At 37.8% G+C, this 72,089-nt stretch overlaps 1 protein-coding gene and 4 long non-coding RNA genes across 11 annotated transcripts; 4 read left to right on the top strand and 1 right to left on the bottom strand.

The window, feature by feature from the left end:
• The first annotated feature begins 24,004 nt into the window (after positions 1 to 24,004).
• Positions 24,005 to 24,689, top strand: LOC149657516 (uncharacterized). Its single transcript, XR_016370056.1, has 3 exons — positions 24,005 to 24,208; positions 24,276 to 24,324; positions 24,395 to 24,689. It is a non-coding gene; the product is annotated as an uncharacterized LOC149657516 (long non-coding RNA).
• Positions 24,690 to 26,542: 1,853 nt separating this feature from the next.
• On the top strand, positions 26,543 to 27,120 carry LOC149657515 (uncharacterized). The gene is made up of 2 exons (XR_016370055.1): positions 26,543 to 26,822; positions 26,934 to 27,120. It is a non-coding gene; the product is annotated as an uncharacterized LOC149657515 (long non-coding RNA).
• A 1,900-nt stretch (positions 27,121 to 29,020) lies between these two features.
• On the top strand, positions 29,021 to 33,634 carry LOC149657514 (uncharacterized). 6 transcript variants are annotated; one of them, XR_016369988.1, is made up of 5 exons: positions 29,021 to 29,788; positions 29,862 to 29,980; positions 30,040 to 30,264; positions 30,330 to 30,997; positions 31,071 to 33,634. It is a non-coding gene; the product is annotated as an uncharacterized LOC149657514 (long non-coding RNA). The 6 variants fall into 6 exon arrangements; XR_016369983.1 differs by having other exon boundaries at positions 29,021 to 29,980; positions 30,330 to 30,467; positions 30,556 to 30,997; XR_016369985.1 differs by having other exon boundaries at positions 29,021 to 29,980; positions 30,330 to 30,475; positions 30,556 to 30,997.
• Positions 33,635 to 39,505: 5,871 nt separating this feature from the next.
• LOC149657513 (glutamate receptor ionotropic, delta-1-like) lies at positions 39,506 to 52,250 on the top strand. Of its 2 annotated transcripts, none has more exons than XM_089844571.1 (6): positions 39,506 to 40,686; positions 41,923 to 42,078; positions 44,000 to 44,264; positions 45,015 to 45,142; positions 45,930 to 46,152; positions 51,585 to 52,250. In XM_089844571.1, the coding sequence occupies exons 1-6, from the start codon at positions 40,672 to 40,674 to the stop codon at positions 51,713 to 51,715; spliced, it is 918 nt and encodes a 305-aa protein (XP_089700697.1). In that variant the 5' UTR covers positions 39,506 to 40,671; the 3' UTR covers positions 51,716 to 52,250. The 2 variants fall into 2 exon arrangements, with proteins under 2 accessions (XP_089700697.1, XP_089700698.1); XM_089844572.1 differs by lacking the exon at positions 39,506 to 40,686 and adding an exon at positions 40,701 to 41,718.
• A 16,753-nt stretch (positions 52,251 to 69,003) lies between these two features.
• Positions 69,004 to 69,951, bottom strand: LOC149657512 (uncharacterized). The gene is made up of 2 exons (XR_016369982.1): positions 69,691 to 69,951; positions 69,004 to 69,154 (listed from the first exon to the last, which is right to left on the bottom strand). It is a non-coding gene; the product is annotated as an uncharacterized LOC149657512 (long non-coding RNA).
• Positions 69,952 to 72,089: the final 2,138 nt, after the last annotated feature.

The raw sequence follows: 72,089 nt of genomic DNA, 5'->3' as shown, positions 1-72,089 counted from the left end.
CCATTAAGACTTGAACCATTGGCAGTGCGTTTCATTTCCTTGGAATTTCTGGTGGCACTCTCCATATTTAGTGCAATGGTTGTGGCCCTCTCTAATGTGAGTCCACTTTCAGAAATGAGACGATCAAGGATTTGTTGGTCGTTAATGCCACATACAAGACGATCACGTAGAATGTTGGACAGGTCGGTAAACTGACAAAACTCGCTCAGTTTTCGAAGCTCAGAAAGATAAGTAGATATGGATTCACCAGGGAGGCGGGAGCGATTGTAAAACTTGTGACGTTCGGCAATTTCGAGTGGAGTTGGGTTGTAAAATTTCGTCAGGGAAGCTATGATTGTGGCGTAGGCAGTGGCAGAGGGTTTGATGGGTGCCAATATACCACGGTGTGTCGTGTAGACGTCCGGTCCGATGCACGTTAGAAGATGAGCTCTTTTCATGGATTCGTCGGAGATAGCCATCGTTTCAAAGAAAATGTCGAGCCGTTCAGAGTAGATTGCCCATGGTTCCAGTTGAGGGTTAAAGGCATCAAATAGTCGAGGTGAAGCGAGAGTGTGTCTACTTTTGTCGTCAGCCATGTCCGTCGGGTAGTGCCGGTAAGGGTAGCGCGTAACCATGTGATGACAAGGATCAGTTGAAGTTGTAACGGTGCGTATCAAAGTTCGTAATTTTCCGTCGCCATTTTTGTTGTGTTGACCGGGTTAAATAAGTATATTTAAGTGCCGAGTGAAAACTCAATGTAATATTTAAAACTGTTTATTAACATTAGTTAATTGTCATAATTATTATTTAACATGATACTTGAAACTAACTACGGTATTACACAACTGCGGACTGATGCCCGTTACTCTATACAACGGACTTTATATACATGATATAAAAAACATTAGGTCTATTAAGTAAAATAGCATTAATACATAAAAACTGTTAGTCTATTTTTCTAGTTAGTTTTTTACATCCGCGTCACATTCGTAACAATCTTTAATTTTATTACACATGGAAGCCACTTTTAATTATTTTGTTAACATTTTCCTTGGTTAAAATAATATTTTTCTTTTGATAGCACTTTTTTATGTACTTCGATATGTTTGGTTCTTCACCTTTTATACCTCCTCGTATGTTTAAAGGAGCTCTCCGACACGCTCACCCTTTTAACCACCGCTTGTGCTCAGATTTATGAGAAAGATAGTCGTTTGTCCTTGGGTTTAAAAAGCCACTTTAAACGATGCTTTAAATTACGCGCCTTTTATTGTTTCTAATTGAGCACAGCGCACACGATCGCGTTTCCTTTTTGGGCAACTTACACCTTCCTCCATTCTTCCATTGCATGATCGAGTCCACCATGAGGAACGAATATAAGTGAAAAAAGATTCTGCTTTGTGGTCTGAACCATCTGATGCTTTCAATCATTTTGTGGCTATTCGGTGACGATAGGCTAACGTGAAGTCCGCTATATATTTTTCAAAATATGAATCGAAGTAAGAAGAAGAGGTTTTCAAAATTAAGTCGCAGTTATGTAAACCACAATGAATCAACGACTACATTGAATTCAGACACGACTGATGGTTCTATCTCTAAAGATGAATCAACTTCAAACCTTGAATCAAAGTCGAATATTGTCTCCAACAGTAAAGGGAGGCGACAAATTCCGAACCTGTTTGTACCTCGAATACTGTCTCGATGCATAAAGACGAGTCAAATTCAAAAGCTTCTGCAGTCTACAATATTGTCTCAATCTATAAATCCGACTTTGATTTAAAACCTGACGGAAACTCAAATATGCTAATGGTCCAGAAAGATGAGTTCAATATGAGTTCATGATGAAAACCGTAATATTGATGCCTCTATCTCTACACACTGAGAAACTAATGTCAAAGAAACAATACTTTTCACCATGTTTTTGATTGTTTAATGCTGTTATCCAGAAAAACCTCTAACAAGCCTTAATATATACAGGTAGTCGCTGTTTTTTGAAATTACATTACCTTATTTTTAAATTTACAGCAAAACATTGTTTTTTTATGTTAACGACTGTGGAAAAAACAGCTAGTTTTTATTTCTCAAACGGAAGTGCAGGATATGTTATTATTAATAGAACGTTGCTGTTTTCCGGGAAAAAAGTATTCTGCCGTGAAGAATACAGTAGTGTATAATTGAAATCACAGATAGTTACACTATTAAGTATAAATTTAACATATATTTTACTGTATAATCCACCGTAAATTAAAGTTTTGCATACTATAATTTGAACATTAAATACTTTACTTTAAACCTTGAAGCACTTTATTTTAAACCTTGAAGTGCTTTATTTTAAACCTTGAAGCGCTTTATTTTAAACCTTGAAGCGCTTTAATTTAAACCTTGAAGCAATATAACCTAATCTTACCTAGCCATGCTAAGCCTTTTGGAAAAGTTCCGCGTTTATTATGAAGGGACCCATATGAATAAAATAAAAATATTTTGGAAAGTCAGTGAATTGCTAATTTTAAAACCGATTTTTTAACTTTACAATTTCGCTTCTTCATTATAATTTCAACCTACTTATTTCTAAAATTGACCGAAAATGTACAAAACGTGTTACGCGACACTCTTAAAAGCGTTATGCGACACTCTTGGAGGCTAGGCCTTTTATGGGGGCTATAGCGCCCCCAAATTTCAAAGTTAGCCCCCTCAAAATAATCCGTACACTAACTTCTAAATCGTCCACTTTAGTTACAGTTAGAGACATTTCCGCTTCAAAAACGTCGTTAGTGTCAAACTGTTCCAAGTTCTCGCACTTCCATGGATTTTCTTTTTTTAAATATGGTAGAGTAGATTAGGTCAAACGCGTTTCTGGTGCTCGAAAAACTCTTCGTGAAAAGAGATTATTAAATTTGACGAATACGTCTGTATCTACTGCTGGGATATTAGGGCCTCCAAAACCAATTTAATACCCGATGCATTTATACTAATTTATAACTTTCTGCCTTTTTCAGAAGTTATTAAGTCGGTGAAAATTACCAACTTACCATGCAGTTTCACGCTGGATTTTAAGTCGATCAAGTGGCCAACTTTTTATGTAGTTTCACATGCGAGAACTACCCTTGCTTGTTAGAACTGTCCTCTTAAGTTCTCTCAAGGTTGAACCTTGCTAAGAATATAGCGGTATTTGCTGATAAATCAACCACTCAGGAAGGTGTCATGCGACACTCAGAAAGCGTTATTTAAACTCAGAAATGTTTTATGCTGCACCCTTTAACGAATTGCACAACACTCATATGGGAGTAAAAATTAACTTTTAGTTCGATATAAGAGTTAAAAAGGTGTTAAACTGAAACTCTGTTGCACCATCTTATTCTTATCTTTGACACTAATTGCTCAAATAAGTGTTATTAAACCCTTTCTGGGGTGTAAATGAACACCTATAATGGTGTCAAATTTGGACCCATATAAACTACTTTTAAAGGTGTTAAAGCACACCGCATTTTCTTAGAGTGTATAACAGCAACCAGTAGAAATCTACCCTAATGGACGGTCTGTTAAAAACAGCTAGTCCTCTTATATAAATGACAAGTTGCATCTTAACCAACAGAGCTTAATGTTTTTAATAAAGGTTTGAGTGGTTTTAGTTTAACAACAAAGAGCGTCTTTATCAAAATAAGCTCCGGGATTTAAAACTGTTCTAGGAGCTGTTATTTTTACAGAAACCCTATTTTTTTAGTATACCATAAGCGGTTTGAAACAGCATGATGTGTTTTTATTTTCACAGCGAACCAAGTTTTAATCCACAGTGCTTAGTGAGTTTAAAACCACATATTGTGCTGTTAGTTTTACGGCAGCCGACATTTTATGCAACTGTGATTTAATGGTATTAAAACAGCATATAGTGCTGGTTTTTTCATTGACCCCTACAATATAATCAACGGTAAAGACTGTCTTCGAAAGAACCTCTGCAGATGTTATTTTAAAAGCTACGAACGCCCCTTAATACTTAAAACTGTTAGTTCCACTGTTTAGAAAAACAGTATTGTTGACCGTATTAAAAACAGAGAGGATGCGCAATTAAATTAACATTATCTTGATGACATCCGCTATTGCATTTACCATAGTGTTTATTTTACAGCATTTTTAATCTGTGTGTATATATATATTGTTAATTGTTTATTGATATAAAACAGACTCACCAACATTACTCCAGAAGAGAAATCGCAGTTAAAAAAGACATTTTAATGGCATACACAGACAAAACAGATTATTTCTTTTCTGAAAATAGCAAACTTAAATTTAATAAAGCTATTAAACAGATGGAAATTCCCAAAAACAAAGTAAACAACGTAATTAAAAATATAAAATGAAATTTAATATTTAATTTCAGTTTCATAACTGGTGAAGAAATGGGAAGTAATTGTATCGTGTTCATTTTTTTGATTCGAAAGATTGGTTTTTAAGTCTTCTAAATTTAACAAACTATAAACTACATTAGTAGTTTATTGAGAGTTCTCGGGGACGCGGCTTGAAACGGTTTGATAAAAGTTGATATAATTTAATACCTCATTCATCCCTAAATTTTGAACGGCTCCAATCTAAGGTCATACAGAGGTGCCCCAGTTGGTTTTCGTACGAGTCTTGGCAACCAACACACGAAGTCTCCGCTATTTTATTTATTTCCCTCGTAAGAAGATAAGCCTATGTTTGTTGCGCTTCAAAATCCTCCCTCAATTTAGAAGGTGAAAGTATAAAATGTATTGTGGGAATTAGATATTTTAGATAATTCCATTCTTCGGGAGTTAGCATTATCCCAGTAATAATACACGAATTTCTTTTCTGACGTGTTATTACGACATTATGTTCTAACCCCGTGTTTAAAATAGTTATCCACGCTCTATCGGTATTGTGTTCCGACAAAGGGTAAATTAACTGAGCGGGTGATAAAAGCAAATGATGATGACCTCTAAACGAATTTGAAAGTCGGATATTATCTTTCGGATCATTAAATTTCGCGCTGTGTGTATCGGCTAGTACGACACCGTCTTGCGTTGGTAACCATCTTTTAATCTCGGTTGAATATCAGAATAAACGAATATTTAAAAACATATTCCTATTGTTCTTTTGTCTTGAAATTGTAACATATTTGACTAGAGTTCTATCTTTCTTTCTGTAAGTCGATCCTAATGGCGCTTTAAACAATAGATCAAACCCACGTTTGTTGTCGTGTAACGAAGGATCGGATGAGTCCATGTTGCAAACATCCGGGTCGTAATTGGAAGCAAATCATTAACACTATATAAAGCTATATAAATATAACAGAATATTAGGTAGAATGAAAAACATCCAATTACCAAAATAGCGTTTTTTTGAGCCATTTTTAGCGTTGTTCGGACGTTGACTAATTAAAGAAGAATGAAAGCTTCTAACCTCAACCTTTACTATTATGTGATTTTAGTTCCGATATTCTAGACTCTCTTTTCTTAGCTCGAGTACGCTCAAACCTTTTTCTTAAATCGGACCCAACTTCGAATATATGGTGGAAATAAGCTGCTGAAATCTTACGACATCGTATGAGAAATAGTTTATTCTATTTTTACGTTCAATATAATATATTACGGGTATATTGTTGAAACGAACTATTTTCATTTTAATAAACGTCAAAACGTGATGCGAGGGCGTGTTTTCGGATTAATCGTTGCGGGTGAATTAATAATGGATAGTCATTTCTTCGGTTTTTAATGTATATCAGATTTTTTATGAAAATAAGTCCTACGTGATCTATCGTAGAAAACACCGATTATGAGTTTATGGTATTTTTAAATGTCTTATTTGACCACGTATGAAACTAGTTCGAGGTGGGATTAACAAGCGATAAAAAAGTTACCGCTTTCCATCGTAACTAAAATACCTCAATAAGGATTATAGGTATTGTCGTAGGTGAGTTTGAATTCTTTCAGATTGTATATGCACTATACTATACTAATTTATTAGTTCCGGTGATAGAGTATAAAAGTATCGGCCCTTCCTTCAAGAACCACCATTCCTGAATAAGATTTTCGGGATAAAGCCGCATTTTAGTATAGAAAAAATCCTCGAGTCTTCTTGCCGTTGGCGAGGAAGTAAAAGCAATATTAAGATACACGGCCATCCTGGGGCCAATAACCAGGAGAGGTGACCTCCCAACATTCACCTTCCGAGATTTGGAGGTAAGAATTTATTTAACAAATTGATTAATTTTTATATTAAAAATTTAATATCACGACGATGTTTTTATTCATTTGTTTAAGGTTTTGGTGCGTTCCATCCATATCGGCTTCGTCATCCGATTAGACCAGAGATTTCATCCATCGATGTCTCTGTGTCATAGCACCCCAATATGGACCGGCTCCTTGGAAAAATAGGAGAGGAAAAAAGCACCGTACAGGTATGTTTTCTCTCTCTCTCTCTCGCTTAATTACATCATTGTTCCATGTTTTCTTTATTTCTTCACTAGGTGAAGAAGTTGGAAACCTTCATACTAGAGCATGAATAGTCCAGGTCTCAAATTTTTAAAGACTTTTTGAGAGTGAGGGCAGCGAAATGTAATCGTAAAAAAAGTGAGATCCTGATCTTCCAAAATAAATTAAAATTTGTTTAATAAACAACCAATAAAAGTCTAATTTTTACAACATTTTATTTCTAAAAATCTTCATCGTCCCAATCAATTAAAATTTTTCCGGTTTTCTTATTAACCATAGTCGGGGGTTTCTTCTTCTTTTCCAATAACTCCGTCTGGCTTCTAGTTATAATAATCGGTTATTGACCGGTATTTATGTTCACTTTACCCGAGACGTTATATTTCCGAGAGTTTTTTACGATTGGTTTTGCGTTAGTGGGAGTAAAAGTCGAAGCTGTGGGGTTTTGAACTGTGTTAGTTTGAAATGTTGGGGTTTGAAGGGGAGGTGTATAGGTGGAAGGGTTAGAATGAATTATTATAGGTGACGATTGTATATTCGGTGGGGTTGATGGTAGATTGCTAACGCTAACCATTTTCGGAACAATGTGTTTTTTAGAAAATTGATACTTTTGAAGCAATTCTTGCTACCGTCGATTTTTTCTCTCGATTTAAGACCTTTTGTTCGAATTACCGTGAACATTTCCCGGTCAAGGTCCGTCAATTCATTGCTAATAAGATCTTGATTTGATCGAATTTGATCATATGGGACGAGAATTAGTTTTTGAAGAGTATTCATTGCCCGAGTAATGTTGAAATACCGCTGATAATGCTCGGTAAAAGCGTCGAAATTAATGGGAAAAAACCCCGTCTCTTGTCAATTTCAGAAGAGACTTCTTTCTTTTTAACGAAATATTTTTATCAGCTAGTTTACGTATCAAATTCCTGTACTTGACTAATTTTCTCCTTGTTTTATTATCTATGATAACATTTCCTTTTTTTAAGTTGCTCGATAGTTGACATATGAATTTAAGTTGCGAATCGTTTACACAATCCACTCCTCTAAGAGGAAGACCGTTTAGACTACTAAATCTCCTCGAAGTTCTCGACATAATGATGAAATTAATTGTTAAATATAGCTATTTTTAAAATATCATCGGTAGATCTTCCAAAATTCCGTGTCCTCTTAACCTTAAATCATCGGGGCAATCCACCCTGAGATCCAGAATTAGATACGCGTACGGTGACAAACTAGTCGCGTCCTCGTACGCCAACAGTAGTTTATTTGGTTGTTTGGGAAAGACTTGTCTCGAAAGCGTAGCAATCTGATTCTTATCACGCATCATTCGCTTCAAAATTAAATATGTAGAATTGGGTTATTATTATTATTTTATAATGAATTTTACTGTTTGCGTTTCCTTTGTAAACATTTATTTAAACATTTTCCAATTTGAAATCTTTGGAAACCTTATTTTTGCTAGAGGGTTCTCCTGGTACAGAAAATGATTCACGATCGAATAACAATAGAGAAGCGAGTCACCTAAAAAATACGGTTCTCCAGCATTGTACAGAAGGTCGACTGTTAGGGGGTTCTACCGGCAGGGTTGGCAAAAATTGAGTTTTTTTAAAAAAAACAACAAAAGTTGTGTTTTTTATTGTTTAAAACACGATTTGTTGTTTTAAACTGTTTTTTAAACAAGTAGAAAAAAAAAACAGTAAAAAACAAAAAAAAACCTAGTTTTAAACATGTTTAAAATCACTCTTGCAGATCTAATAGTCTATATATTATACATCACGGCTCTCCATTTAAGCCACTACTCCCGCTACCGCAAGGCGCTTATTTTCACAGCCTACTTGATTAAACAAAATGGTCTTGGTTTGGACCAAGACAGAAAAAACAAACGATGAGAGTGACGTTTATCAATTGACTGAAGATCCGACATTGCGATTTTTCTTTATTTATATTTATTTATTCCTTAATCACAATTTAATTCAATCAACTTATTTAATTGTTAATCGGTTTATTCCCTCCAAATTAATTGAAAAATAACATATTTGAGCTTTTTCAAGAACAAATTAGATTTTCCGAAATTATTTTATGATATTAATTATTTTGAAGGGAGTGCGTGTTAAGCGACCAATACAGAATATGTGAAATATTCTACTGACTGTTTAAAAAGAGCAAGAGCTCCTTAAATTTAGAATTTCAAGGTGTAAGAAATTATCCGTGTCTAATTAGAACCAGGGACCACATAAACCCAAAGCGAGTATCATACAGCTTGACCAACAGACCACGAAAACGTATTGAGAAGAAAAACACTAAAAGACGAAATCAAGAGCTCCTAAAATTTAGAATTTGAAGGTGTAAGAAAGGGTCCTTGCCAGGGTTGGCAAAAATGTGGTAAAAAAAGTTGCGTTTTTATTCTTTAAAACACGATTTAAAATTAGAGCTTCCGAAAACATTTTATCATGAAATTAATTATTTAAATGGGAGTTCGTGTTGATGGATCTATTTTGGATATTTGAAATGTTCTACTGACTGTTTAAAAAGAGCAAGAGATCTTTTCAAAACGAAAATGTAATTTTTTAATAGCGCATACAAAATGAGGGTGTTGGGTAAAATTGTTCATTTAACCCCAAATGTCCAAATGCTTGATTTCTTTTGTGGCCACTATTAAGGAATTTTCGCTTCCATACTGCAGAGTTTCTTGGTCAGAACTCATACACATGAAACTTTACCACCCCTTTCTACTTTGTAGGTGCTTCATGTTTTCCGTTTACGGATAAAGCGTATTAATTTTAGCACTGTCAAGGGCCTAGCTTTAAATATTACGCGTAATCACTTTAGAACAGTAAAATGTACCAACAGTGTAGAAAAACGTTGTTCCTTTACCTTAGGTAGATGACAAAATAAGTTATTCTTAATCAATTTATTGAATATCAGTTTTCAATACAGATTGGTAACGGATAAATCAACTGGTGGGTTTCCAAACAATTAAACACTCATATGAAACAGTCAAATTATTGCAAGGTTTTGACTGAAGCTTATTATTTCTATTTAAGCTCATTTTCAAATAAAACGAGTTAAAAATATTTGAAATTCCTCTTCATAAAAAACCTGTTTTAAACTGTTTGTTTAAAACGTTTTAAATTGTTTGTTTAAAACGTTTTAAACAAATTAATGTTTTTTTCATGGCTGTTTAAAACAAGTTTTAAACCAAAGTTTAAAACAATTTGTTTAAAACTTGCCAACCCTGCCCTTTTCAAGGCGAGCATAGCAAAATCCGACACTGACAGGCATCAAGCCCAAATAACCCGTCAGCTTATAAATCGCTATATTTTTAAACCATTCCGATTTTACGAGATGTAAAGATTGAAGAAATTGTATTAGCTCTGGAGAAGCCGTGCGAATAATACGTTTCCTTCAGTTTTTGATAAACAAGTATATTTCAATAGAAGAATAATTCCCGAGATCTAAGCCTCGTGATATACTCGGAATACGAGTTAGGTTGTAAATTGTATCTGTAATGACGAGAGAAACATAATCGGTATGATTAGTGTCAGAGTTATGACACTGCGTTTAAAACGAGTGAGTGACGTAGACGTATCTTGTTATATGTGAGGCTTTCAGTGAAGGAGGGATTTAAGCAAACAGGGGTTTTCTAACAAATATCCAAGTATGATCAAAGTAATTATCGGGTTTAATAAAGACTATAGACTTAACTAATCTTTATTCAAGAACTCATGGTTTCACCGACGTCTTACACTCGGTTTTCACTGGGCGAATTTCTTTCCGGGAAAAAATTCGCAGAAAAAGCGAAAAAGGTAAAAACCGCCACGGAAATTTTTATCCTGTGTGGTCGGTTTCCACTGGACGAAACCGTGGTGGAAATAAATATCTGATAAGCCCCGTGTCCGAACTGAGCGATTGAGCTCATTCGATTTTCTTCATATAAGCAATTCATTTTAATATTTAAATAACATCACAGTTCTTCAATCAAATGAGGGTAAACAGGTTAAGCCTCGGTTAAACACAGCAAATTTCAAAATGGCGGCTCCCTAGTAAACACGCGCTCAGTGTTAACCACGTGACTAGCATACCCTCAATGATTGGTTTGTGCCTACGGAAAAAAACGCGGCTCGGGAAAATTCGAAAAAATAGAAATAGGACCTGCAACGCAAAATCGCGAAATTCGCCAAAAAAAGAGGAAAAATCTTTCCTTTTCCGCAAAATTTTGCGAAAAACGCTAGAAAAACGCCCAGTGAAAACCGAGTAATAGAAAAATTAAAATACGAAAAGCGAGAAGCAACTGATAAACAAATTATTTTGATTCAGAGTTTGCCGTTATATACGTGCGATAAGATTTTTTATCTAAGTTTACATAATTCAAAATGTTAAAAACTTATGTCTAATTTTGATCTACTTTTCGTCAACGTAAAATGTTATTGTTTAAAGCATAAATTGTGTCTATATTTTACCTTGAGACACTCAAAGTAAATTTTCGTCTGACCTGTTTCACAGTGCATGCAGTGTCGTAACGACGTTTTTTCGGCCCGCCCGCAGCCCGAAAATAAGCGCCCCTTCTCGAGTGTTGACCGTTCAAAAAGTATGAGAAGAATACAAACGTTTAATATTACTAATTTTCCATTTCATATTTAATAGCAAATGCGCCTTGTCGCCGCACTCTACTAAGATTGCTCGCACATACACGGTCCACTCTCCTTAACAGCGATGCAGGGCAAAAACTCTATTTTTAATACGAAAAATAGGATGCCCTTCGCTAAATTAAAGGATTATATAGGACTCATAAATTATTAGATTTAGAGTGTCGATAATTTAATTTTATTGAAAACGTATGATTCTTTAAATTGCGTTACATCGCACCTAGATCTAATCAAAAACTGAAAGGCTCGCACAACACACATCTATGAGCATTGTTAATGGTCTTAGCTAACATTTAGATTTACATGAAAAAGTGACTAATAATTGATAAACTGTACGCAAAAAGTGACTGAAAGTGACCAAATCAAGCTGTTTAAAAGGCTCAAGAAGGAAGAGATGTTTTTCAAATATGACGGATTTTCATTATTATTTTTTATAATCCAACTTATTTTAATGGTCTGTTGAGCTCAATCTGTGAGCTTAGATATTTAAATGAAAGGCCTAAGGCAACAAAATTAAGTCTGTTAATTTGGAGCGCAGCTCAGAGTGCAAAGTAATTGTTATCGTTTCGTATAAAAACCATAACACAATTATTATATTAATTCAATTATGTGATCATTGCGTTTAAAAAATTCCTGAGCGAGCGTAGAGAGCTCCGACATTTTTTGATCTGACCAAATGAGATCTCACTAATTCGTAATTCGGCGTTTAAAACGTCATACAGCTGGGATTTTAAAACATTACATCGAAATGCCAAAAACATAAGACGATTTGTGAAATTATAAGAATATTAGCACCTCTGGGGGCCCTGGCAACGTATTCTTCAACTAAGCATTGACATCACTATTTACTTAAGAGTGGTAGTTTTGCCAGTTTAATGGTACATTAGGGGCAGCATAAGCATTAAGCAGACCGTATTCGCCCATTGTAGGTGACAGAGCTGACAGTCTAGGTAAGTTAGACGTGATGTCATCCCCGTGATTTTTCGCCTTCAAGTCACTGGTCATTGACTTAGAGCATATTAATGTAAATAAAAAGGGGAATTACGAAAGCACTCGACTAAGAATTAACAATACGTTGGGAAAGATCAAAAGTTCGGATTTTAGTGTAAACGTAATCATAAAGTAGAGGTCACCGCGGGAAACTAAAGAATATTTAAAAGTATAGCAAAAAATAAGTGATTTCCATTAAGGGAATAGAACAATTGAAACCCTCAAAATATTGAAAGTAGAAATAATTTCACTAACTCGCCCTGACTCTAAAAAAGCCTTTACTATTTTGTCCACTAGCAAGAATTTGTTTAAGAGTTATCAAAAATCACATATATATAAATATTGTTGATGTAATCTAATAACTAAACGTTAAATGACCAAATAATTACTAAATGTCACTAAATGTAATTGTGCAAAATAAAGATTACACAAAATTTGTCTCTATCTAAATTTCAAAATTCAAACCTATATTTACTTATAATAAACTAATGGAAACCCTTTACTTGTCATATTTTTGATACTGAACGCTTTCCTGATTTTAGAATTATTTGAAAAATGGATTAGGAGGACAATTTTCAAAAAGTAAAATATTTAGGCCTACTTGAAATAATTTTGGGTGCGACCCAACTATTGATTCAAATGAGATGAGGTAACTTATAGAGGCTCACCGGCCCTATTGGGGGGGAGACCGCCCTTAGTTCAGGGGGAAAACACCCAGCTCTTTGGCCATAAGCAATGGCGCCACTGTCGCAGTGGGCGGGTAAGCCATATGGTAACCCCAACAGCTCCGGCCAGCCGCTTTAATATTACAATAAGCGACATCTGGCGACGCTACTCACGAGGAAAAAATCACAAAGTACGCCGTTCAAAACAAGGTCTGTATACCGCTTCGCATTATTTATTCGCCCTAATTTATAGTAAGCTTAAGCAACGCTCCTAGTCTATAATATGTTGTAACCTAACATGATTATAGCTAGAGGTCGGCAATCCGTCAACCGTTATCCATGGATACCTTTAGAAAGCTTCATCCACGGATAATTGTTTTGACAATATGTGTTCAACCTGAATTATTCAAACAATTATCCATGTCATTCATGCCGTAGTCAATATTATTAGAAATCGACTAAACTTTTTTATTTCACAATAAACGCCCTTCGTAGACTTTGTCCACCTTGCACCTTCTTTATAAAAAACATTTGTTTTATTTTCCATTAGATATTTTATTTATGCGAGGATACATCTGTTAAAGCCTATTTTTGCTTCCAAAAAAATATAATTTTTTACGTGATTTTCCCACCGTATGTATCTTAAAAGAACCAAGTTTTCGAGTTCGTACCTTTGATAATCAAATTAATTCGTCGTTGCCGGGCTGCGCGATAAGGTTTCAACAATAGTTATAAGCTAGATAGTATAAAGTATGGCGGATGAAATTTGTGAGCCTGAAAAAAAGCGAAATTTACGAAGCCCTGTGTGGAATCATTTCGACATATCTGGCGGAATGGCAATATGCAAATATTGTGAGAAGTAAGTTTTGCGTTTTACGTATTATATGTTTGAATAAGTCTTTTCGATTCGGTTAAAGTCATTAAGCATAGTGCCTAAACGAGACCCTTACGATAATGCAGCGTTAGAAATAAGAACCATTCTAATGAGATATATTATACAAGTTAGCAACGTAGCTTTGTAAGTACCTATAAGGTTGCAGAATAATCTAAAAACAGATATTATCGATCGACGGTCTGGTGTGAAATAATAATTCACAAGGCAATTATTATGTTATACTAAATTGATACTTGGCATAAAACTTGGATCCGTCGAAATAGGGATTCAAAAGTTTGGGCATAGTCAATGTCGGTGGGGTTTGTTCTCTCTAACGGACGTTTTGGTATTGATAGGGTTGCAGCGAAGCGTAAATTGAATATATAAAACGATTGACGTTCGATAGTTTAAGGGTAAGCATATCTGCACTTTAAATAAAAAGGCTTTTTATTGCATAATTTGAAGAAAGATTAAGATTGGTTAGAATTGTGTGTTACCAGCGTCGAGATGTTCAGCGCACTGTAAGCAACGGCATTTTACGCGTCCTACATATCGAAAGGTCTGTAACCGAAACGTCCTAAACAACTAAGCGCGCGCGTTAGAGATGGGTCCTCAACAAGGGACACTTTCCTTAATGCCCTATAACATAAATTAAAAGCACATTCACAAAATACAATTTAGTTGAAAGAAGTGGGTTAGCCTTCCTAGTCTTACATCTATGTATACCAAGAATGGCTGAACTGCTGAATGTGATCTAAGCCACAATTTGGCACTTTGCTTGTAAGTTTTGCAAGCAGGAAAGCGTTGATACTTATTCTCATGTTTAGCGGAAAATATAAAATCCAGGATAATATAAAGTACCAAGGTACAAGCCACCTTAAGTATCATTTAGACAAAAAGCATCCAGATGTGGTGGGTGAATGGAGTACTTCCATGGTAGGAGCAATTCTTCTGGTGAAAATACGTTTAATTACACTAATACTTATGATATTACAGCCGAGTCAAGCTGCAATTGACCATGCAAATGAGTGCTTAAATCATTGGGTGGTTTGAAAATGATCAAGCCTTTACCGTCGTTGAACACCACAATTTAAAAGCCTTCTTCGATCTATGAATCCCAAGAATACAAGAATTGCTGAAAGTGTCCCACAATCCGCTAAGGTTTTGAGAGAAAACCTAATGGCTTGTTATGAAAATGAATTACATAATATGCTAGTTTCATTTAAAGTATGTTATAAAGGGATAAATAGTAGTTTTTACTAAAGAGAGTTAAGACACCGAAAACAGAGATGGTTGATTAAAGAATCCCAAACTCAATGCAGGGATACACGTTTTATTGGAAGGGGGTTAATTGCGGGACTATACATTAATATCGAATATGCTTTTAGAAAAAGCATCTAACCAAGGCCGAAGTTGGGACCTGTGAAGCATTATTTGATATCTTTCAACTGGTTTTCTGCACATATCTTAATAACCCAGCAAATTTCCCATAAGTTTGCTACAACAATATAGTTTTAATGTTCTTTTCTGAAATATAATTGTGTATTCTTAACCTGCAGCTTAAACTATGTCATTAAGTTAGCCAGACAATGAGCGTAATTATAATTTATACTGAAATCTTGGTTGACCTTGATATTAGTTCTGCTAACGTGGTTTTATTGGTGGTTTGCTAGGAGCAGTATTTTTTATTACGTATAAGGAACTGCGATTTCGAATCAATACCGCTCCTACCGCTTTAGTTGTGAAGAATACGGTTTAGCGTGCTCGTAGTCTGTGTAACAATCCAGTTAAAGGGAGGATGAAGAGGAAAATCAAGCAATTTTTTATAGATTCTTCCGCTATTTATAAGACCAGTCTGCATAGTGAAACATTCAGGAAATACCTCCGAATAATATGAAATACCAATCGCGTAACGCCCTGCCTTCCTGTTAACAAATGTCCACTTGCACGTCCTCCATCTCGCGCCACGATTATCACATCACGCGCAAATCTTATCAAATCTCGCGATAAATCTCATTTGGCATGGAGCTTGCCACGAGAATTTTGTTAACAAGAAGGCAGGGCGTTACGCGTTTGGTGGTCCTTATTTAAAATTATCCATAAAATGACAACCTAATATTAAAATCATTCGGAGATATTTCATGGATGTTTCACTACGCAGACTGGTCTTATAATTAGTAGAAGAGTAAAAAAAATCGCTTGATTTTTATTTTTTTTCCACTTTACCCTCCCTTTCAGGTCATTGTATATCTTTTGCTTACGAGTGTGATGTAAGTAGAGTTCGGCATTATGTATCCGTTACCCACATTCCATACTCGAAAATTATCCACAGAACTTGCATGTTTAATCGTATTACATCCACAACTTTGTTTATAAATAATCGGTTATCCACTAATTTTTGTATAACGGATAGAAAATGCCGAGCTCTAGATATACACGTAATATTCAACCACATTGTTAATTGGGAAAAGTCATTTCGTACACCTTATATTCAACTATTGCAATTAATAAAAGTTAATGAGATTGTCCGGGGCATGCATATAGGTGGAATAACTTAAAACAATGTCTTCATTGATAATATAATCTGCTACTGGACAAGTGTCATTCACACTTGATGGATGGACCTCTACTAACCGAATTCCATTTTTGTGCGTCACTGGACATTGGATCGACGGAAACTTCAATCTTCATAACAAGTTAATAGGGTTTATTCATTTCCCGGTTCGACATACAGGGAAAAATATTTGTGACGCCTTTGTAGCTCTGATACAAAGGTTCGATTTAAATGTTAGTATATCGTCATTATGCCATACAGTTATAACTGTAACGTTGACTTGGACATTAGGAGTATATCTTCTGTGTCCGTTAACTCCCTTAAACCTGATGTCTTCGTAGGTGCTTGCCATTACCATGGACAACGCCTCTAATAATAATACGTTCAGCGAAGAGCTTGAGAAAATGAGTGAAGAATTGGGAATTCGTTTTACTTCACAAAATAGAGTTCATTGCTTTGCACACGTTCTGAACTTGTCAGTACAAGAACTGTTGAAACACCTTAAATCCCAACCAACATTTGACTCTCTAGAAGAATATTTAGAAGGTAGATTAGATGAGACTGTTAATACGGACAGCAACGTTGGAAATTCTGTGTCTAAGGTTGTTTAAAAAGGTTTTGAATATCATTGCCGCCGGCGGGGCTCCATTTATTTATATATGATTCATGACTTAACAGATAAGAACAGTAGTTACAAAAATCCGGCTCTCAGGTTTGCGTGAGGATCAACTAGCTCAACTTTATCTGTCTTTCGGCATTAAAAATGTTAAAGTGGTACTCGATGTAAAACTCGATGGAATTCTACCTATGCAATGCTCACGCGAGCAATGCATTCAAAGCAGGTCCATTACATAAGTGATGATATTATATACGCCTTTTACATAAAATTGGTTTTAAATACTTTGTGTTATATGCTAATAGTCTTTGCAGTGGATGATACAAACGGACAAAGACCTTCGAAAGTTTGCTTTAACCGAAACCGAATGGGAAACATTGAATGGGCTACTAAATTTGCTTAAGGTCAATGGCGTAGTGATCACATTGACATCTTTGTTGCTAAAGGATTAGAATATTTAGATTCTTTTTTGTATAATGAAGGGGTTTTTCTGTATTGTGAATAGTGCTTTTAATCTATGAACTTTCATCCTCGAATGATGTGTTTCTTTGTAATGCGATTTAGGCTTTCGATTTGGCTACAAATTTAATATCCTCTGCAAAATATCCCACTATTTCCATGGTAATACCGGCCTACCACTGGCTTCTTGAAAAATTAAACAATCCCACACTGGACGCAGTTTTCGAGGAAGCTTGTACTATTGCTAGGGGAAAGCTTCAGACATACCAGGAGGCGTCGCATAGGGATGCATTTTGGATTGCTATTGGTACAGAACAATATTTATTTCACCGTTGTACAATCCTGTGAATATTCGAAGCTTAAAACTTACATGTTGGTTCATTTGTGAAAAACTTACGTCCATGTGCTCTGAATTTAATTGCAACGATAGTAATGTGTTAATTGTTCTATTATACAATGTGCGCTATAGTTGCATGAACTATAATAATTTAATCGAAACTGTGAACTGTTTATAATCCTTAACAACAAATAGCTTTGGACCCTACATTGAAAATGGATTTAATTCAAGCAAATTATGGCAAACCTGAAGTTAAGATAATCAAATCATTGGTCCTAAATGTCTTCAATACGTACTACGAAAATAGTTCTATTCCGTCTACGTCAACATTATCTAATTGTGAAGAATGCAGCGCCGGAATATACGCGTTTTACCCCAAGCGTCCCGTAAAACTAGCAAGAGGGTCTGAACTGTTAAAATTCTTCAAGGATGATCTTCAGGTTCCAACGACGAATATCCTCAACTGGTGGAAGGTTTGTATTAGCGTTACGCCTAAATTCGTAAACGAAGAACAATGTAACTGTCTCCTATATAACAAATGAAGAACAAAATAATATGGCAATTGCAGACAAATGAAATCAACTATCCATCAGTGGCTAAAATGGCAAGAGATTACTTGGCAATATCAAGAACCGCAGTTCCTGCAGAACGAGCATTTTCCGCCGGAACGGATCTAATTCAGCCTAAATGGGGAGGATTGCAAGCGGATACGATAACGGCCATGATGTGTCTAAAATTGTGGTGGAAAAAGGACGATATTAAAACGACATTATGTATGTCTAAAGACATCAATACGGATATCTAGAAACATCAATGCGTGTATAAAAAAAAATAAAATTATTACATTCGCAATCTTAAAATGATAAGTTATGTGAGATATCGTGTACATGAATGCATTTAGGAGAAAATTCTCTTTTACTTGTCTTATTAATAACCTTTATTCGCTTCGGCATATTCAGTTTTATACAACTTTAGGGACACCTGTTGAATAAAATTATGCTTCTTAATTGTGACCATAGATATATTAACATAATTTAACATTCTCAGCGATATTATTCAGAAGACATTTTTATGATAAATGTTTTCAACTTATCCATATGGATAATATTATCTGATCATTGAAATTAACCATGAATAACCGCAAAATGAGTGGATAACGGTTAGATAATGCCGACCTCTAATAAGGGTTAAATTTTGGTAATTATATTTCACATAATTGGTCGAAATTTTTTTTAATATTAGTGTGTTTTAAAAAAAAATTGAGACTTTGATAAGTTAAACAAAAATCTCAATTTATTTAAAGCTGCTAATCTCACAGATCTTATCGAAATTTAAAACGGCAAAATTGACAAAAACTATTTCAAAATTAAAACGCTAAAATTAACAAAAAACTATATCAAAATTGAAACGGTAAAATTAACAAAAACAGTTAATCGCTCAGATCTTAATGAAAATTAAAACCGGAATACAAAGAAAAAAACTCAAAAAGTAACAAAAATAAATTGAAATAACGGTAAAATTAAATAAAAGCTTCACAGAAGGGAAAACAAGGTCGTATACCCCTTGTGGCCTACAATTTCTTCATTTGTTAGGTCATCAACGGCAGCCATCGCTTTTTCTCTCGACGTCAAAAACACCCAGCATAAGGGTACGTCCCTTCTCTTAATTTTAAGTACCTGTTTAAAGAACGAAAAGATATAAATGAGAATCGGACGATTGAAATTATATCTTCGGCAACCACGCCCAGAGAGATTCTGAAGAGTTTTATTAACTAAGTATTCACTTACCGGCCCGAAGGGCTTGAACCATTCTTTATCTCCGAGTTCAAGGTTGTGTATTTGGAATTTTTAATTACAACAGCCGCGGCGTATTTTTCCAGCGATGAGAACCTGTCCTTCCTAGGCGAGCCACCGCCCTTCTTGGTTCCACCGCCCTACTACTCGGTGCCGTCCTTGGTTCCGCCGCCGCTCTCCCCAATCCTCGAGGTGCCCCCGCTCTAGCCCCATCTCGGGGTGCCGCCGCTTTAGCCCCTCCTCGGGGTGTCGCCGACCTCGCCCCGCCTCGGTGTGCCGCCGACCTTGCCCCGCCTGGGGGTGCCGTCGACCTTGCCCCGCCTGGGGGGTGCCGACGACCTCACCCCGCCTGGGGGTGCCGACGACCTCACCCCGCCTGGGGGTGCCGACGACCTCGCCCCGCCTGGGGGTGCCGTCGACCTCGCCCCGCCTCGGGGTGCCGTGAACCTCGCCCCGCCTCGGGGTTATTCATATCAAACTTTCTTTTTAAAATTTCCCAGCATTTCAGATTATACTTTTGCACCTTCGAAAATATTAGAATGATAAGTATTATACAGTGGGTAGTTTTTGTGTGGAAACTGTAAGCGTAAAATTGTAAACAGTTTCAAACTTATAACAAGAATGCGTTGCATTAATTGTATACCTTGACTACCCATTTTGTGTCATGCTTAATGTCCCCAATTGTAATATGTCATTAAACCTATTATTTTACCGCGTTTGTTGGCTCATCGTCGTTTTCGGAAGTACTAAGGTGCAGATGGAGTTCCGCCTCAAAGTTACTACTTGAAAAGTTCATTTCGAATGTAGGAAACGAGAGAACTGAACAAACGTGGGATTGCAGCTTAGTTACAAACCCGAAGAAATAGTTTTTTAATCTAACGAAGTCTGTATTTTTACTAGTGGGGGTATAATCCTCCCTCAAAAAAACATAAATAATCATGAAAACTAACTGATGTTTTTTTAATCATGTCTTCAAAAGTGAAAATTTGAAAATCTCTAACTTCAGGCAGTTAATTTTCTACACTTATCTTTTACTTTTTCCCGTCTTTTTCTACAATGACTGTTTTCATAAATCCATTTAGGACATATTCCAAACACGTTAAGTGTTGATCCCAATCTTAACTAAGGGAGATTTAATCGTCTAAATAGTCAATTAAGTAGAAATTGTCAGCGTCTATTAACCCCTGGAAAGAGCTACGGGCGTTACAGAGCCCCAAAAGGGAGTACATTTAACTCGTACTTTCCCACTTGAGTCACAAAAGCAGTTTTTGTTCTACTCTTAGGGTGCATTTCGACCTGTCAATACCCTGATTTAAGGTCAAGGGTTGTAATGAATTTCGGTCTTCCTACCCTAGCTAGCATATCCTCTATATTGGGCAAGGGATAAGGGTCCTTGATGGTAACACTGTTAAGTTTTCTATAATCAATACAAAACCGATAGGGTTTACCCCGTTTTGTTTGATCAACTAAAACTACGGGCGAAGCCCAAGGAGATACGGAGGGTCTGATTATCCCGTCATCTAACATTTCCCTAACATGTTGTTCTATTATTTTCTTCTTCTGATCATTAACACGATAAGGCTGAGATTTTACGGGCGGACTATTTCCTGTATGAATCTCATGGTAGACTAGTCCTGTTCTTCCTACTTTATCTGAAAACAATACAGGGAATTTTAATAATAGGGATTCTCATTGAAAACGTTTGTCATCAGAAATAGGGGCAGCGGAAATCGCTTCCCTAATATCGTTTACAATCTCCTTATTTTCTGGATCTTTTTCTGATGGAGTTGAAAAGGTGATCCTTAAGTTACCCACTTAACATTTTGAAGATTCAAAATCTAATTTGACCCTATTTTTCTCAAGGAAGTCTTGTCCCAATACAAAGTCACTAGTAAGGGAAGGTACCTTATAAAATTGAAACTTGAAGTGTTTTTCAATCTCATTATCCTTTAGAGAGAACCATCGGTAAACGTATACCGGCCGTCGCCCCAAACCACACAATCTAATTGTTCATCCTCAGGAATATCTAAAAAGTTTCTAAATTTGCAAATCTTTTGCCATTGACCTAAACTAACAAAAGAAGCATCTGGGAGGCTATTCTCTAAAAATCGAAAATCATTCGGATCACTCCGAATCCTTATGATTCGGATCGGGCTCATTCGGAGTGGACCGAAAAAACCGTATTCTCTGATCCTTATCGTCATTCGGATACTTCGAAAATTTTCTCTCAATCCAAATGAACGTCACTTCCTCTTAAGCCGCGTGGTACTTTTTGACGCCCACTTTTTCTTTATTGGACAATTTTATTTGGCGCGCTTTCAAATTGAAGGGATGGAAACTTTGGTTTTTCCCAAATAGTGGAAATTTTGGGTAATGGTCTTTGTATTGGGAACACATTCAATACAAAGCAAATTTTCTCTTTTTCGATTTCTTTTCTTAAGATAGAAACGAGTGCTTTTTTCCTTATTTATTTATTTATTTATTTTTTGATAAAAAATTATTTATTCTTAAATTGCTTCATAATATTCTTTTAAAATGGGTATTAAAGAACACGCTAAACAACAGTTAATATACGTCGAATTTTGAATGAAACTTAGCGCAAGTTTTAGTAGGGTTAAATATGAGGCAATGAGAACTTAGAATAACAACGTTAATTAATCGCAAATTATAATCCAATTGTGTGGATCTCGTGAGATTATGATAAATTCATTAACACTCTCTCAATGGTTACACACCTACCAAAATTTAATAATTTATTTAGATGCTAAACGAAATAACCAAATTTAATCAAGCAATTATTAATAATTGATGCAATTGGTCAAAAATAGGTGGCTCTAACTTAGAAGCCCCGGTAGGAAAAATATTAAAATGAACAATTAAATCTGTGTTAAGCAATTGGATCTCGCGAAATTATCCCTTAAATGTAGGATAAATTCAACGACGATTTTTTACCTTTTAATCTGCCAAAAAGCCGTCGATCTACCTTGTAGATTTCGCCAAGGCCTAAAGCCATTTCCCGCTTTAACCTAAGCTTTTGCCCACGTTTGATTTTAAGTCTAAAAAAACCCTTTAAACTCGTAAATCGCGACGGGCAATGCGATTACCATGTTCAAATCGCAAACGATGAAGCTTGAGTTGAAAAAACAAAGCAGCCATACTAAATAAAAATATGAACCGCAGCCAAGGTGCCAGCGAAAAGGTACGGGGAAAAATACTAGAAAACACCGGCGAAAGTTCCGCGAATCTAAGATTCATGGAGGGAAGAAAGGCGGTAAAATATCCGAATGCTCGATTCGGCCATCTCCTTCGGCCGCCGAATGATTCGGAGAGGTTATCACCGTATGATTAGGATAAGGTTCTTACAGAATACGTTTTATTTTCATTCGGAGAAATTGACTCCGAATGAAAAGATTCGGATCGAAATTCCTCCAAAAGGACCTTAGAGAATAGCCTCCCCCAAAATTTGAAGAAAGCGGGCAGGAGGGGTACCCTTCACTTTAAACGTCAATATTAGGAAAGTTTCGAAAGATAATAGGAACAACTTTATTTTAAACGATTTAACTATTTTTAAAGTTATTTACTGGCGATTAAAATAATTAATATCATTTATATTTAATTAATTATTTAAGATAAACTTATTTCTTTGAAGTGACACATGTGAGAGTTTATATAGAACGAGTAATGAAGATTGCATCTGAATCGAAACACTACACGCATATCAAAGTTAGTTTAAAGCGAGTAGGATGATAAGGCCTCTTACAAAACGATAACATTTCCTTTTTGCAGAATATTAAATGGAAATATTTTAAATAATTTTCGGCATTACGATTCTTTTAGTAGTTGTGTAGCTATATAGCTCTGTTTCATCTTAATATTCCAAGAGCATCTTTTGATATTAACATTTAAAATTTGGTGTTTAGTTTTTAATTCAGCTTTACTACATTTATATATAGTGTAAACGCAACTTTTGATTTCACTACATAATAAGGATTTCAATACTTCGTCTCTCTGTAAGTGTTGAAGCGATTGAGCCAATGAAACAAGATACCCTAGAATTAAATTAGAATTGAACTTGTTTCGTGTCCTCTTACAAGAGGTGTTAACGGTTCAGAGTGAGCCGAAAGTTAAATACACACTTAAGTGATAGATATTAGGTCCTCATTAGACTTATGAGAATACACAGGGAAATGTTAAACGATTAATCCTTTACAAATGGTCTTCGCGACATCCCGCCAATTTGAGCTACGTATTTCCGGTTTTCTCATTGGCTGGTGGACCCATGGACGAAGTAATACTGAAAAACCAATGGCAGCCCATTACTAAGCGACAAAACAACCAATGTAAAGCTTACAGCTCCAAAATGGAGGGGGTTATGAAAATGCGGAGTCAAATCCCGGAAAACGCTAGCGCCATCTAGACAAAATAAGACGTTAGCTGCTTCCCTCGTTAGATCGTTGATTCCCCCACTATCCGGTTTGCTACTATCTGCCGCTAGAAGGCGAATCAACAAGTATTTTTCAACTTTCTCCATCTGCCATCCGTCCTTCAGTATTAGTTCGTCCATGGTGGACCTGTGTTTGGAAAGTAAATTCGTCTCGACTCGGAGATGTTTATTTTGGTTTCCCAACTTGTTTGTACTATGCTGTTATATAGTCATAGGAGAGGGGAAATTCGCGGAATTGAGAAATCATTCGACTTGGTTTGGTTGGGGGCTTGGGGCCGGGCGCGTTTAGCGATCGGTTAGGTATCTTTCTTAGGGACGGGATTTCAGAAAGACGGTTAGTAAGAAACGAATTGAGCTTTCTTCATATCGCATGAAGTCAATTGTGTTCGGAACTGTTTTATATGAAGATGATAGGTAACTATTAATAAAAGCATCAAAACTATATCCATGCCTGGTTTTAATTCATGCTTTGTTTTATCAGGATAATTATTTTAGTGGTGTTTGGTAATGAACATCAAAAATAAAATGAGGTAAAAATCGAATGTTAAGTTTGACCAATCTAAAAGATTAGTGACTAAACATTTTGTGACTTTTATATAGTACGTATACACCAGGACGTTACTGATAATTTAACAGGACGTGTGAATAATGTTTGAAATTATTGGGGTGGGAGAAGTTGCTCCCTCTCTCAGCTTTATCTTCAGTGCCACGTTTTGATTGTGAGGCATTCTACGTCAGCCAAGATGGTCAAACTGAACTGTAGCCTTTCTCCCTGCAGCGTCTTGGCTTAGTAACACTGGGAGAACCAAAATGAAATTGAACTGGGTTACTGGACGCTTAGCAAAATTTAAATGGACGCTCGCGATATTTTAAATGGACGCTCGCGATATTTTAAATGGACGCTCGCGATATTTTAAATGGACGCTCGCGATATTTTAAATGGACGCTCGCGATATTATAAATGGACGCTCGCGATATTATAAAAGGACGCTCGCGATATTTTAATTGGACGCTCGCGATATTTTAAATGGACGCTCGCGATATTTTAAATGGACGCTCGCGATATTTTAAATGGACGCTCGCGATATTTTAAATGGACGCTCGCGATATTTTAAATGGACGCTCGCGATATTTTAAATGGACGCTCGCGATATTATAAATGGACGCTCGCGATATTTTAAATGGACGCTCGCGATATTTTAAATGGACGCTCGCGATATTTTAAATGGACGCTCGCGATATTTTAAATGGACGCTCGCGATATTTTAAATGGACGCTCGCGATATTTTAAATGGACGCTCGCGATATTTTAAATGGACGCTCGCGATATTTTAAATGGACGCTCGCGATATTTTAAATGGACGCTCGCGATATTTTAAATGGACGCTCGCGATATTTTAAATGGACACTCGCGATATTTTAAATGGACACTCGCGATATTTTAAATGGACACTCGCGTTATTTTAAGTGGACACTCGCGATATTTTAAGTGGACAGTCGCAATAGTTAGAATATTTTTTCAAACTTCGTATTTATAAAAACTTTTTGAGGATACAGTGTATAGACTAATGGTGGTAGAGAGGGGTGAAAACCGTGTATCCCTCCCTCTGGGCGCGCTTTTGTAAGACTCAACCAGTTTGTGTACCTGCACATGTATATAGACAAGCCTTTAGCAACCAGGGTTTTCTATACAATGTTGTGATTCTTTCTCGTATAACCGTTTCTAATCATAGAGCTGTTAAACTGGCAGCTTCAAGAGGGAAAGGGTGTAGCGCTTCAAACTATTGTATCTATAAATCGAGACAGGTTTGGGAGAGAATAGGTAGGCTAAAACATTTTCTACGATTTAGGAAAGGAGAAAAAAATTATGCGTCATGCACTGCACAGCCTTAGACCATTGTTGGGTATTGTACAACCTTAGCACATTGCAAAATAATTTTGGTCTTTGTTAGCAACATCGAATGATAGATAATACCAGGTGGTAATTAGCAAAGGAGATGTATGTATTCATCCTTATTGGCATTAAGGGGTAGTATGGAGTGGTAATTGCTTCGTTACTTTGAGTGGGGTAAGCGTGTGATAGTGTTGGAAAATTTTTGTGCCGGCTCGCTAAAAGCAAGGAGGATGAATAAGAGAGAAGACTCGTTTTGGAAATGTGGAAATAAAAACATGCATCGGCGCGTAAGCCGTTGGTAAAGGCGCACGTCACGTGATCGTTCATGCAAACGAGGAATATTCAAAATTATAAACAAGCTGATGAGGCTAGAAAAAGGGAGCTTGAACGCATGGGTGAGAACGTACGCTCTCTTGCCGTGAGGGGGTCGTGGTAATCATGGTAACTGGGGAACGCCACAGTGTAATTTTGTGAACTGCGGACTACGTGCATTTTGTCTGACTCTGAACCTCCTCTCTTATAAATCCGCCTTGCTACGAGAATGCTACGGCATCTACCGTATAGACCATTTCGGAAATTAAATACGGTACCATTGCGGTATCCTCCTTGGCGCCAAGAAACCCCGCTAGATTCAGTGCGAGTTGGCTAGCCTCCCGCGAGCAGTGAACTCGGGCTCATTCTGGCGTCTCTTCTTGGCGCGAGGGAGAATACCCCAATGGCCGCCTCTCCCTTGTGGGTTGGTTACTCAGTATTTATATTCCGAAATTTTCTATAGTTTGTAGGTAAAGGGGGTCTGTAAACCAGAAATGTGGTTTTATTTTTGTTTGGGTTCTAAGAATTCCCTCCATCCATGAATGTATACCATTTCTCAGTCTTGGCGGATGGTGTTAATTTCGGGAGGGTAATTGAGGTTTTCCTACCCTTTTCTTAGTATCAACTCTGCTTTAAAGTGAAATTCCGGGTGGCTAGTGCTTCCCAAACACACCCATAATATCGGCCGGTTCTGACATTTCTACCTTGAATTCGTTCATTATTTTAAAAGGAGATAAAAGAAATGTTTAGGTGCATTGGAATGTGGTCACCGAAGAAATGGAGATAGAATTCAGTCTCGTCGAGGGGCTACTCACTATTATGGTTACTGCAGTGATTATAACATTATTTAATCGCCACGTGTACCCAGAACAACTCGCCAATTACACATGGCAAAGGTAATTGTAAAGCGATTAACGAGTCATTTCATTTCAGAAAGAAGTATGTTCGAAACACTTCGCAAATATCACACGATATAAGGAATTAGATCGGGATAACCAAATCATTTCACGTCAGGTGTTCACAGGATATAAAGAAGGATCACGTCCCTTTCGTTTGAAGAACGTTCAAACCAATGTACTTTTTCAGTTTTTCCAAGAAATAAATAAAAATGCTCATTATATACTCTTGTTCAACCTCACTTGACGGTATTGTAAAAGTTGAGGAGCATTAGCCAATATATAATGGCAAGAAGTTATATCAGTATCTCAGAGAGAAGGTATAAGATGCCTTTGTATTCGCGCGCCTTAGTCCCAGTTCCCCTTTCCAAAAACAAGGGGGACGTAGAAAGAGGCGCCGGGCTATTTCGCCTCTCCTCAGTCGGAAAATGTGACTGTAATTTTCGTCACTCGCGTCGTCGCGCTGACGTGAGTTTTCAAGAACCAATGAATGCGAATTTATACCTTCTCTCTGAGATACTAGATATAACTTCTTGATAATGGCAAGTACGGTTTCTCAAGTGCGGGTAAACAGGAGTATAGATATTTGTCTCCATAGTTTCATTTTAAGTTGAAAATATCGAATCGAAAAAAATAGTGAATCTTTATAAAAGACCTTTCTATTCATAGCTACTAGCACAAGTAGAATAATCTTACGCCAAGTTCCTATGTAAGATTTTTTGCCGTAGCCTCTGTGTCTGAAAGTTCTGACGTTAAGCTTTATAAAGTTCCCAACGGAGCTCGCGTGAATGAAGAGATAAAATCTCTAAAATATCGGCCACGACCATAGATATAGTAAAACTATAAAGGGTCTAGATCCACTTCGCTGGCTTAGGCTTAACGAAAAAACGCGGAAGGGGCAACGAGCAGACAGCCGCTATTTTCTGGGGGTAGCAGTTTAAAACGCCATCTATCGGTAGCTTTCGAAACTAAATTAAAGGATGAGCTTAGAGTAGTGGCACTCTATGTTAACCTCCTATAGGGCATAATAAGTCAAACCCTCGGAGATGCCATTACTCCATTTTATACGAGCTAAGAGCGGAAAAACGCATTTTATAAATTTTACACCTGTAAAATCTTTTAAAAAACACTTGGAACTTGTATTTCTACTTACTTTCGAGGAAATACCACCGTTTTCTGAAGGTAAGAGTCTTTTTTTTATACATTTATTAGTAATAAAAACATTAAGGCGAGCTAAGCCTTGGTCTTGTAAAACACGGCAGATTAGTGATTAGCCTCTACCCTCTATGTGCAAATCTACATTATGGCCATGACCAAGGCTTAGCTCGCCTTAATGTTTTTATTACTAATAAATGTATAAAAAAAGACTCTTACCTTCAGAAAACGGTGGTATTTCCTCGAAAGTAAGTAGAAATACAAGTTCCAAGTGTTTTTTAAAAGATTTTACAGGTGTAAAATTTATAAAATACGTTTTTCCGCTCTTAGCTCGTATAAAATGGAGTAATGGCATCTCCGAGGGTTTGACTTATTATGCCCTATAGGGAGTTAACATAGAGTGCCACTCATCCTTATGATAGTTCCAATTTTGGCCGCTAATTTGTCCCCGATAGATGGCGTTTTATACGGCTACCCCCAGAAAATAGCGGCTGTCTGCTCGTTGCCCCTTCCGCGTCGACCTCCCATTGAATTGTGTATCTACCCTTTTAATATATCTATGGCCACGACCGAGAACGAGCTTTTGAAGCAGCGCTCCACAGCGGTGGAGAGTGAAGTTAAACAGACGGGGTTAATTTTTTTATCCGAGTAAGTTCAAGCATGGAGGGTTCATCCAAATGCACGGTGTTTGCGTTTTTTATAGCAACGGTGTATCGTGTGGAGTGCAAACGTTTTTAAAGAGGGTGATTAATTCGACATAATTAGAAGCCGACGGAATTATATTATTCTGGCACGGAAATACTCTGAGTTTGTTTTGAGAGCCCTTTATCCATTTCTAAATTAATACATTTAAACCTAACTTGCTCCGCCATAACGTAAACTCCGATCGCCTAAGATCTACGCGAGTGGATCTACGTCTCTATTGGCCGAAAAGCTCAACACAAGTTTTGTAAAAATTCGTACCTTTTTTAAGGGGGGTGGAATTTTTTTAGTGAGACCCAGCTTTCCGCGGCTGATGTTAGTTGGCGCCGAGAAAAAATGTTAGTAGAGAAAAACTTTGGGTGTTCAACTACCATTTACTCTACAGTAAATACATTCGGCCTAGCCTTGGGATACCAGATTTTAGGAACATTCGAGATGAGACGTTCGTTAGAGATAACCTGACACACATTACCCTCATTACTAGGCTGGAAAGCTATGTCCTTTTAGATCATCTCCTTTTGCTACTAGCCATTAGCACATAGAGAGTGAGAAAATGGATTGAAAGGCATGTGTATGGCATTGGGAAAAGGGAATAAAGGAATCAACTATAGGTGTTTGGTTGTCAAAATATTCAGGTGGTCGAAGCTTCCCTGCCCTTATTTAAAAAAGGGGGGGAGGTACCTCCTTCTTACAGAGAAAAAACTTAATAGTATTGCAATGTTAGGGGGGTTTCAGTTCAAACCTATGCCCTCTAAAAACTCCGAATCCCTTCTTGGTACCGCAGTCCCCAGGAAAATCATGGCAGTAAGACTATAGAGTAATGGCACCTCCCTGCCTTTGGCTACGTTACGCTCTATGTGAAATTAACATGGAGTGCCACTACTCTATATAGGGGCAAAAAGAAAACCCAGTCTGGCGTTTTTCGTCCCCCCGTTTAACATTATTAAGCTATCCCTACCATCAACGGTCACGTGGCACGAGCATCATCCATGGGGGAGGGGACCCTAAAGGAAGCGTGGCTTCGTCGTTGGAGCGGTAACGGATGGGAGAAAGGGGGGGAGTAGAAAATTCGTTAGAAATAAACTGAGTTTCAAGCTTTTTCGCCTAGGCGGCAGCACATTTTCTCGGCGTTTGGAGCTACACAGGAAAGTTTCACTAAAGGGGCGCCAACCGAGCAGAGTTCCCCTTTAATTTAGAAATGGCCAAAGCATTGCTTTTGGTTAGAGCGTAAGTTTATTAGATATTTTCCAGAAGTATGACACTATACCTATGCTTCGTAATGCTAGAGACTTACAGCTCGAGCTAGTTCGGGAAAGACAAGCGAGAATTGACTACACTCGGTTTTGCAGTTCATCTTCTTATTTACTCTGTACTAAGCCTTTGACAGCGTCTCACCAGGCGTCGCTTTACAAGAATCCATGACGTTTCATCTTCGTAATAAGTTCTCAGTAACCAGTGGCAAACTTACGGAACACATCTTTTGAACTTATGGTTAGAGGAAATGATTTCTTGTATGCATACTGTATTATTATTTAAATTTTATTTTGCCTTTGATTTAATTTCGATTTTATGATAGAGGACGCGCTCCAACCTTGATTACTTATCTTAATACTGGGTCCCAATTTGCCTCGAAGCTCTTAACAGTACAAGCTAAATGCGAAAATATGTTCAATTTCATCGATTTTATTGATATCGGTGTATTTTTCTCGAATTTGTAATTGGGTAGTTAATTATTCACGTATTGACTTTCGCTGCTATTATTTCTAGTAAATTTCAGTTGGACCCTAATTTTTTTTTCGCAGTGGGAATTGACCATTTGCTTTTATTGTCGACTGCAGCCAACGTGCATACTCTAATATATTTCGCCATATTGTTTAACCTGGTGTGTAGAAGAAGATCAAGACGACCCAAGGGCTGGGCTAGTAATAGTAGCCACATCGTACCGTACTAAACAGGCGTAGAGAAAATTAGAGTGAATAGCCCCTAGATGCGCTACCTTTAACTTTTCTAAAAGCACTTTTTACGGAAAACGTGAGTGAGAAGCCCCAGTCCTTTAACAGTGCGGTGAAACGAAATACACGTAAATACCCCTTGTAGAGAAAATGCCTCGATGCCCTAACAAAATTAAAAAAAATATAACCCAAAATCCTTACTTCAATAAATTTACTTACGATATCCACGGGGCCACAAGCTAGTACTTTCTATTGATTTTAAAATTCTTCTCGATTTTGTGGAGAAATACAGGTAACTTCTAATAATAAACACCTCGTTAAGACCATTCAAAATATAACGTCACTATATACTTTTTGCTTTTTAGCCACATCGATTGATGTGCATCTAACGATGGGGGTATTAGTTTGACTTGGTCTGAAGATGCAGGTGTAGATGAAGAAGTGTCGTTCGTCTTTTTAAAGGGAGAGTTAAAAGAGTGATTGATGATTTTCAAAGTGAGAGCATTATGATTTGTCTATAACTGTGCATTGGGAATGTACTCTGCACATATAAATTAACACACTTAGAGTGAAAAAGGATAAATTGTGTTAAGGTGATATTTTTCATTCATTGGTGATTTTAAAGGAGAGAGGATTATGATTTACCCATGACAGTACAATGCGGATGCTCTGTAAGAATATTAATGAACAAACACTAGTATCTGTATGTCTTTTGTGAACACACAAATTTGTAATATTGTCCTACATAAAATTTCTGATTTCATACTCTCTTCAAAATTTCTCACCTTTCAAGCCATAAATATTCTAAGAACCCGAACAACTTTCTATAAAATAAAAAATAAGGAATTTACACAAAGCAAGAACTCAAGTTGGGTGTTCTACCGAATTCTTTCTCTTTCAAACACTCCCGGACATAAGTCAATGTTAAACATTTATAAATATGCGTGGGTATAAGTCTATGTTGTAAACTAAAACTTTCAGTGCGTGTATTAATTGAGCGTTATGTGTTTAATAATTTTAGCACTGTTAAAAGGTAGCTCATCGAGGAGATAATCACTAAAACTTTGTTCTTCTATTAAGGTCCACTTAGATGTTACGGGTAATCATTTTAGCACTGTTAAAGGTGTCGAGGGGCTATGAACTAATGAAAATCTTCGTTCATTGCTGATTTCCATTGATGCTTTCAAAAGTATTAGGGATTTATTGGTGATTTTCATTAATGCTTTATAAGGGATAGGGATTCATTGGTTATTTAAATTGGATAAGGATTAGGGGTTATGTCTGGATTACGGTTAATCATCGAGGTGCTACTCACTCGTCGATTTTAAACGGAATTGGGATTAAGGTATACTTAGATGTTACGGATAATCATCTTAGCACTGTTAAAGACAACGAGTCGAGGAGCTATTCACTATTGGTAATTTTCACTCATTAGAGATTTTTATTAGTGATTTTAAAAGGGAATTTGTTTAAGGTTACTTATGTGTAATTATTTTAGAAACGCTAAATGTAGCGCGTCGAGGGGCTACTCACTAAAAAGTCATTGCCGATTTTAAAAGGGATAGGGATTATTTAGTGGTTCCAAGCAATCATTTTAGCACTGTTAAAAGCAACGCGTCGAGGGGCTATTCACTATTGAAGATTTTCTTTCATTGGTGATTTTTATTGATGCTTTTAAATGTGATAGGGATTTATTGATGATTTAAAATGGATGGGGATTAAGGGTAACTAATACCTATTCCAAAGATAGAATGTTCTCGATAGATGGAGCCTTACAAACGATGGGGCTCTAATCTGGCCGGGACCATCTTGTTAAAATTACCCTAGATTTCTTTGAATTTAGATATAGGGGAGTGGGATTGAAAGCGTGAAACCCTTATTTACTGTCGACGGGTGACAGGAGTCTTAAAGGGACTATTAAACCCTCCATTTAAACTAAGGCAATAACATAATCCACTCTCTCGCTTTAAATGTATCGAGAAAACGTAAAACACAAGTCAAAATTCTTAACCTTACTAGTGCAATTAAATGCAATGCTAAAATCCCCATCCTTTTAAAATAAACGAAAGAAAAATATCATCTCACCACAATTTTCTCCCATTCACTCTCCCTTCAATGACAAACGAAAAATTTTATACTGCTAAATGCGGTGCTTTTTCACTACTAGGACGCTACCCGAGGAGGACGCCGCCGCCGCCAACAACAACAACAACCACATGGCATCGTAGATGTTCATCATACGATGTGGCTAAAAAATGTTTCGTTTGTGATTTTAATAGTATTGCTCAGATCTGACTCCTAGCTGTAGTGGCAGCAATTATTTTGCTAATTTTAATTTTGTTTCCTCAACCGAAATTCAAACCACGGACATTCAAAATGACAGCGCGATACTACACTAACTCGCCTACAGACACTTGTTGCGAGAGTGTTGCAAAGATGATAGGAGCGATGCGAGCGCGCTGATTCCAAGAAAGAGTGTAACAATATAGGAGCGGTTCATGTTGAGCTGAGTGGGCTCTAGATTATTTGAGACTCCGAGCGGGTGAGGATTGTTTTGACCCGTTCTATGACGACTATGTCCATAGGTCTATTGGTATCTTTTTAGGTACATTGTATCGATGTGACTAGTCACTTTACCGGAACAGTGGTACCAGAAAGGTTAAAAAAGACATACAGTAATGATAAGAAAAAGAACTTGGTTTGGACCAAAGGCCAAAAAAAAAACGATACGAGTGAGGTTTATCAGTTCAGATTTTGCATTTTTTCTTCTATTATTTTTATTCATTTAATCCTTAGGGCTCGTTTTCATAGGCGCGAGTTGCGTGAAAATTTCGAGCGAAAGCGGAAACGTTCGAAAAAAGTACGTTACCGCGCGTATTCAAACTCGTGAAGCGTGAGCGTTTTCGAATTTTCTAGCTTCTATGAAAACGAGCCTTTTAGTCACTATTTAATTCAATCAACTGATTTTACTGTTATTGATAAATTGAAAAAAATTACATATCTACGCTATATCAGAAACAATTCCATTTTCCGAAAACATTTTATAATGAAATAAATTATTTGAAATGAGTACGTGTTGAGGGATCAATATTGAATATTTGGAATATTCTACTGACTGTCTAAAAAAGCAAGCGATCTTTGAGATAATTCGAAAGGAAAATGTAAAAATTTAATAGTGGACGCGAATTTAGACATTTAACCTCGAGTATCGAAATGCTACAGTTCATTTGTCGCCAATATCAAGGAAAGGTTGTACTTCTGCAGAGTTTCTTGGTCGTAACTAATCCTACATTTGAAACGTCACCACACCTGACCACTTTATAGGTGCTACTTGTACACCGGTTACGGATTACGCGTAATCATTTTAGCATTTAAAGATTAGGCGTAGTCACTTTCAAATGTACACCGATTACATTGAGTGACCGGCCCCTCGGCGCTAGAAGGTGTCAAGTCAAAATCATTCTCCTTAATGTACGCTAATGTGTTTTACAGTGTCCCTTCAAAATAATTAATTTCGTGATAAAATGTTTTCGGAAAATGTAATTGTTCTTAAGAAAGCGTAGATATGTAATTTTTTCAATTGATTTAGAGGGAATAGATCGATTAACAGTAAAATTAGTTGATTGAATTAAATAGTGATTAAGGATTAAACTAATAAAAATAATTAAAGAAAAAATGCAATACCTGAAATTCAGTCAATTGATAAACATCACTCATATCGTTTATAGATTTATCTCAGAAGCTTTAGTGTGACGTCACCCATGCTATTTACCCATAGAACCAAAGTGGTACCAAACATGGCCGCCCACTGCCAAACCTAAGCCCGTGACGTTTTACCTAGGCACTGACGTCACAACTAAGATAGCTCTATTTTTTAGACCTTGGTCCAAACCAGAGAGAATTTATAATATTATAAATTCTCTCTGTCCAAACCAAGACTTTTTTATAATATCTGTCACTTCAGTCTTAATTTCAATTAGAACTGTTCACGAGCTCGAGCCACCTCGATTAATTAACTTCACTGTACTTTTTAAGTTATTGGAGGGGAACCATAACCAGGGCCGGATTAAGAAGATTTTCGCCCGGGGGCAGTGGCTCGATGGGCGCCCCCTCCCTTGGCCCCATAATTTATAAAAACCAGCTAGAAATTTTAACAATTTTGTTTCTATTAGAAATATAGGGAGCTAACAGTTCTGACCCTGAAACGTCACACCCTTCTATCTCTAACTGGAGTTTCATCTCCCCCCTAACGGTTGGAAACAGTATTCTACGCGCAAAAATGCCAACCAGAGGGCGGCTGCGTGACGTCAGACTATCTCTTCCCCCTAGCCAGCTGTTAGCTCCCTATTGTAATTTTGTTAAGTGAAAAGTATCCCTATGCATGGCTGATACTCACTCATACTTAGTTGAATAAGTGACTAATAAATTTAAAAATAGTAAGCAAAAGGTGACTAAATAAGGGCAAATTAAGCTATAAAATAAGGGCACTTTAAATGAAATTTTTCAGACATGATCGATTTTCATAACTATTTTCAGTAGTTAAAGATATTTTAAAGGTCGGTGCCGTAATTAAGCCCAATTAGATATTTCCAGTCAAAGGAAAGGTCCAATCATAAAATTTCTACGGCGAAATTGAATTAAACAATTTTGGAGCACAGCTCAGAATGCAAAGTAATTGATGTCGTTTTAAATCAAAACTAAAACATTCATTTGAATTGGATTGATTATAAATATTAAGTTAAATATTTGATGAGCGACCGAAGCGAGCTCCACAATTTTTTGGGTTTGATCAACTGTAATCTCGCTGTTTTTGCGTTTAAACCGTCATACAGTCAAATATATTACGTTTAACCTTGTAGTCGAGAAGATAAATAACACCGAAAGACTCAAAAATCCAAAAGAAATGTGACAAATAGTAACTAATTTTTGGAAAAGTGACTTTTAGTAACCGAATTGGAAAAAAGTGACTTAGTATCAGCCCTGCCTATGTCTTTGAATAGGCTTTTCTAGATTTAGACTCGGAAAATTATCGTCTCCTCCCAATTAATTTAATAAATTGGTCTCGATAGCTAATATACCTATTTAAAAACGAAAAACAGTCCCGCAATCATTCAAAACTAACGTCATGTTTTTGAGTTTTTCGAAAATTTAATAAAACAATCGCTCAGATTTGGGTATCACCAGAAATCTTGGGCGCCCCTATTTTGCTGGCACCCGGGGGCAGGTGCCCCCTCTGCCCCCCCCCCCTTAATCCGGCCCTGACCATAACGAAAAGCCCCATATTATTTCTATAGGAAATTTAGTGAAAACATGTGATTTTTACCTCTCCGGGTGACGATGACGTCACGGAGAGGTATTACGCTGGACGTGTCTATGTGTCACCGCGTTCGTAATTGGCCAATCGGATCGAACGTGTTCAAAGAAAGCAATTTTTCATATTATATGTCCCATAAGTTTGTCACTGGTTACTGAGAGCTTGTCATGAAGTGACGTAGGTGAAGCGTCATAGATTCTTGTAAAGCAACGCCTAGTGAGGCGTTGTCAAAGGCTTAGTACAGACTAAATAGGACTGCAAAACCGAGTGTAATCATTCTTCGCTTGTCGCTCCCGAACTAGCTCGAGCTATAAGTCTCTAGCATTACGAAGTATAGGTTGTGTCATACTTATGGGACCTATCTTATAAACCTATGGTGACACCAATAATAGAGCAACAGGGCGACCTCCTGAAGGTGTCGTTTTTGCTTCTTGGTGTCATGAAATATTATTTTAAGCAAAGTTTATATTTATCAACATACGGAATAAGATTAATAGATGAAAAGCTTTAATTATATTCAATGCGAGGAAAAATTTTCTATTCAAAAGTTAAAAATCAATTGACACGCAACTATATCTTTAATATATATTCATGAAGTTCTTTTATTGCTTCGACCAGTTTGTTAGGATATCATTCCAATTTTTTCCTATTTAATTATTCATAGACCGACAATTCTGGAACCCATATAAAACTCCGTTTAGCGACTTTGCATACTTATTTTCGAAAATTTTCCGCAACGGTACTAAGTAATCTTTAACAATAGCGCGTGTCTATTAGCTAAAACTTAGAAATGTACGATATTTCGAAATTCAGAAGCGTTGGTCATAGAGTTAAAGTCGGAGTTGAAGAAATCTTCCCTCAAATGCAAATGGAAGTTAAGAATGGAAAAGTCCTTAGCGCGTTTGGATATTCTATGGATTGTGTCAGAACCATATCAAATTACTTCAATTTCAGGTGCGATAAGTAACGTAATAACCATAAGTTTGGCAATAAAATCCTTTAATAGAGGTGTGTTTCCGAGTTACACATGATTAAAGCGCGCCAACTCAGAATTGTCAAAACATTCGTTGAAGCGATCCCTCATGAGGCAGAGCCAGCAAGTATGAACAGCAAGGTTTTTCAAGCAAAAGTTTTATCTATAAAATGGAAACAAATTTTCCTTGAGAAATTTTGCATCGTGGAAAGAAGAATGCCATACTTGTTGCTAGTATAATACTTTGAAAGTAGAAGTAATACTCAAATTTCATTTAACAAAATGAATCTTTTTGGTTGTTCTGCATATGGGGTGGGCTGTTTATCGTCTGACTTCGAGGTAAGGGGTGGAAGACCAAAACTAACATTTTCACTACTGATTCAACCTCGCAACCGCTAGATTAGATGGTTGACTGCAGTCAGTTGTTGCGAGTTAAAGGAAAGCGCAGCTCCATCTCTAGCTTTCTGGCTAATCTTCTGGACAAGAATTTTACCTTGACAAAGGCAGGAACCAGTCAGACCTATTGCACTAGTTCCAATTGGTTCCTGCCTTTGGCTTAACTAGCCTTTAGCAAGCTTAGCCACTGTGTAGCAGAAAAGCCATCTATAAGGGCATCAATTCTCCAAAAATGGGCCACTTTGCGCTAACAAAGCCCACCTTAGCCTGTTCTGCAATTCGTAGATGTACATAGTCAATGTTTAACTGTAAATATTATATCGATTCCTGTATTGTATTTTATTGTTTATTGTTCCGGACCTGTGAACACCAAGAGTGTTCCTCCCTGATTTAAATGGGATTGTTTTCAAAAAGGTCAATAAAATATTCATTCATTCATTCAACGGAGCCGCGCTTTCCTTTTAAGCTTAGTTCCCACTTGACCAAAAACCCGACGGAAACACTGCGTAAGTACCTCTGCGGCAAAACATCTTCCGCCGAACGCGACCGAAACAGCTTTCGGTCGGACAGAATTGGTGTTCTATTTTTGACGCAGAGGACGACGTAAAATTATTTTCATAACCAATCAAAATTCGTTTCGGAATGAAGCTACTGTTGACGTCATAATAGGGGAGTTTTTTATCGCCGCGTTGAGGTTTTTTTTTAACTCGCCAGTCGTCATTGCCACATTTGCATGTTATGAACTTTTGAGTCTGAATTCTCTAATCGGATTAGATCGCGAGTCGCTATTGCCGTGTTTGTATGTAATAAACCTTTGATTTGAATCTCTGAACTTAATTTGGTAGAAGTAAGCTCATTAATTAAGATACCATCAAGGGAAAATCAAAGGCCAAGGCTTAAATTCTTATGGCTCCGAGTCCCAATTCCAACTCATGCCACGTGTCGGCCGCCCTTTTCTGTCGGAATTCGGTCGTATGTGTGAACCGAACAAAATCTTGCCGTCGAAGCACTGCGTGAAACTCAATTTTTTTGCCGCAGCGCTAAAGTTTTTGGTCGTCATTTTCGGTCAAGTGGGAACCTAGCTTTAAGTTTAAGACTTAACGGGAAAGGTGGGTGATCAAGTTTTGATTCAAAAATTGATGCTATATAGAGGTTCAAAATGGATTCTTTAAAAACTTTATCCTGGTCTATCCTAAGCTAGATTACTCTAGCCTGATCTAGCCTAACCTAAGCAAGATTACCCTAGCCTGGTCTAGCGTAACCTAAGCAAGATTACCCTAGCCTGGTCTAGCCTAACCTAAACAAGATTACCCTAGCCTGATCTAGCCTAACCTAACCTAGATTACTCTAACCCAACTCAAATATGGAATAAGTTACCTTCGAACATCATTATTTCGATTACTTCCATTCCTGGTCTCACACTAAACATTGATAACGTTCAACGGGCAGAACATCATACAAGATGTCATAATCCGGTGAACAGCGTTAAAATTCTTATCATATCGAAGTAAAGAGAGTAGTACATAAAACCCACTGATTTGAAATCCGTCACTCCGCAAATTTCGAAAATACTTTGGCACATTTTCGGCTGAACGGGAAATCAAAATAATGAGAGTTCGGCTGAATTGGATTGCCGTCCAATGGGAATTCTCCTAGATAGGATTATGTCCAATGGGAATCCGGCCGAATGGGATATCCATCCAATGGGAGTTCGGCTGTATGGGACTGTCGTCCAATGGAAATTCTTCTAAATAGGCTACTGTCCAATGGGAGTTCGGCTGAATAGTATTTCCATCCAATAGGAGTTCGGCTGAATGGGATTTCAATCCAATGGGAATTGTGTTAAATTGGATTATGTCCAATGGTAATTCGGTTAAATGAGAGATTTCCATGGGTAATTCGGTTAAATGAGAGATTTCCATGGGTAATTCGGTTAAATGAGAGATTTCCATGGGTAATTCGGTTAAATGAGAGATTTCCATGGGTAATTCGGTTAAATGAGAGATTTCCATGGGTAATTCGGTTAAATGAGAGATTTCCATGGGTAATTCGGTTCAACGGGAGGATATCGTTTTGATAATGTACAAAATAATTGATGGGTTGAAACTATGCATTTACGACTTAAAAATTTAGGTTACTTCAAAAAGCAATACTCTTACTGAAACAAAGGCAAGAGTAGAATCAGGGATAGATTTAATTTTAGAAGTAGGAATGGAGAATGGTTAGTATTTACTTCAGTCCGTCTCATAGCCCAGTAGAGAGCCCCTCCCTCCAACACGTATAACGAAAAGTTTAAATTATCTTATGGGCTCACTTAAACTACGTTTTGATGACGTTGCTGACGGGGACGGCGGAAAATACGTAATTCCTTTTTACCTCTGTCGCTATGACCCGCCTCTTCTTTCATACCCCCCCCGTCCCGTGGAAGTGGGTCCGGGACTTGGACGCGCGCCAGATTACTTTGCTCTCCATTCCTACTTCTAAAATTAAATCTATCCCAGGTAGAATATAATATTTTTTGCCTTATAGAAATGACAGATTTCACAGTGAAACCCTGTTAAATATAATTCGATTTGTCCTATAAATCGCGCATGTATACGACGGAAAGTTAACTGAAAATATTAGTGTTCACTCTTATTAGTGTTTCACTTTATTGTTAATTCTGTTTGCCTTAAATAATAATCCTGTTAAATGTAGGGGAAAATAAATGGTTTTTTTAACGATTCTTCTACCAATCATAAGACCAGTCTGCGTAGTGAAACATACAGAAAAATTACTCCGAATGATTTTAAAATTCAAATTAGGCTCAGGTTTTATTGATAATTTTAAGTAAGGACTTCTTACCAATAGCGTAACGCCCTGCCTTCTTGTTAATAAAATTATCGTGGTACCATCCATGCTGAATGAAATTTAGCGTGAAATTTGATTAATGTTGCTCGAGATGTGGCAATCGTGGCGCGAGATGTAGAGCGTGCAACGGAAATTTTATTAAGAGAAAGGCAGGGCGTTATGTGATTGGTCAGAGGTCCTTATTTCAAATTATCCATACAATTTGAATTTTAAAATCATTCGGAGATATTACCTGGATGTTTTACTACGCAGAATGGTCTTATAATTAGTAGAAGAATCGATAAAAAGTCACTCGATTTTCCTCTTCACCCTCCCTTTAAAGAGCTCTAAGTTTCTTACTAGTCTTTTTAATGGATACAGTTACGAATTGGTATTGTCGAAAGAACGAAGTTTCGGATTCAAGAAACGAGGCAAATGGTTCGGAGTCGTAGGAATGCTTCAAAGAAAAGTATTTTACACATCTCACTTACACACAAACCCCAAACCAAGAAGCGATATCTAGTTTACTAGGGAGATACCAAAGAATTCGCGCACCATAGTCTCAGTCCCCCTTTCAAAATACAAGGGGGGACGTTAAAGGAGGCCGGGATATTTCGCCTCTCCGCAGTCGGAAAATACGTAATTTTCGTCATTCGCGTCGCGCTGACGTGAGTTTTCAAGAACCAATGAGATGCTGGTTGTAATTTAGAGGCGGGGATTAACTCCGTATCTACATTTAGAATGGAGATAAAGCTGGAAATGTGGCGAATTTATATCTTCTCCCGAATAAACTAGATATCACTTCTTGCCCAAACCTTTTTTTTATTATGTACAAGTTGTCACTGTCTCTCACATTTTACATTATTTATGGAAAGTTATATTTCACCACACATTTTCTTAAAATGATTTAACCTTCCTGTATAGTTATTCCAAATTCTCAAAGGTTATTTTACGACATTTAGTTCAAAGAAAAATAGTTTTAAAAACTTGACAAATTAAGAATCTTTATTGTTAATTAAAAGTGGCTTTGGGTTGACAACACATTTTAACGATTGCCTTATTTCGTGCCTTTGTGTCATCATAAAAGAGACGAGCTCAGACCTGGTTGGCTTAAACGTGACCCAGTGGCGCCGCCAGGATTTTTTTGCAGATAGGCTAAGGAAGATTTGGGGGGGGGGGCCCTTATATAATTTCAAGAGAAAAATTTAGTTCCACAGCTTCGATAATATTAAATTTACAACTATTTTTATCATATTGTATCATAATGTATTAAAGTTCAGTATTATCAGACAATAGACAATTTATATTATTATATCAGATTTAGAAGTAGGAATGGAGAACAGAGTAATCTGGGCGCGCGTCAAAGTCCCGGACCCCCTTCCCGGGAAGGGGGAGTATGAAAGAAGAGGCGGGTCATAGCAACAGAGGTAAAAAGGAATATCGGATTTTTCGCTAAAAGGGTCATCATACTTATGAAACTTTGTCTAACGTAAATTGCCTGGTAGGTCAAAATATTGTATACATGGTATTGTAGTATTATGGTTACCTCATATCGGGGCCCCTCTGAAATTTACGGGTAGGCTGGAGCCTACCCAGCCTGCCCCCTGGCGGCGCCACTGACGTGACCCCTGGTGAAATCTTATCCGATTTTAACGAAACTTGTCTTAATTTAAAGAGAAAATTACCTTCTACTTCAATGATTTAGGAAGTTAACTTCAGCATGACGCTTCAGAACAGCTTCCCAAGAAGTCTGGTAGTGGATTTTGTCCATCCAGATGTCAACGAGAAAGCCACCTTCGTTTTGCGCGCTCCGCTTGAATTGCCAAGAGCCTTGGCACTAATTAAACCATTTAGCTTGGAAGTAAGTACACCAGTAAAGGCGCTCAAAATATCATAGGACGGACGCTGGCAAAAGGGACTAGTGCGTGGTAAGCTTTAGTGATCCAAAAGATAATTTAGTCCTAAAGAGACCTAATAAAGAGTTACTTTTTCCGCTGGAAAATTAAAGGTGAGCTTAAAAGAGTACGTCTCATCTCAGACCACTTAACCCATGGACAGGAAAACCAAGTTAAACCCACCTTAACAAATGGCAATGCGTAGCACGCGCCCTCACGCGTCTACCGACCGCAATTTATCGCCAAATGTCCCGTAAAGAAACAAGGCGACCCAAGGGCTCGTAATAGTAGCCACATCGAACGAGTGAATAGCCCCTCTATACCTTACCCTAATGAGTGAATAGCGCTATATTTTACAATGTTTAAATAATTTACCGTGCATAAAATCAGAGTGAATAGCCCCTCGATGCCCTACCCTAAACGGTGATAAAATTATTACCCGAATAAATTTACTTATGCCGTAATTGTAATATTCCGGCGAATCGAAGAACAGATAGTTTTAGTGATTATCCCCTCGATGAGTTTACAACATAGACTTATGCACACTTATTGCTTCTTATAAATTTCTAACATGAACTTATGGTCAGAAGAGTTTGAAAGAGAAAGAATTCGGTAAAACACCCAATAATCGTAAATCCCGGTGCCTTGAGACCATTCTTGCTTTTGCTTTCAAAATTTCCCTCGACTTCTTTGAATGTTAAAATAGGGGAGCGTGAAACTCTTATTGTCGACGGGTAAGAGGAATTTTTAAGGGAGGGTATATGGCTTAACCTAACTATCATAATTTCCTTCCTTTTAAAATACACGAACGAAAAATATCACCTCACCACAATTCTCTCCCATTCACTCTCCCTTCAATGACGATCGAAAAATTTTATACTGTCTAAGGCAGTTCTCTTTCACGACGCCGCCACCACCACCACCACCGCCACCAACAGGCCGGGCCAAACTAAGACCCACATCGTAGATGTTCATCATACGATGTGGCTAAAAATTGTCTGTAATGATTCGGGATATATTTTAGCCAAGACTTGGTGTTAAACAGATTTTATAAACAAAACCAGAGTGATATTTACAAAACTAACTTGATAGATCGCTTATGAATCTTTAATGAGAGAGAGAGGCTAAAATAAATAAATAAATAATTAAATTCAACTCAATTTTATAATTTAGTCAGATTTTCTCCCCATATCGGTGACTGGAGACCTCTACTACTCGAAAAACAAAATGGCGCGAATTTTACTAGGGTTTGGTGAAAACCTTCCAACCTACACCACAGTACTAGTGTCAGTCGATGATCTAAGCAAACCTAGCTCCCTATTCAGTTGCCTGTCCATGGGTTAGGTGCATGGTCTGAGATCTCAATTTAGCCAAGTCCATCTTTAAATAGTAATTTGAAATTTTGTAGTAACTTTGTCGTACCAGAAAATAAACTGATCCTAATTTACCTCCTACACTAAATACATTAAGCAGTACTAAGAAATTCGAACGATCCAAGATTACTAATCTCCTGTTGCTCGTGCCGTGACTTGCTTGCCGCCACAGCGTCTAGTTTTCCCAAGGATGATGGGGGTAGGATTTGAAATCTGAGATAAATATAGGCGCGCTAACTGTGGAACGACTCAGTTTGGGTGGGACGCCAAAAATGGGAGAGGAATAGTCGGACGCATTGGTAATTGGCTGAGAAGGGCTACAGACGAACCAATTAAAATTGACTCCGACTATTCCCCATCCTTTTTGGTGTTCCACTCAATCTGAGCCGTTCCTCAGTTAGCGCACCTATTTCTATCAGATTTCGCATCCAGCCCCCGTCATCCTTGGTTTTCCTATCCTTATAGCGTTTGAAAGATCCAGACTATACAAATTTCTTTATTGTACCTTTGCTAGGTATGGATTTGCATTCTGTGCCTGTTTCCCGCTATGGCCATTTGCTTGAAGTTTTTGGCGGTGCGATTCTTTGTCGATTTGAAGGCCTCGAATAATAACAGGTTTTTTTGGTCGTTCGGTGAGGCTCTTTGGTACGAATACGGCGCCCTCCTTGACACCGGAGCCGAACCACCCAGGCGATTGGATCGCAGTTCCATGAAAGTCGGCTTGATTGGTTGGCTCATCTTTTCGATGATCGCCTACGCTTCTTTTTCGGGTCAATTAAGTAAGAAGCAAAATGTCTTTCATATATTTCGCTATATTAATTTGTAGATGTAATTCGGTTTGCACCCGTACTCGCGATTTTCATAGACGAGTTTACCCCTAGAAGTTCGAAAATAAATCGTTGTCTCAGAGGCGAGGGGTTAGTCACATGAATAATCAGGTGTACTCAACCGCAGAAATCGATTACTTGATTTCTGGAACTCTTAGAAAATCATCAGTAATCACAATTATTTTTGTATGTAATCAAAGGTAATCAGAAATCTCCGATAATCAATGGAAATCACGTGAAATCTCCGATAATCAATGGAAATCACGTGAAATCTTGAGAAAATCAGAAATAATCACATGATTTACTTGCAATATTTTGTAATCACCTCGGAAATCACACATTTCGTGAAATAATCACACATAATCATTCGAGCAACTTGAAAATCCAAAAGAAAAATCGTAATCAGTTCAGATAGAAATAATCACTGCATTCATCGTAATCGACGAAGAATCCAGTGGTAATCACGGCATTCACTAAAAAGGTTATGGAAATCACCTAAACTAATCCTAATAACGGAAATCAAGGAATTCGTTCAGAAATCAACGGAATTCACCTAAAAATTCAGAAATCAGGTGTACAAAATCTTGGCGAATGACTAGCTCAGAGGCAATGAGAATCACGCGTCGCCTCCACTTTCCTTACTACCTCACTTTTTTGTTATTTCTTTGTGTTTATGTTAATTATGGTGTCTTTTTTGCGCAGTTTCATTTCTGAACTTTCCGGGTTTGGAGGATCCGATCGACACTCTTGACCAATTAGCCGCCGCTGTCCATCAAGGGAAGATAGTTGCGGGCAGTTTGCGTAGCACTTTCTTTCATCAAGCCTTAGAGGTCAGTCATTAATGGATAAAAGTAGTTTAGCTTAGGTGAATACAGCGCTCCCACCTTTGACAAGTGCTTTTATATTTTCAGTGACTGTGGTACACTATAAAATCATGCATAACCCCTCTTATTTAAGTTCTAGCTTTCAAAATTTATTTGAAGTTTAGAATTGTCTTGATATAGTTTAATTCCCTTTCTCGTGCGTCGCATAATTTTGGTATCACCAAAGGGCCCATTTTTAACATCACCTAAAACTATCTTTTAAGTGTGGTTATAACCAGAAATGTTTAGTGCTTTAAGGTTCAACTACCTGCATCTGGAAAAATACGGTCACTCTCCGTTTGCGGTTATTTTGGCCACGCTAAGTCATGAGTGGCTAAACGAAATCCATATCTTTATGATATTAGCCACAAAGATTGCAAAGACCAAAAATGAAAGATGGGCCGCAATTGGTGCAATGTTCAGTTTATCTGGTAAACCTTGGTTCCATTATTTGCGAGAACTACGCTAAGTGAAAACGCTTTAACGATGGGCGACAACGTAAAAAACCAATCTGACGTTTGACGTCTAGCTGCAAAGTTGTTTATTCGGTCAAGTGAAAACCATGCTTTTGTCGCCATTATGAAGCGGATGCACTAAGAAATAACGTACTCCCTTGCCATTTGATTCGTTGACGGTTCGATTAAAAACGTCACGTGACAACCGGAAAACATCTTTGAACCAAAAAATTGGACTCCGTTGCGAGTTGTTGGAAGCAGCCGACGCCAGGCTTAAAATGCTTTTCGTATACTTGTAGGCGATCAGTACCGGCCGTTTGGGTCATTTGGGCGACGGAGTCAGACGAGACCCGATCAGTTCCGGGGCGACATCGGTACCTTCGGGTGTCTTGAAGGTCTTGCACGAGAAGTATGCCTTCGGTTGGGGCCGAGAGAACATGCAAGGGTCGGTCGCTCGCTTGGGAGAACATAATTTTCACTTTCTTAGTGACCAACTCTTTAACACTTTTTTGGGACACGCTGGTAAGCAAACATGTACCTTCGCTATCAATTTTCAGAATATTGTCTATCCTGGGGATCTGGTATTACCAGAAGTATATAATACTTCTCTTCGAGAGAAGTGCACCATAAATCGGGGTAATTGTAACGCCATTCATCCCAACATCGGAACATTAGGAGCAAGGTTACTAAACCGAATCACATAGGCGATAAATAGCTCCCTCATCATTACTCTATTAGCCTTTAACTATTCGGTCAGACGCATGCGCTTGTGGATTTTTGTCCCACGTCAAGACAATCAAGGTTTGTGGGTTGATTGCTTGCTGGGGATTTAGTGCCAAACAGTTATACAGCGTGGAAAAGATCAGAGTAACACCTACCTTTGTGGAAAACCCCCAATACCCCTGACGGACTACTTCACTGCAGTACATTTTCGAGCTCGTATACAGGGTGTGACATGTGTCATTGTATGCAAATGAGAACGTGCAACAAGTATCATAGTGAATATTGTTTAATGATACGCACTTTGAAACGTTAAAGACCTCCTATTAAGCTTAGCAACTAAGGCATCACACTACAAATTAAAGGGCTGTTTGGTAAATCGATCAGCGTAAATGTTCGATGTGCCTACCGTCGTGGTGTAGGCACTCTTCAAGACGATTGACCATGCGTTGTATTACGTTTTCTAGCATTTGAGGAGTGATTTGTTCAATTGCGCTTCGAATTCTGGCCTTCAAGTCGTCTACATTTAAGGGTTCTGTTGCATACACCTCCCCCTTAACATATCCCCATAAGAAGAAATCAAGTGGGGTTAGGTCAGGGGATCTTGCTGGCCACGGAATTGGTCCACCTCTACCGATCCAACGGTTTGGAAAGTGCTCAATTAGCCATTGGCGAACATTGACCGCCCAATGTGGTGGCGCACCATCCTGCTGGAACCACAGGTCCCGCATAACTGCTAATGGTAATGTGTCTATCGCATCACTAAACGCGTGGCGCAGGAAGTGCAAATACCTGTCACCAGTAATGTTGACCTCGAAGAAGAAAGGTCCGATGATTCTGTTCCCCAGAATGCCACACCAAACATTTATCTTCCATCGAATTCGATGGTAATGTTGCCGTATCCAGTATGGATTTCGTTGGGTCCAGTAATGTAAGTTATGTCGGTTTACCGTACCATCCCTGTGAAATGTCGCCTCATCAGAAAAAATAACCTTTCTTAAGAACAATGGTTCGGCTTCAATTAGCTCGCGCATGGTAAGACAGAAGTATTGACGTCTTAGGTAGTCGTCGTCCGTTAAGGCTTGATGGAGGTGGATATGATAGGGATGGTAGTGATGCCGATGTAAAATGGCAAGAACGGTTGAATGGCTTAGACCAACCTCTTCTCCGACCGCTCTACTACTAGTATGAGGATTGGCTTCAAAACGTGCTAGAATGTCGACTTCCCTATCATGATTACCAATTATACGGTCTCTTCTACGTTGACGGTCTTGCACGACGAAACTCCCGAAATCTCGTAGGTTGTCTCTAATGTTCGTGAAGGTTCTTCGAACCGGCCTTCGTCGGTGTGGGAAGCGTTCGGCATAAAGCAATGCCGCTTGTTGAACGTTACCGCAACATTCACCCAAAATAAACATTATGTCCAATTTTTCTCGGTTTGAGCAGGCTGCCATTCGTCTACGACACAGGACTTACAACGTTTATACGAACTAAGCTGCTAGTAACGACGCGTACGTTTGATTGAATAAGTCTGACCTTCGTAACATCGTATGGATTCCTTATCTAAGTATCCCAATAGGCGATAGACGCATTACCATTAGCAGTGATGCGGGACCTGTGCTTCGAGCAGGATGGTGCGCCACCACATTGGGCGGCCAATGTTTACCAAACAGCCCTTTAATTTGTAGTGTGATGCCTTAGTTCCAAAGCTTAATCGTAGGTCTTTAACGTTTCAAAGTGCGTATCATTAAACGATATTCACTATGATACTTGTTGCACGTTCTCATTTGCATACAATGACACATGTCACACCCTGTATACGAGCTCGAAAATGTACTGCAGTGAAGTAGTCCGTCAAGGGTTTTGGGGGTTTTCCACAACGGTAGGTGTTACTCTGGTCTTTTCCACACTGTAGAATAGTTGCGATGCCCATCTGAAGTTTGATGAGCGGTAAAGCAAACTAAAAGGTGCATGAGCCTGAGAAGAATGACGTTACATAACTGAAGTATTAAGAGGAAACAGAGTGTCATTCTTCTTCTATTAACCCCTTTTGGTAATACACCGTAGTTAAATTTAAGCTGCCATGTAAAGATGAAATTGGCGATAGTACCAGAAGTAAGATAAGGGACTAGAAATAAAGTGCTCTAGCATTGGTAATAGATCCTTGCACTATATAGTAAACAAATTTGAGGATTTTATGCCGCTTCCATCGCGCCTACACTAGAGAGAAAAAAATTGGTCGAGATCCAAAAAAATTTCCTACCCCCTTCCCCTCAACCCGAAGTCCATTAAATTAGCCTAGGAAGTAACCAAAAGAGGGGGGTTGGGACTCGCCTCTCTTGTGTTGCAATACTGAAGAAGGGCGACACATTCGCCACCTCGCGATAACTTTATTCAGACCTCCGGTTTAGGCGCGACTCGTACGCCAAAATTTGCCCTATTGGGAGAGACACGGCTATTGGCTGAAAATGAACGCTGGATCTCTAAAGGGACCGGAAAACGCCCCCTTCCACTGTAAAACCGAGCCCTCACTAGCCTAGAATCAGGGGAAGGGATGGGGGCTGTGAATTTGGGAACAGTCAAGGCCATTCGGTTTTTCATGACTCTTCATAAACCTATTGAACCAAAAAATATTTCACGACCGTGGCCGTTCCTTTTTTATTTTTTTATAAAGCAAACTATCTACCTTTAAGAGATCCAGCGTTCATGGGCTGAAGAAGTCACGCCCCGCTCACGTCAAGAAAGACTTCCTAGAGAGGAGCTCAAGAAAACTGTGCCCTCTCTAGCATAGAAGGGGAAGGGATGGGGGCTGTGAATTTTGGAACAGTCAACGCCATAGACCCAACCAACAAATCTTTTGAATTTTTATAACAGCTCAGATCTCGTGCTCGGGTTTTGAGGCTAGAAAGGCATAACCCGATTGGCTTGATTTTGCCATGCGCGTAACCCGTTTTACCCCAAGGGGCAGACTCTAATCCAGACAGAAAAATTAAAGATTTATTTTCGTCGCTCAACGACAGGTGACACTACAATCAACTATGTTAGTCACGTGATCCCATCCCTTAGATTGAGACGAGACCAAGCCAGCTCGAGATTTCAAGCAGGCTTAATAAAAAGGGGGAAAATTATACCCCCATCCATGGAGTTAAAAGGAATTCTTACCCCAGCAGAGATGTACGCTATAACAGCTATTGTAATTGTTTACTTCCTAGGCTAGTTTAATGGACTTCTGCCTCAACCAAAAGCAGCGGATCACGGACGCGGCTGCTTGAATCTAGTTCGGCCGTCTACCGCCGCGAGCGTCTCACGGGTTTGGGGAAAATTCAGAACTCGCTACCAGAGGGGCAACCGTTGGTGTGTCATCAAGAATATTCACTTTCGCCAAGTGAAGAATTCGGTTACCGCGATACTTCTAGTCCCTTATCTTACTTCTGATAGCACTCATTGACGCGTGAGTTGATCACTCTCATCCTGGAAAGTATAAGACTTAGATCATTTTGATCTATAGGGCAGAGGATATATCTCAAAAACGTACAATCTCCCATAAAACTTAATGTTAATTTTGGGTTCCTTTGAATTCAAAGGAATACGAAATTAACATCAAGTAACTTGCGCTTATACATGGTAATATAATTCTTTGAAGAGGTTCTATATCTCGAAAAGCTAGCGTTCGTGGGTGCGTGATCAAGTGGACCATGACCAATCTCACTCACCATCCTCCCCTCCCCACAATATCCTTATTATCAAAATATCTGGGAAGATCTAATGAAACAGTTCTTGGATCGTCTCTATTTATTTAACACAATTACAGACCACGCTTAACCGTATCTGGCGAGCTAATTTTAGATAGTAAGTTGATCGGTACTAGAGCTTGACGGTTTCGAATATGAACACCGCGAGTCTTCCATAAAATTCTGCTTGAATGGAGTGATCAATTCTTGCTGTCAATTGATGGTGAAAAACATATGAGCACTTCCCTTTTAGAGCTGTGATTGGTTAATAATAAAGTAATACTTTTGTTTCAATCTTCAAAGTGCCAAAAGGCTCTCCGCTTCGAGATCCCCTCAATATGGTGTAAGCTCTTTAAAAATACATCCACTCTGCTTAATTAATGCACAATGTTATTTTAATTTTTTATTCTAAAAATACACCATATGCTTGCTAAAAACCTTAAGTTAAAATTAGCATTGAAATATTGTTTAATCAGGGATGAAGAATGCGCGTGAGAAAATTTGTTTTCAAGCTATAGGACGACAGCTTATTCGATTGTCAGCACGCGCAAAGCTAGGTCTCTATGTAACCTAGCTTTGTGTGTGCTGTGAAGAGACGAAAAACTTCAGGATTTTCAGGATTTAAAATACCCGCTAGTTTTTAAGCAAGAATGCACGGCTTGAGTTTCAATTACGTGTAGTAAGCTGTAGGCAATTTTAATTTCAAGTATTCTCCATGAAATTTCTAACGAATTTTAATTTTAAAATATCTGTCACTTCAAACCAACATCTGTTAGATAACTAATTTTGATCATTTTCCTTTCAAATTCTTTTCAAAGACACTTTTTGTTAATGAACCTAAGAATTTGCTACGCTGTCAGCTTGCTAATTGTTTCGCGTTCTCGAGGATGCCCATTTCCGCAAAATGTTCGAGAATCATAGCCCAATTCCGCACACTTTTTATGGTCCATTTCCGCACACTTTTTACATTGAAAATTTGGTTCACTATTTTTACCATAACCCATTTCCGCACAGTTTGCAAATAAATTTTTTTTTATTTTCTTGTTGATTAGGTTTGGTTCGGTTCGGGTTAGGTTAGGTTAGGTTATGCTACAATAGGGGCATGCTATAAAACTTGTGATTTGACCATTGCAATATCACTATCGATAAAAAAGTGTATTGAGACGTAAGTGTGTTTTTGTTAATAAAAATAGAAGTAAAAGGAGCATTTTTTAATTCCGTTTGTTAAATCTGCATTAAAAATTAATCTATCGTTAAATAGCATCGAAAATTTTATAATCATAAAACCTCACATTTTGGCTATTTTCGGTCCAATGAGCCAGCATCATAAGATTAAGGTTTTTAAAATGTTTTGCAAACTGTGCGGAAATGGGTTATAGGTTTTTAAGATGTGAAAAATAAAACTGTGCGGAAACAAGCGACCACCCGCGTTCTCTATTACGGTTTTAAAAAGCCATTAATTACATTAAATAGAAAACTTAATTCTTATTGTTTATGATTTAGAGTACTTCGTCTGCAGGATTGCGGTATCCTGGAAAAGTTCCGTAAGGACACGATTGAGTGGGAAAGGATTAAGGGCATGTTTGACACGGACCACCTCCAGGAAAAGAGTGGGACCAGACCTTTGGTCATAGTGGACCTGCAGGGAGCGTTCGCCATCTTGACCATCGGACACGCTCTGGCATTGCTCGTCTTTCTGGCAGAGAGACTCTCTAACCTCTTCTCCAGATGCTTAAAGATGCTTAAATGACCACACCTGAAGAATGTATCTCGTTTTACCACGTTATCAAAAGGCACAGTGATCATTTAATTGTATAAGTTTATAAGATATGTTTCATAAGTATGACACTACCTATGCTTCGTAATGCTAGAGACTTACAGCTCCGACGTTTTACCTACGTCACTTCGTATCAATCCCTCAGTAACCAGTGACAAACTTATGGAACATATCGTATGAACTTATGATAATTGCTATAAACTTCCACAATTTTGTATCAATCTTTAACCTAAAATTTCATAAAGTAATGTAATAATTGTTGTTGATTAGTAATAAATAATAATAGTCATAGCACCGCATAAAATAACTTAAATTACCATATTTCTGTATTTGTTGTTAGCCGGTTCCAACACGAACCAGGCAGTTTGTAGAACGACGCTGAACAGAATAAAACATGTTAGCTGTCACTAAGAGTCGTTGTTAATGAGACTGGGTTGTTATTAATATGCAAGCAGTCAGAACGAATAAGAAATGTTACATGGTGCCAGACTGACGAATCTACGCTGTTATATTTTCTTCGCTCGCTCCGAAAGATGGGAGGATTAGCTGCGCCTTAGCGGTTATGTGGATTAGAGATCGTTCAAACCAAGGTTTCTCTTGTTCGAGGAAGCGTCTGCAGCCGAACCAAGGTCAGACTGACAAAATGACGAAATATTCGACTCTATTGTTAAATTTAATTGCAAATATTTGATAAAAATTAAAAAGACGACGGTTACGATCGTGTTATTCGATTAAGGTGAAATGACTTGACTCACCAATGGTTCAATAAAAATTGGGAAAAATAATACGATTGTGACGCACGTAATGTTTCTTATCATGTCATTTTACAAATGTCGTTTTAATACGATTGAATAGGCAATTTGCAAAAGCGAAGATCAACGTACAATAAAACCTTTATTAACGATACGCGTAACTCGAGACGCGTCAAGGGATATAAAGCCATCCTTCCAAGGGACGATTGACAGACTTGTTAACACTCGAGTGTCTGTCTGTCAAAAGTTCGAATCACGCTAATTATGAACGAAAAACACTCCGCTTCCGTCGTTTTCTCCATGATGGCAACGAAGATTCACTCTCAGCAGTTTCTTTTTTACCTCTCCGAGTGACGTATGTCAGAGAGAGGCTCTAATTCCGACGTGTCTGTCTCTCTGTTGTTACACCCCAGGGAACCGCGTTCGCATTTTGCAAATCGGAGCAAATGTGTTCTCAATTTCAGAACCGCATTTACAGTTTCCAGAAATTTGGAAAATTGTTTTCCACTATTACTCCATTGTCGCTCTAACGCCACCACCTTTTATCCATCTAAACACCACCATCATCTGGTCTTTTTTTATCCCACATAGACACCAGTCTGTACTTACTGTTATCTAAACTAAATGTCATCTGACCTTTTGTCCATCCTACATGGACACCAGTCTGTACTTACGGGCTTCTAAACACCACGATCATCTGGTCTTTTTTTATCCCACATGGACACCAGTCTGTACTTACTGGTATCTAAACTAAATCTCATCTGACCTTTTGTCCATCCCACATGGACACCAATCTGTACATACTGGCGTCAAAACACCACCATCATCTGGTCTTTTTTCTATCCCACATGGACACCAGTCTGTACTTACTGGTATCTAAACTAAATCTCATCTGCGAAAATAGTATGTTGAACTGGTTTAGGGCCGATGTGCAATGCGTCAAGAGGAATAGTAAATCTCGCTCAGCTAAAATTAACACGCCGGAGATTCTAAAGGGTCTCAAGAAATTAGTCGGAAAGAAGCGCTATTCCTTTAAGCGTTTTTTATGGGAGCGAGCGACTTAGACGAGAAAGGTGAGTGGCGATACCTTGACGAATCAGAGGTTTCGTCGGATCAATTGGGAAAACTATGGTATAAGGGTCGTTTTAGCGGAGGGCGGGCTGAAAATTGCGCGGCAATGCGCGGTGACTGAGAAGTTGAATTGATTGACGCGAATTGCGACACGCCTAGTCCATTCTTTTGCGAAGTGCTTGTCAATGAAGATCCGAGGAAACCTTTCATCCCCGTAGAATGTAGAACATCACTATAAGACGGCAATGACAAGCCTTCCGTTCGGAACGAAGGAGTCTATTTAAACGACACGTGTTACTGGGTTGAATACGAAAAAGTGCAATAGACGGCAGCGCTCTTCCAATGAAAAAAGGTTAACGTGCGCGCTCGTCTAGCCAAGGTGAACGCCGAAGACATCAAGGAGGAGGTCAAGAAGCTATTCAGAGAAGGCGACTTTGCTACGTGTAACGACAAAGGTGAAGAATGCCCCTTTATCGGAATGAACGAGTCGGTTGAAGGCCATTGGCATTACGTTGACGGCACCAAAGTCAATCAAAAAGAAAAAATCCTTGTGGTTGCCGCGTTCTCCCAACGGAGACGGAGACCGTCAAGGAAAGTGCGGCGTCTTCTATGGGAAAGCGTTTAATTACACCCTGGGAGCCGCTGACTGCTACATCCCGGCGCCAGTCATATGCCAAGTTCCCTACGATAAAGATGAGTACGCGATACCTTTCGTCCGATTGGATGAGCATTGATTTTGTAATGGGGTCTTCGTTGGACAATAGACCCCAACAAATACAGTCTTTAAGCGGGATTTTAGCGGACTGTTATTTTTCGTCCGTGCTTTTAAAATTGAGCGAAAGTCGGGCATTTGCAGAGTAATTGAATCAAAGAGAAAACATGGAACTGAGAGATAGGTCCATAGTCGCACTTTGTAAAATACGTTGAAATTCGGGACAGTGGTGGTGAGAGTATTTACGCCACAAGTGTTAGCCGGGCGCATAAGCTTCGCAAAGTCACTCGTCCTCTTTCTGCCATTGGTCGTAGAGAGCCCGGCGTAAGCAGATAAAAGTAGCACCCTACCTAGGTCTGAAAAATTACGGTAATTTTGGAAAATGGTAAATTACGGCGTAATTTACCGCGTAAATTACCGTACTAACGAATTTCAAGATTGCGGCGCGATGTGTGGTGACGAAAATAAAAATTGGAACGATTGGAACAACCATGACCCTAATTCGCACGACTTGACTGATACGCAGTGCCACAGAATTCTTCAACTTTTTTGCGAAATATCCTTGAAAGAGGGTTCGAAAGAGCCCAAGCGTGTAACCTTCAAAGAATGTGAACTCTAGAGTACAACCCTGCTGAAGTCTAGCGATTTGAAGTACGCAGATAAGCCACTAGAGGCAACACTTTACATTTTTGTTTTGCCTCTGAAAATCGTCTCTTGAGAAGGGGGTTTGGGGGGAGGTGAACGGTAGACTGTCAGGTGCGAAAAATATCATGCCTAAATAAACTTCATGGGGACAGTCTAAGCTGCTAATGCAGGCGAAACTATTTCTACGGAACCAAAATAATAAAGGCTAAAACTGTCGAACCCTTCCTAGAGAAAGCAGGGAAGGTTAATCCCTAACAGGACAAAGAAAATGGGGGGGGGGGTTGGTATCTATCAAACCATATATGAATAGCTACCCCAAAATTCGCCCACCTTCGAGACAGGATACGCAGGGTAAAAGCTCTATATACACGAGAATAGCCCATTCAAATAAAATCTTCCCCCCCCCCATTCAATAGAAGGACGTGTAGAGAAAGATAATATGACGGTAAAATTTGAAGAGCATGGGGTTATACAAGGGCGTTTACGAATGATTGACAGGAAGGCCTAGAAGTCGTCCAGTGTTGAGATAAGGTTTATATCAAAAGCCAACTCATACATAGTGATGCCATCTTTAGAAAACCTGAAAAACTGGCTACAAATTTCGCATTTTCTTAAACATTACTTTTTTAAACAAACCGCGATGTCTATCTTATTTAGTTATCGTGTATTTAGTTCAAGAAAATTTGCCTTTATTTCTTCAAAACGCTAGACTTCCCCTGAAGTAGAATGAGAGAATTAGAAAACATGAACAGCCCTTGGGTCGTCTTGTTGGCATCGCTTTTGGGTTCTCTGGAAAAAACAACTATGGTTAAAGACATGTATATTGATTCAGTTGAAACTACATTATTAGTTCAGAATTGTGTGCATTTAAAATGTCCGAACCAAGTTTGACCTACTTAACTCATAACAAGTTGGGAAACCAAAATTAACCTCTGAGTCGAGACGCAATTGAGAGGTTTTTCTTAAATTATTTAATAAATATAATTTATATTAAGTATTTTAATCGTCATTAATTTACGTTAATTCTAGTTAAATCGTTTTAAGGAACTTTATTCCTAAAATCATTTTAAACAGCTTTTGTTGACGTTTGAATTCAAGCGTATGCCTTTATAACATTTTTTGGAAATTTAGGGTATACAGGGTGTTACAAAAAGATGTGTCACAAATTCAGGGGCGCATTCTACGGGTCAAAACAAGACTAAGTCACCAAAGAACTATGGTCCAAAACTGAACACCCACGGAGTTACGGGCCATCAAAGTATCACGTAAAATGCGATGAATTTTCCCTTCAAGTGAAGCGACGAATATGGCTTGACCATATTGTTTTCAATTAATTGGTCATAATTGAAAAGTACTCGATATTTAAGAAACGATCGATTCTGGGGGCAGAGCTAAAAGCATTTTAGACCAAAAAATTAAACATTTAATTTGGTATAAAGTGTTTTAATTTGGCCTAAAGTTACAACGGCGTTTTCAGATCGTTGTAGTTGCTGAGTGGCTTGGTTTTTCATTCATTAAAACGATGGCCCATTCAACTTCTTTGTCAAGCCAACGAGTAAAAGCGCTTTTGCGTGTAAGCAAGAGCGCCTAGTTATTGGAAAGATGTCGTGACAACGGCATGAACCTACTAAAACCGGCGTTTTTAACCAGACCGTGGTATTATTACCCAATCTCTCATGTCTGTTATCGAACCCCTGTGGAAGTTACGTTTGCCATCGAACATTCGTGGATATCTGTGTCGTGGGACATTCTTCTAAGGCAGATTCACTATCGGCCACGTATGCAATAAAATGACGCATACGGCGACAAACGACCAATGCTATTTCTCACGTGATTGTAATACTGTATGACGCGTAATCCTTCGAAAAGTAGTCGCTTACGTACATTGCTGCTAGTAATGATTGATAACTACACCTGCTAGATCAAATGTCAACTAATACATTACAATGTTTTTCAAAGGGTCTTAAAGTAGACCAATTAGAAAACATTTGTTTTGTTATTAGAAGGGACTGTGCTAGTTTCAATCACTTCAGAAAAAACTTACAGTCCTAAAAGTTATGGAAAATTATTCAAACGAGGAGCTAGCCGATATGCACCTTATGTATGGACGAGCATTAGGGAATGCTCTGGGAGCCAGGCGCCTTTACCAAGAGATGTTTCCTCAACGACGATTGCCGTGTCAAACTTTCGAGGCGTGTAACGTATATTTGTGTTCCTCCACTTTTGCAATGGAAAAGGGGAGGGCTGTAAGAACTTTGACCTTCATACTTTCGAGTTGGTGTTAAAGGTTATTGAAACTTGTCAAGGCGTATCAAAGCGTATCTAGATCCTAAGCCCTTTTGAAAATAACCCATTGAAACCAAGGTCTTAGAAAACAAGTTATTGACAAATGCAGGTGTAAAAATAACCCATGTATAGAATTAAGCCTAAGCAGAGAGAAACCGTGACCTGTCCACTAAAGGGTCACACGAGGTTTCCTCTGCACGCGTTCAGAAAAAGAAAGTAGATTCTGGTTCAAGCGCTCAAGATGAGCAGTGAGACTTTTAAGATCCTCTCGTAGGACCAATAGCAAGAGTGCGCGATGGATATGACCGTTTACTAAATGAACTGTGTAACTCGCGTACTTAAATAAAATAAGAAAAGAGTAACCAGAGTAAGACTCTAACGAACTGTATGCTGCCATGGCATGGAGCCGCGACGTCATCATTAGCCGAAATAATTTAACAGCGGAATCAGCTACATCAGGAGGCCGTCCAGCCCTTGCCGATGGAGACAGCCAAACAAAGGAATGAAATAAGATAAGTCCACTACCTTACCATACCTCCAGTAATACAGCGTGAAAACGTAACGGGAGTTACTAATATTCTTCGGTATTAAAGTAACATAAGCCAATCAGACGTCTATAATTAGCCACGCGTATTAACTAAATGGAGAACCAGTATGAAAAGACAATTAGTGACCAAAAGTAAACAATTAGTACTTTATGAAATTAGAGGTTGGCCACCCTAATTAATAATTAATAGTTTAACTAATAATTAAAAGTTACGTAACTATAATTTCATAATAAGAATAATAATAAGAAATCCTAACAGATCTGAGAAGGTACCAATGCATATGCTGTATTAACGCGTGCATGATTAGTTTTAAGTATTTATCACCGGAACTGTGCATGCCTTTAATAGTATTTTATTATTTTAAGTATCAAGTGTTTTAATTATCATTAAATGTTATTTAAATGTTTTAAGACCTTGGTACCCTTTTTAACGTTAAGTTATATAAATAAGAATTAAGTATTAGATATTAGATACGCTTTTGCCAACGCATAGACTAAGTCGGTAACCTGCGAGGACCATATAAGAGGTTCACCGAAAGAACGTTGCAGGCGGTAGATCGACGTTTGCGAGAGAAAGGGCAACTACGGCGAAGGGGTGGAGCTGGAAGACCTCAAGATGTACCCGAAAACTTAGAAAACCAAGTCCTGCAAATCTTACAAAATGATCCCGGAACCAGAACCCGCAAGGTGGCAGATCAACTTGATGTAAATCATAAAAAGGTTTGGAGAATCCTAAAAAATCACGGATTTCACCCGTACCTCTACCAGAAGGTTCAGGCTTTAAATCCAGATGACTATCCAAGGAGGCTACAGTTTTCAAACTGGTTTATCCACCGATGTGTTGCGAACCCCCAATTTCCAGACATGGTCTTAGTGACCGACGAGGCCACGTTTGCCCAGGACGGAATCATCAACTCTCACAACATGCATCAATGGAGCCAAGAGAACCCGCACGCCATCGTGGTAGCAAGTCATCAAGTCAAATTTAGTTTAAATGTTTGGTGCCGTATTGTTGGTAATCGGACCGCACTTCCTCCCACAAAGACTTAACGGTCAACATTATCTCCAATTTCTAATTGAAACGCTACCGGAACTCTTAGAATATGTGCCCTTGGCTCAGTGGCGCGACATGTGGTTTATGCACGATGGCGCTCCCGCTCATTTCAGGCGCGGCGCGACGTTCGGGCACATTTGGACGCCACCTATCCTGGAAGGTGGATCGGTCGTGGAGGACCTGTTGCTTGGCCAGCTCGTTCGCCCGACCTCAACCCTTTGGATTTCTTTCTTTGAGGTCACTTGAAGGACATGGTTTACCAAACGGAAATTCCAAACATCGAAGATTTACGTCGACGGATCTCTGAGGCATGCGAAACCATCAGAAATACACCAGGAATCTTTGAACGAGTTCGTGGGTCTTCCGTTAAAAGGGCCGAAGCTTGCGTAAGAGCTCAAGGACAACATTTTGAACAAATTTTGTAAAATTTAATTAATAAAATACTATCTCGATGCTCATTGCACCCTTTAAAAAAACATTGTAATGTACTAGTTGACATTAGATCTAGCAGGTGTAGTTATCAATCATTACTAGCAGCAATGTACTTAAGCGACTACTTTTCGAAGGATTGCGCGTCATACAGTATTATTACAATCACGTGAGAAATAGCTTTGGTCGTTTGTCGCCGTATGCGTCATTTATTGCATACGTGGCCGATAGTGAATCTGTCTTAGAAGAATGTCCCACGACACAGAAATCCACGAATGTTCGATGGCAAACGTAACTTCCACAGGGGTTCGATAACAGACATGAGAGATTGGGTAATAATACCACGGTCTGGTTAAAAACGCCGGTTTTAGTAGGTTCATGCCGTTGTCACGACATCTTTCCAATAACTAGGCGCTCTTGCTTACACGCAAAAGCGCTTTTACTCGTTGGCTTGACAAAGAAGTTGAATGGGCCATCGTTTTAATGAATGAAAAACCAAGCCACTCAGCAACTACAGCGATCTGAAAACGCCGTTGTAACTTTAGGCCAAATTAAAACACTTTACCAAATTAAATGTTTAATTTTTTGGTCTAAAATGCTTTTAGCTCTGCCCCCAGAATCGATCGTTTCTTAAATATCGAATATTTTTCAATTATGACCAATTAATTGAAAACAATATGGTCAAGCCATATTCGTCGCTTCACTTGAAGGGAAAATTCATCGCATTTTACGTGATACTTTGATGGCCCGTAACTCCGCGGGTGTTCAGTTTTGGACCATAGTTCTTTGGTGACTTAGTCTTGTTTTGACCCGTAGAATGCGCCCCTGAATTTGTGACACATCCTTTTGTAACACCCTGTATAAGGCGATTGATTCCCTTGTGTCCCATTCGACCGAACGCGTTTCCCATTCAACCGAAAACAGCCCAAATGTGCGGTTTTGGAAAAATATATATCAAAATTTAAAAAGCAAACGTTTTCACATTTTTAAGGAATTTTTTTTTACCCTACAGTTTTCGTTGTATATATATTGATGTTTGAAATGCAAAACTTAATTTTAAGAGTTTTTGATAATGGAGAGAATTGCATTGTTTTGGAAAAGGTGGCAGCTAACTATTTGGAGAATATTTTGGAAAAGGTGGCAGCTAACTATTAGGAGAATATTTTGGAAAAGGTGCCAGCTAATTAGTAGGAGAATATTTTGGAAAAGGTGCCAGCTAATTAGTAGGAGAATGTTTTGGAAAAGGTGGCAGCTAATTAATAGAAGAATATTTAGGAAAAGGTGGCAACTAATTAATAGGAGAATATTTTGGAAAAGGTGTAAGCGGGCTTGAGTTTTCCGTCTAAATGTTACTCTATTTTTGCCTTAACAACAGCGCGCTCACAATAAGACGTAGCTAAAATTAAACTTCAGTCGTACAATTCGAAAAATATCTTTTATTCAGTACAAGAAATCACGTCCTTCCATTTCAAAGACCCAAGACGGACTCCCCTCTCTCTCCGTGGTCATTCCAACTCGACCCTCTCTTACCCCGGTGGTCCCCTTCCCAAGGTAGTCCGGTACGCGCATCTTTATTTACTTTTTTTCTTTTAAAGAAGTCCCATTCACACGTTACAAAGGTGGCAACGAATTATTGGAACCATTGTTTTGGAAAAGGTGGCAACGAATTATTGGAACCATTGTTTTGGAAAAGGTGGCAGCTAACTATTTTGAGAATATTTTGGAAAAGGTAGCAGCTAATTAGTAGGAGAATGTTTTGGAAAAGGTGTCAGCTAATTAATAGGATAATAACCTGACCTAACCTAACCAAACCTACAATTTCCTTCTCTGGGTTTGAACCCGAGCCTCTGAATTAAAAGCCTAATATTCTACCATGCTGCGGTGATTCGAAATACTCACAGACATTTAAATAACTAATTCTTTCAAATAAATTCCCATTCAGCAGAAACCCGCCATTGGGCTGGAAATTTAAATATATTCTCCATAAAAAACCAAATGATAAGAAAACTCGCAATTGCGTGAGCCTTTGGTAGAAGCCCTGCTATTGGGAGGCTAGAGGTTTCTCGTAACCCTTGCTGATCGCCGCGCAAATCTTATTCCTAACGATGGGACTAGAAGCCAAAAATTTCTTTATGTGAACACGTTTGCTCCGATTTTCCAACTGCGAACGCGGTGACAGACACACACACAGACACGCCCATTGTAATACCTCTCCGTGACGTCATCGTGACTCGGAAAAAGTAAAAAATAAGAATTATGTCTTTAATCAATATTTTTAATGAACCTACCTTATGAAATGCAATGTTAAGTTTCTATTTCGTGCGTGATATTCTATAGAACCATTCATACGAAAAACGAGGCACGAAACCAATCCAAGTTTTACTACTTTGACATATATTGCCTTCGCGTTTTTCTGTAAAAAACGCAATCAACCCAATAGTAATTATACTCAGCTAATCAGACTATATCATGAATACTAAAAGCAATCAGTATTTAGTCAGTTTGGGAACCGAGGACTTTGAACTGTTCTTGTTCATTGTATGATGAATGCTCGCTGCCTTTAGGGAGTGTGTTCAAATTTTTTTAGAAATCCAAAATTTTGTGAAAATCCACAAAAAAATCCAAAATTTTCAAATTCACAATTCCAGGAAGACGATAAAAATTACAGTTAAAAATACAAAATCCTAAAAAAAAATACGAAATCCCAAAACAAATTACGAAATCCTGAAAAGATAAAAAATCCCCGAAAAAATACAAAATCCCGAAAAAAAATACAAAATCCCGAAAAAAAATACAAAATACCGAAAAAAAAAAAATACAAAATACCGAAAAAAAATACAAAATCCCGAGAAAAAATACGAAATTCCATGAAAAAATTCAAAAATACAACGGTTTTTTTGAAAATCCTACTGGATTTTGGATTTTTATAAAAAATTGACAAATCCATATAAACAGAAGCGAGATGAGACTAGAAGTGAAGGGCTCTAGCATTGATAGTACATCCTGGCACTAGTGAACAAATTTGAGGATTTTATGCCGATTCCCACGCGCTAAAACTAGAGAGAGAAAAATTGGTCGAGTTCCAAAAACATTTCCCACCCCCTTCCCCTCAACCTAAAGCGCCCGAACACGACGCGGCTCCTTGAATCTAGTTCGGCCGTCTACCACCGCGAGCGTCTCACCGTTTTGGAGGGAAAATTCAGAAACCGCTACTAGAGGGCCAACCGCTCTTGCGTTATCAAGTCTTTTCACTAATGCCGAGTGAAGAATTTGGTTAGCTCAATACTTCTAGTCTCATACCACTTCTGATATAAATAAAAAAATAATTAAAAATCCATAAAAATCCGAGGGATTTAAAAATCCAGTACGTTTTTTTTTCGAATGACGGACCCCTCGCCGCGAGATTTTACGATTTCACTCTTACGCCGGTGTCAGTGGACAAGTAAGCCCTACCCCTTTCATGTCCGTCATTGCTCTGCGCTTTGCCATTGGATCCCGTGGAGATAGGTCATACAGACGAATGACGTAATCCGAATAGAGAAAAATAATAACTCCAGCAAGGTAAACAGAAAATGGATGCTGCCCGTGGTGCTGAAACGGTACGACAGTTGTTATTAATAGAGTAATATCTTTCACACGTCATAACCCTCTATCTCTTACCTTAGTGATATCCCCCTTCCGAAGGCAAATAGTATTCTCTAATACAAAGTTGCCTCCAACGAAGGGGATACACAGTTCACTCCCCCTCTCTACCGATATTACTCTATTGCCATTGGCAAGTTAGTTAAAAGTTTTGAACCAAACTTGATGGATTTTGAGTATGTGTCTCTACGTGAAAATCATTTTATAATTATTTCTAAATCGAATCAAGTGTACTATACTTATGATTTCGTGAGTTCTAAAAACCAAACCAAGGCTTAACGAAAAGGTAAAAGAGATAGATGGTGGAAAACTTAAAGTAAGATAAATAAAAATATTCCCCCCCACTCTCTCATGAAGGGGGTATTGTCGACTATCAAGCAAGCACCGGACGCTAACTTATGCCTTCTTATAGTATATTTCTTCTTGATCTTGATGCAACTAAGTAGGTGAGGAAAATCTGATTTGTCCTCAAAACATTTGGAAAATGGAAAGGCTGAGCCGACATTGGAAAAAAGCAACATTCATCGGGTTACACTTAAGCACAACTACTTCGGCAAAACTTAAAATTTAAAAGTTTTTCTTTAACAATATATTTTAATTTCAACTGAAAGGAAAAAACCATGTTTTTCGATTATCTTCACTTTAGTAGGTTGATATTTTTTTTAAAAAAAAAGAACCCCATGCTCTTCTTCAGTGTTAAAGCTACATATAAGACAAATTTCATCCAAATCTGTTCCGCACGTTAATCTTGAAAACGTAACAGACAGAAAGAATGACTCAGTTTCTGTTGAATTTCTAATATTTGTATGAATTGAGATATTTACATAATGATCATGAACCGAAATCCCTGTTTTTAAAATGTTGTTTGACGAACATATTTTATTTTGGAAATCATTACACCATATGAAATAGTCGGGGTAAAATAGTGTTTTGTGTTTAGTCACCTTGTTGTCTTAAGACAATGTGGATGCAACCAAGGGTCGGACTCTCTCCTTCGTCTGTGACATGCATTTGGAGGGGTGAATGCATACTCGAGAAATCTGTTTCATCCCCCTCGCCTATTCACCATGTACCTAAGATAATTTGTCATATTGCGCGTGAAGAAATAGTGCGGTTTTATTTTACATTAGCTGCTTTTGACTGAGGCTAAAAGTGGCCACTGCAGTTTATCGCCACAATTTAATTTGATGATGTACATGATTTTATTAATTTAGTTTGCTAATATTGATGTTATATACTAATATTAAAACGTTTTAACTCAGGGCCTAAGTTTTAAACGAAATTCTAAAGGATTTTAACGATGAGTTTTTTGAATTAAATGATGATTTCAAGAACATCTGCGGCATTTTAAATTTAATTTCGGCGTGCTAACGTTTTAAACAAACTTCAACCTCGTTCAAACGCGAAAATAACACTTAAGAAAATAGAGCAGAGCGCGGAGGTCCGAGGTTGTGACTCTTCCTTGAGATAAGCCTATGCCAAATTCTCCCGTTTGGTGGCGTACGAGCGTTATTTTCGGGAAGAATGACATCATCAACTACATATCTGATTGGCTGATACCATTTTAAACACCTCTCGCGCGCTTGAGCGTCTCGAAATGCATGTCAAGTCAAGGCAAAGGCAGGAAAATATAGCAGTCCGACACTTTCCCCTATTTATTTTTGATGCAACGGATTTACAAGTTGGGAAACCAAAATAAACCTCTCCGAGTCGAGACATAATTTGAGGTTTTTTTAAAGGGTATGGGAATTTACAATTTCATATCATATTTTAGCATTATATTACACTTTCAAGTCTCTACTTTCAAAATATCAAGTTTATAATATAATTGAACCAAAGTTTCTATTTTTAAAATCCATTGGAAAATCACGAAAACTCAGTTTCGATATATAAATCATTTTGTCTTGTCGAGCATGTTCGTCTGTTTTATGACATCACTATGACGTTGAGGAAAAAAAAAGCGCGGGAATCCTATACGCGCGAGGTATACGCGTCTTGAGCTTACTCTGGGTCTGATAGCGGAGAGATTGGCACCATCTCACGTGTGTGACGTCAAAAACAGGAAAACGTTTTAGCCTTTCTTAAAAAGTGGATTTGAAATAATTTCATATGAAGCATTTCCAAATGCATATTGCCAAATAACCAGAAATCGGAGAATTAAAAGCTTGATATTTTTGAATTCACAGTAATTAATTCTATCTTTTGCTATATAAATCTAAGGTTTTCAAACGAAGCTGGTCATACCCTTTAAATAAATATAATTTATATTAATTATTTTAATGGTCATTAATTTAGCCTAGTTATAGATAAATCGCTTTATGAAACCTTTTTCCAAAAATCATTTTTAAACATAGCTATTGTTGACCTTTGAATTCAAGCATATGCCTCGTTAACAATTATTGGAAATTTGGGGTGTATAAAGCGATTGATTCTCAATAAATTATGAGAATTTAGCAAATGCGACAGACACACGCACACAGACACCTCCAGTGTAATACCTCTCCTTGACGTCAACGTCACTCGGAGAAGAAAATTACCAGTCCTTATTGTTTAACGCCCCATTTAACGTCTTTGAATCCACATACAGGATATGTACCGCTTAGCACACGATCAGGCAGAATGGTCTATAAACCTATTAAAATGGCATAGCACGTTTACTAACTCAAATACCGCAAAATGCAATTGATTTCGTTCCTTAGATTAGGTTTCGCTTAATGTTATCAATATATATTTTTGTTTTTGTTTTCAGGAAAAGGTTCCTTGAGGAGTCAATTAAAATTTTCCTGCAAAAGATAATGGCAGAATTATATAATCCGAGAAATCCCTACAACTTGACTTTTGCATTTCCACATGAGGTAAAAAACAAGTTGGGAAACCAAAATAAACATCTCCGAGTCGAGACGCAATTAAGAGATTTTTCTTAAATAATTATATAAATATAATTATTTTAATCGTCAGTTATTTAGCTTCTGTTTAAATCGTTTTAAGAAACTTTATTACTTTCACCAACTGCGAACGCGGTGACAGACACACAGACACGTTCAGTGTTATAACTCTCCGTGATGTCATAGTCACTCGGAGAGGTAATAATTATTCACATTGATTGAAATGTAGTTGTGTAGCATCTAGTATTAAATTTAGCTTTTCCGGTTTTCAAACGTGCTTTGAACTTTAATATTCTCATAATTTCCCACGTTTTTCATGACCTATATGACAACCCTGCCTACCTTTTCTTAGTAAGAGTAAGGTGAGACGGGCCTAGAGATAGTTCAAAAATCGTGGCACGAGTACAGTTTTGAAGTTCAGAATAATGCTCGGGTTCAAAAAGGAGTTGTGAAACGTATCTTATAAGAGTTTGTAGATGTGTAGAATCGTTTTTAAAGGGAATGCGAATTTACAATATCATACCATATTTTAGCACGAAAGTGGTATTATATTACACTTTCAAGTCTCTACTTTAAAATATCAAGTTTTTAACATAATTGAACCAAAGTTTCTATTTTTAAAATCCTTTGGAAAATCACGAAAACTCAGTTTCGATGTATAAACAATTTTGTCTTCTTGAGCCGTGTTTGATGACATCACTATGACGTGTGGAAAAAAAACCGCAGGAATCCTATACGCGTCTCGAGCTTTGTCCATGCTTCTCCCCTGTCTAAACTCTGGGTCTGATAGCGGAGAGCACATCTCGCGTGAAAAATATATGTGACGTCAGCCAACAGGGAAACGTTTTAGCCTTTCATAAAAAATGGATTTAAATAATTTCATATGAAGCATTTTCAAATGCATATTGCCAAATAACCAGAAATTGGAGAAGTAAAAGCTTGATATTTTTGAATTCACAGTAATTAATTCTATCTTTTGTTATATAAATCAGAGGTTTTTCAAACGGAGCTTCTCAGAGTCATACCCTTTAAACTTTAAACTCGTCCTAGAAATGAACTATTTCGCATTGTTTGCTAGTCCTGTATAAGTTTATATTGTCCCTGGTCACCCAGGTAGACAGCCTTGCCTCACTGCGAGAAGATTAGACACGGTGGGGTTGGCTTCGAACTTTCTAAAATATCGGGAACACCTTCGATTGATCAGTATGTTGATGGATTTAGTGTTTTGGCAAACTAAACGGTGAAATTTCTTACTGTAAGGGTTTATTTCTGATTGTGAAGATTTTCTACGATTTACGGAAAGAGAAAAAATGTGTAAAATGGCACCTTATAGTGTAGTGGTTACTGTATTTCGCGTATATTGAATTGGGCAAGCATTTCTCAAGTTTATGCGGCACTCTTCGTAACTTTATTGTGTATGCGAGCCACTGTATAGCCTTAGATCGTTGGTGGGTGCTGTGTACAACCTTAGCACATTGTAAATCACACGGAGTAATGCAAAATGATTTTTGGCCTTGTTTTAATTTGAACTGATAAAGCCTGGTTTTCACTGCCGAAAATTTCACGGAACAGTAAAGTCCGCAAAGTTTTGCGGAAAAATCCTTAAAAAACGGCGGCAAAACGTTTTCACTAAAACTTGTAATATGAAGGAGTGCGAGCTCGTGGAGACCAAGGCTTACCGGTTATGTTGAAAACGTACCAATAGCAACCTATCGATTTTTTAGAATCTATTGTCTTTGTAAAAACGTTCATTTTTACTTTTGCGCTCTTTAGAGCAGCGAAAGTATTGTTCTGACCTCTGTTGGCTGGACGGCTGGCTGGATTTGGTGTAACCGCATAATAAGTTTCGTCATACTTTTGAATTTCAAATTTCCCGCGAATTTTCGACTCGAAATTCACCCGTAGTTCACCTCACACCTCATAGGTGGCGTAACGTATTTAATTTTAATTGAAATTATTTTTCTGTCGGCGCCGGGCCTCGAACCTGCAATGTCCTGATCCATACGAGACGCCAGTGAAGTCGCCCGACCGCGCGCTCTACCACGAAGCCACGCTTGGTTGTAATATAGAGCGAGTTAAATTATACTGAAGAGAAGAAAGAGAGAGTTAGGATATGGACCCCCCCCCACCTCCCCGACGCCCGCACTTACTGCGTGGGTTTAGCGGGAGACGAGAGAGAGAGAACTGTGCAACTGTCCGGCTTTAGATATGGACCCCCCACCTCCCCGACGCCCGCCACTGGATGCTGTCGAATATATATTGTATCGCGCTAGAGGAGGAGAGACAGTTGCTTGCAATTTTTTTTTTGCAATTTATAATTATTATATATCTTTTTAATCCTAGGCAAGATTAGATTTCTACTTGGGAACTTAAACATTACAATTAATATTATCATATTAATCAAAAAAGAAATTAAGGTTCTCCCCGACAGAAGGCGCGCTAAGCAGAGAGAGTTTTCTAATTTCACCAATGATATCGTTTTTTAAGACTCGTCTGCTTAAAAGTTAGGCAGATTGATTTAATAATAAAATTAAATGTATTAACAAAATGAAACTCGAGTCAGCGTTTTAAAACTATAACTAGTTTGGGACGGAGATACCATTGCTCACTATTTGTTTGGCAAGTTTAAAATTAAATGATCACTTAACGGAACTGACATAAAATAATAGGCAGATTTTTGCAGAATTAAATTGCAGATTCTTTGCAAAATTAACTAATCATTTTGGCAGTTTCCGCTCTCGCTGGGTTCATCTACTAATAACAGTTACGTAAGTGATAATTATAAAAATAAAATCAACAATCTCATAAAATCAACAACTCAAAATATAAAATGAAATTTATGATCAAAATGAATCTAATTTCAATCAACGACAAACGGAATCAACGTGTTCATCTCTCCATCCACGGAAATATGAAATTTCTACATGAAACATGAAAGTGCTATCAACCTAACAATTTTTAGAAATGTAATTTTAATCAGTGAAACATACTCATTTAAAGTTAACTAATTATAAGTCGCTAATTTGATTATTATATTTAAAAAAATTATATTATTTAAGTAATAAATTTAACGATGGTGTTGATAGTACCAATAGAGTATTCAAGGATTGATTACGTTAATATCAACATATCAAACAAAAAGTATTTAATTATAATTTGGAATTTCAATTTAAATTTATACAGTTTTTTAAATGCCCATTGAGATTCAGAGTCTGTCACTGAATGTTGAAGATCTCCAGTCTCTGCCAAGTGATTTAAATTTTCAGACCCTCTCTGTGGGAAAAGGGGAATTAAATTAACGAGACTTACAAACTGACATCATCCTTAAATTAAATAAGGATTATAAATTAAAATTTAAATCAAGGTATTGAAGGTTTAATTAACGTTACTTTGAAAGTATCAAATTAAAAATTTACAACTTAAGCTCATCAATAAAAAGAACATTAAGATAATTATTAATAGGCATAGACAATCATCAATAAAAAGAACATTAAGATAAATATTAATAGGCATAAACAATCATCAATAAAAAGAACATTAAGATAATTATTAAAAGGCATGGACAATTTACAACTTAAGCTCATTAATAAAAAGAACATTAAGATAATTATTAATAGGCCTTTCCTATTATGGGGGTAGTAAAACTGTACCAGTCCAGAAAGAACATACAATTTTGTTTAAGAATGGACTAGCAAAATTTCACTATTTTGTCTTCCTTAAACTTTGTATTCTGGCAGCTCTGTTGCCAAGAGTTTTTTGTTAGTTTGGCAACCTAGGCCATCGTCATCAAAGCAATGTTTTTTCCTAACCTCAGGCTCATACGCCGAAGTGTGTACCTTATTCGAATGTTAGGAAAGGATTTTAAAATATCCATGCGGTGGCATAACTAGTTAAATATCAGCAACAGTTGAAAAACCTTCGCCTAACTAACAAGGTCTGCTACAGTATAAGGTACAATTCGTTCAGTAATATAAATCGGTTACATAATAATAAAAATATAAATTTAAATAAGATTTGCAAACGCATCAGAAACTCCCGTTACTCGGACCCCGAGTCCCCGACTCCCCGTCTCCCCGACTCCCCGTCTCCCCGATACACTAAAGACCGAGGCTTAAACCTCGTAGCTCGCGACCATCTTTATTGTTTACATCATGGGCTCGTCATTACAGGGTAGGAAATAAGACAGGTTTACAAGTCCCAAACCAGTTTATTTATTCCAAAAGTTGGGGTCAGTGGTATCAGGGAGCACTTTATTAATTAGGGTTTTTGGAAAAAATAGACGGTGGGACCAGTTTATAAATTCGGGGTTCCTTTTTAGAATTTTTCTAGCTCAACACATTTTCTACCAATTCTACTCCTAGGTAGTTAGTACTCCTTGGCTACAACTTCCCTACAAAAGTTTTGTATTCTATTGACTATTGATCTTGTCTAGCGTCTATACTCTAGAATGAGTCTCTTGTAGTCGACAGTCTAGACCATAGCCAGTACTAGTTGTCAGTAGTCGTATTTCTCAGTAGTGCATGGTCACATTACAAGATTTTGATCTGGCTTACTGATAGCGAGAGAAGATATTGCCGCTGAATTTATGGAAAATGCAATAAGGAATAAGGCTAGTTCAGAAAAGGATTAAGAACTTCAAATATCATTAGACATGTTGATTGATATTTAGTGGCAACTAGTTGAAAAATTGTGATAAGAAATAAAAGTTAACTGTTATGGATTGTTATATGCTACTTTTTCCTACAGTAAAAAATTCAAATTCAATTACAATTTTCAGCTTCTTTACTTTTGTGTCTTTACGTGCTTTTTATTCTCACCATTTTAGAAATTTAATTTATAGTGGGACCGGTAAAATAATAATTAATGCGAGGGTCACTGGTCCCAAGGACCACCACCACATCCGCGACACCAATTCGCCGCAACCGACTCCGAAACAGACGAGCGCCTGAAAGGCTCAACCTATGAGACAGCAGCTAAACCAAGTTTTCACCATAATAACAATAACCTCATGAAGGACAGTATAAATAATGAGTTTAAAAAAGTTCTCACCATAATAACAATAACCTCATGAAGGACAGTATAAATAATGAGTTTAAACAAACTTTTCACCATAATAACAATAACCTCATAAAGGACAGTATAAATAATGACTTTAAACAAACTTTTCACCACAATAACAATAACCTCATAAAGGACAGTATAAAATAGTGACTTAAACAAAGTTAAATCTGAATTACAATCTACCTCATTAAGCTCAACCAAACTGTTACAAATGCATAGCGCAATATTACAAGTTGCCAATGATCTTCGAATTTTATTGTTAAACCCTCACATTATCTTAAGACTCATACAGTCACTGGGTTTTAATCTCACGGGTGAGTATTGCTATATTCGTAATTTCCGCCTATTCCAAACACAACCTAGATGGCGCCCCATCCACAGATATCGATTGATTGTAACCCCCATTTTCTAAGCATGAGATATACGTCGTTTACCAGGCAAATTCAAGGGGGGCTGCCATTGCGTCTTAGTAGTTTTTGATACCGCCATCTAGCGTCGAAGTAAAGCGTAAAATTCGGTATTTTTGTCTCTTTAAACGTCGGTGTTTAAAGCCATCTAGCGTTCAAAAGCAGGAAGTTCAAAACCATCGTCTGAAATCCTTTGGCTCGGTGAATCCGATGATTTGAACATATTTTTTAATTCTCATTGGTAATTAGTAAGTTTTGAAAAATAAATATGGCAAGCTGGGGTAGAACATGTTCCGTTCTTGGCTGTAAAAGTAGTGATAGGGATTTAAGGGAGTGGAGATCGTGGGTTTGCAAACTTCATTCGGGACCTGACAAAGGGTTAACTCTGTGTCATAAAGATTGTTGTTGTCCGCGGCCATTTTTAAAATACGGAATAAAATCAAAGTACAGAATTCGCTCACTAGATGGCGATTACCAAAAACTACTCACATTTTAAAAATGGGAGGTAACCTCGTACATCGCGTACAGGAGAGAACACTCCTCACTTCTTTATCCGCACTCAAGCGGCATCCTTGCCACCCAATGTAACGAATGACCATAATCATATGGTAGAATAAATCTTGGATATTGATTAGTATATCTAGCCTAATTAATCCACCAAGACTTGAACACTACAGTTAATTACTTATTTAATTAAACTGTAAACCAAATTCTTACTAGATTGGTTTTATTCATAATCG

Source organism: Phalangium opilio, unplaced genomic scaffold (genome assembly GCF_054372755.1).
Source record: "Phalangium opilio isolate 3A_F unplaced genomic scaffold, DU_Popi_V2 ptg000077l_1, whole genome shotgun sequence".
NCBI lineage: Eukaryota > Metazoa > Arthropoda > Arachnida > Opiliones > Phalangiidae > Phalangium > Phalangium opilio.
This window is presented reverse-complemented; position numbering and strand designations above follow the sequence as displayed.

Coding starts and splice junctions, on each gene's coding strand:
- LOC149657513 (XM_089844571.1), top strand. Junction 45,143..45,929: donor TCTTTCATCAAGCCTTAGAG/GTCAGTCATTAA, acceptor GTATACTTGTAG/GCGATCAGTACCGGCCGTTT. Junction 46,153..51,584: donor CACTTTTTTGGGACACGCTG/GTAAGCAAACAT, acceptor TTTATGATTTAG/AGTACTTCGTCTGCAGGATT.